Here is a 52,958-nt window from a genome sequence, read left to right as displayed (position 1 = left end):
GGGGGGAGGGGGGGGAGAGAGAGAGAGGAGAGAACATTAAATATTATTTTTGGTACTTAGTTATTCAGTCATTTTAGTCTCTGACTTCATGACCCCATTTGGGGTTTTCTTGGCAAAAATACTCTAGTGGTTTACCATTTTCTTCTCAAGTTTATTTTACAGACAAAGAAAGTGTGACTAAATGAGTGAAGAGGTGAAGTGACTTGCCTAGGACCACACAGTTAGTGTCTAAAATCAGATTTGAATTTGTGAAGATGTCTTCCTGATTCCAAGCCAAGAATGTGCTATACTCTGTGCAGCCTAGTGAAATGAAAAAAAGTACAAAGGAGGCTGGACCAGCCTTGGATAGAATAAAAGCTGGATAAGAAGGAATAAGCAGATTGAATGTAATTGAACTAGATAACACTCATGGAATGTCTCAGAAGGCTATTCCTGGGTAAGAAATGAGTGAACTCATAAAGACTTAGGGCTGAGTAAGTGGAAAGAGAACTAACAATCTAGGGGATGATCCCAGCTCTACTATTTGCTCACTTTATAACCTTGGGCAAGTTACCACCTCTGGTCTTGAGTTTGCTCACCTGTAAAATGAAGAGATCAGCTGGGTCAGAAGTTCTTAACCTGGAGTCCATGAACTTTTATTTTGATATAGTTGGTTTATTTTCTTATCCTGTGTGTTTTGTTTTATGCATTTAATAACATTGTCTTGGCACTAGGCTGGGATCTGAAAATGGGTCCATAGGCTTCCCCAGATTGCTACCAGAGGGGTTCAGGGCACAAAAACAAATGCCTAGGCTAGACGATTTCCAAGGCCTCTTCTATCTCTTCGTGCTAGTAGGAGTGTTCAATTAAATGGATGGACTTTGCAATACCTATCCTCCCTGGGTCATAAGGTTGTTTATTGTTGTTGAGTTGCATTCGACTCTTTGTGACCTCATTTGGAATTTTTTTTGGCAAAGATGTTGGGGTGGTTTGCCACTTTCTTCTCTATTTCATTTAACAGATGAAGAAACTAAGCAAATAGGGTGAAGTGACTTGCCCAGGGGCACACAGCCAGTATTTGAACTCAGGAAGATGAGTCTTCCTGATTCCAAGCCCAGTGCTCTATCTAGCTGCCCAAGAAAAAAGAGACCCTGGTAAAAAAGCATCTTAAAGCACCCCACAAATGTGAGGTAATCTTAAAATGTCTTCTTTACTCATTGAAAGAGGTCCCTGAACACTACAACCAATCCAGTTTGAGCTCTATCAGCTAACGAGCATTGGTAGTTCATAGTTAACCTGCCTTGCAGACTATAAAACAAATAAACATGGCCAGTTTCTCTGGAATACTTCAATAACGAAAACTTCCATGCACAATTTTAGTCACTGTCAGTATAGCTTCCCCTCCCAATAAAGTACAAAACATTTGTTTCTAAGAAACAAATGTCTTTCCACAAATGTCTCATGAATCCTCATGACAGGAGGAAGGTCTGGCTGCTGCCTAGCCAAACAGTGACTGGGAAACCTTCTACTCATGCTCCTCCTTCCTGCCTCCTCCTCCCCCATAGATCTGGGGCTGAGGTCCAGATCTAGCCCTATCCCCACTCCTGGCTTGGACCTCAGCCCCTGTGTTTGTGCCTGGGGCACTGCTCTGAATAAGGGTGATTGGGAACAGGGAGCTGCAACAGGCAGGACCATGTCCCTCTCTCTCTCCCTCCTCCCCACATCCTATTCACCCTCTCTGTCCCACCATCCACTTTGATGGATCTATTTGGAGCTGCCACATGACCCAAATCTTACAAACATTCCTAAGGCACCAGTTATATGAAAAGTCAGTGTGCTGGCATCTGGGAGAAGAAAAATAAAAAATGACAGTCCTGATTCTTAGGTATTCTTAGGGAAATCTTCAATTCTACTGGGAAACTTGCACCCAGAAGCATGTTGCTTAGGAGACTTACTACCCTGGATTTTTGTCACAAAAGGAAGGACCTATATGGATGCTGAGGGCATGGAGGGGAAAATGAGGCAATTTCTTTTTAATTACTTTTCTGCTACTTAACATCTTTATTAGTCATTCTGTCTAGCTGTAAATGCCCTAGTGAATGAATGTTCAAAGGACTGTGTTGGGATTTCACTCTGCCTTGTGGCTGATTTTTTCCCCCATTAGACTAGCCTGCTTCTCAATTCAATTTTTGCTCATTATATTAATTTCCAAAGTGTTCAGATGCTCCTCTTAGTTTAATTAGTTCCTGAGTAAGGAAAGATTGCACTTTTCCTCTGTGTGACTCTTAAAAGACTTTTCTCTCTGTTTTTTTTTCTTATTATTTCAGAGTATGTGGGAAGGACTGACAAAACTCTAGGTTAGTGACAAATTTCAAACTTCTTTAAAATGCCAGCCTTCCAGAGACATATCTCTATGGCTTCTTTGAAGGAAGGCTGTGGTCATGGCAGATGAGTTTAAATTGTCTCTGGTTCAATCACCTTTGGGCGCTGCCCTGCCATGGCTCCAGGAATCAAAAAGCAATCTAGAAGGGTTTTACAAAATTGAATTTTTAGTTTAGAATGAATAGTTTCGTTTTAGTTGAACTACTGTAATTGAATGATTTTTCATCTCTGTTATCTGCTCCAATATCAACACCAAGGGTATTTCTTATAAAAGAAAAAAAACCCTGCAGTTTTCCTTGTGGCTGCCACCCCCACCAAATGACTTTTGGGGAGTTCTGCAATGCTAGCTTTCTTTTTCATTTAGTATGAGAGATCTTAAAGAGTACCAAGGTAGAAGAGGAAAAGGAAACCCCTAAGAGATGGAGGGACCCCCAAGGAAAGACAAAGTTATCACAGCATTAGGACAATTCATTATTTTCCACCACCAGCCAGGCTCCTCAGGATTTTCAACTAAGTCCCTATATCCAAGTCCTAATCGTCTCACAACCAATGGTCTAATGCCCTGATGCTCAAAGCAGGATCCTACCACTCCATCCCGCTTACTCTTTGGAAAAAAAGTGTGAAGCTCCTCCCAGCAGGCCTCAGGTTTGAATTGTTCCTATTCATGCCATGACAATATAGTTTCAATCTAACGTGATTTCATCATTTACCTATAGAAGCCCTCATTAGTGTCCATTTAGATGCTTTAGAGCAGTCCCAATTTTTCCAAATATTCCAAAGTATGTGTTTATTCATATGTCTCTGTGTATGGGGTGGTTATTGTTATTTTTATTCTAATTACATAATTATGCTAATCAACAACATTCCTATATAAGATATGTCCTATTTTTATGGTTTATTTGATAGTTTTTTTTTTTAAGATTTTATATGAACTTAAACACTGATTTATATTAATGTACAGGCTGGGTAGATTCCAGTGCCCTCCAGTACCCTTTTTGTGCTCCCTTAATGACTAACACCTAGAATGTGTTTCTTTTCTAATCATCAGTTTCAAATAGGGAGAAAAAAAAATCTGGGATGATCTTTTCATGATAGAAGGTGGTTGGGATTTATAGAAGCCACCCCCATAGGTGGGTGTATGAATCTAGGATGCCCTCTAGTGGCAAAGCCATGACAATGGTAGGAATTGTATATTTCAACTGTGGTCTTAAGTGGTTGTTGGCCATTCGTTCCCTGCAGATTCCTGGACCAGAGCCAAGTTGAAGTTTTTACAGCTTAGAAGCTCTAAGTCAATGCCAAACAATGACCTCTGCCTTATTTTTCACCCTCTGCAGTCCTTTTTACCCAAAGTTATTTTGGTTAGTTTTTTATCCCCCCGTGATTTCAAACAAAACCCAAATATATGTAGATATTGAATGAATGAAAGAACCTTGGGTTCATAGTAAGGAAGGGACCTTAAAGATCACCGAGGCTAATTCTTTCTCATTTGATAGAAATGGAACTTGGCCGTCAGAAAGATTAAATAATTGATCCAAAGTCATAGTGATGGAATGGGAAATTGAACCAAAATTCTCTAAATCCAAATCTAGTGCTTCTTACTACCTAGAAATCATTTCACTCTGAAACTATAGTTAAACTTAAATGGAATTCAGTATTATAATCCATTCCCTTGTAGAGCCTATAACAAGCATGGCAGGGGATGGTAGTATTCCGAATTGTAAAACTGTGAAATTTTAGATCACATATCAGAAAGAGGACTGATTTTTATCACAGTTATGGATTACTGAATAACTTTCCCAGGTCACAATTATATATGGATCCTGTGTTTGGTGGCACTTTTGTGGTGATTCTAATACAGTTTGGAAGGCAACTAGGTAGATAAAGTGTTGTGCCTAGAGTCATTTATTCTATGTTTAAATACAGCCTCAGATACCTACTAGCTATGTGACCCTGGGCAAGTCACCTAATCTCTGTCTGCCTAAATCCACTGGAAAAGGAAATAGCAAACCATTCTGGTATTTTTGCCTTGAAAATCCCATGGACAGTATTAGTGTACCTGTGGTCTATGGCATGCCAAAGAGTCGGACATGACTAAATAACTGAACAACAACATAGCTTAATGAGCTGGGTTTGTAAAGTAAACCAATCCAAAATTGTTTTGTGGTTTGAAGGATAGTGCTCTGGTTGAATATGTCTGTAAACCATTCTAATGGCTGTTTAATACTGAGCATTTTTGTTTCATTATAGCCACTCAGAGAGAGAAAAGAATCCCAGAGAGCTATTTGTTCTTTCAGTGAAGCCTTCCTCCATAGCATCTTTCTAATCTGTCCTCTAATTTAGATCATTATCTCTCACGTAGATTATTGTAGTTGTCTCCCTACTGGTCTCTTTGTCTTATGGCTCTTACCATATTGTACCCATCCTCCACACAACTGCCAGAATTTTATTCCTACAGCACAGGAATGATGCTTTCACTCCCCTACTCATAGATCCTACTTCCTGGAGGCCAAAATACATTTAAAATAATAACAAACTGGATCCAGACCCATTACATGCCCTTATACACTCTATGTTCCAGCTAAACGAGCCTACTTGGTATTCTTATGATATAATAATAATACGATATTTCTGTCTCTTGTCTTTGTGTTTTTTCTTTGCATAGCTCATGCCTGAAATATACCTTCTTCTGACCCCTAATTCTTGGAGCAGAGATGATTTTGCTTTCTCTTAGTATCACCTGTATTTAGCATAGTGTCTGACACATAAGATTTAGTAAATGCTTTTTGATTAGTAAATTTGTCTATATTTCATATTTTGCTTTTATGTATACATGTTTTCTTCCCTGATAGAATATATATTCCCTGAAGGCAGGAACAGTCCTTATCCCTTGTATCCCTAGAACCAACACAATATCTAGCACATAATAGGCATTTAATAAATGCTTGTTCATTGAACAATGGGTAAAAAGAGAAGTGGGACCCTCCCTCTACTCAGGCAGAAGCAGTGCTGGACTTTATCTTAAAATATCTCTTATTTTTTATCATCTTAAAATATCTTCATCAGCCAGTGTAGTGACAGCACTTTGGGGATGCTGAGGAGATACCCATAACCTTTCAAAGACAGACTTGTAAAGAGCAACTATTTCATAACATCCCCTTAGCACTGCTGCCAGAGATTGCACATGAGGTCAGAAGAATCTTTGGTCAGACTCAGTAAGCACCCACCCACTCAAAACGAAGAATATAGGGTCTGGTACCCTACAGCATACTCCCTGTTCTTTGATGCTGGAAAGTCAGTTAAAGCAAGAACAGTTCCAATGTGAAATTGGGAAGATTTTGGTGGAAATTTTTTTGCCCATTTGGAACATAAAATTTAGGAAAAACTTGATCATGGTGTTCAATATCTGCCAGACCTCAACTTCTAGCTGATTATTGACTGACTATTAAAGATATGCAAGCTTAGCCTGGATTTCTCCAAGCTCAGTATGATACTGTTTTCTGTACTGTGGTCCATAATGTCTATTGCTCTAACACATAAATATTCCCTGGTAAGTCATTTGGGCATTGGGTGGTACAGTAGATAGAGGGCAGGACATGAAGACGGGAAGTCTGAAGTTCAAATCCAACCCCAGATGCTTACTATCTGTGCAATCACTTCATCTCTGTTTGTCTCCATTTCTTCATCAGTAAAGTGAGGATAACAACAGCATCTACTTCCCAGGCTATCTGAGGATAAAATGCAGTAATATTTGCATTTGACTTTGTATATCTTAAATCATTATAGAAATGCCAGCTATTTTTATCATTACCATATGACTTGCTATTGGTAGCTCAGGAAATGAACTGATGAGCTGAGAGAAGAGCCCAGGTGTTTGGAACTCTTGGCTTAGCTCATGAGCTTGGTACAGGTCAGGGCTCCATAACTGGTAGAGCAAGGATCTGATTGTGTTCCCTTGGAACTCAGCCCTTGACACTGAGGTACTTCTCCTTTTACAGGTATTGGCTTGGATTGTTCATTGTGCAGCCTATTTCTAAGTACAGACAAAGTGAGAGAAATGTAGAGATCAATTCTTTTTTCATCAAATATCCCCAGCTAGAAGTAATAATAATAACAACAATAACAGTTATATGGTGTTGAGGGCACTGTCCAAAGCACTTTACAACTAGTGGTGATAAAATGATTTTTTTATATGACTTTCTCATGAAGGTAGAGAAGGAGAACAGGGGTAAGTGATTACACAGACATAGACCAGAAGTTCTTGACCTTTTTTCATGTTCTAGACTTTTTTGGTGGTCTGGTGACAAGCCCATAAGTTCCTTCTTAGAACAGTGTTTTTAAATGCACAAAATAAAGGGAGTAGAATTATAAAGGAAACCAATAGCGCTTGGATACAGTTATTTGTAAAAGTATAGTATAGTGTATCTGTAAAAGCATAGTAAAAGGACAAATTCCTGGAGCCTAGGTTAAAAAACCCTGAGAAAGTTTGTTAGCAGTGGTACAGGCTAAATTAAATAATAATAATAAACTAAACTGAAGTTCAATCTCCTCATTCTATAGATGAGGAATTTGGGGTCCAGATGATCAAATGACTTGACCAAGAATACACCATTGCTGATAGCAGAGTGAGAACTAGAACCCAGGTCTCCTGACTCCCAGTCAAGTGCTCATCTCAATTGTACCACAAAACTTTAGTGCCTGCTCCCTCTTTCACTTTCTTCTTTTCCCTTTCCCTTAATTGACCCACTTTATTTGCTAGCATTCTGTCAGGATAAATACAACCCCTTCTTTTTTTTAATAAAAATCTTCTAGACTGTTGCAATTATTGCCCTCATATACTGGCCCAAAAGATGCTTCTGGGCTGGGAAAAAGGATTCTCCTATCAACAGAAATTATTGTTGTCTTTCAGTCATGTCAGATTCTGTAATCCCATTCGGGATTTTCTTGGCAAAGATATTGGAGTGATTTGCCATTCCCTTCTAGAGCTTATTTTATAGGTGAGGAAACGGAAGCAAGCAGAGTTAAGTGACTTGCTCAGATAGTAAATGTCTGAGGTCAAATTTGAACCTGAGTCCTCCTAACTCTAACCCTGGCACTCTCTCCACTGGTACTACATAACCCCATCATCATATCCTTGCCAGGAGTTTCTCCTTTAGGTGAGATTGCTTTATAAACAAGTCCTTTTGGATTCTCCCATAACTTGGAAGGGTGGATTTAGACAGTCCTGCTTTAGCTAAATCGTCCAAAGTTGTATCCTATCCCAAGAATCCACCATGTAGATGAAACATTTCTCCTCATCGCAATTATACATCCTTTGTTCTCCAGGAAGTGTTCATAGTAGCTATGAGGTCAAAAGACATGACATGATCTGAATCTTCCCATTTCTTTAGGTCCAGCTCTGGCAGTTTAGCATGCTGAAAGACGTCAGCAGTGAAAGACATGTGTAAAAACCCCTCCACACCCCACAGATTGTCTTTGGGTTAATTTATGGCTCTATTTTAAGTGTCATGAGGACATTCTGTCTTCCCTTTGCCCTTGCTCACGGAATTTGCTACACTCTTGGGACAGCAAGTAGCCTGGAGGGCATTTTCAAGCACATTATAAAGTATTTATCAAGCCACCTGATTCTCAGTTTCATTCTCAGGTTGCTTAGAAGCAGAAATTTGGGAGTATGATTACAGGGCTGGAATGGAAAAGTTCCCTTGTAAATGCTAACTCTGCAGCACATGATCTGGCCTTTGAGATTGCAAAGCACATGATACAGTAGGTGAGGATTGGTCTTTGGCCAAATGAATCCCCAGTCTGACTAATTTTATCTGGAGGCAGCACGATGTAGAAGGCAGCCTCCTTTCTAAACGTTTTCATGTCCCGACTTGGATCCTAATTGGTGAGAAGTCGGTTCCTAGCACCAATGGCATGGGATTCAACAAGCATGGGATCTCTAAAACACCTATGCATTTCATTAACTGAACTGAAGCATCCTAAAAGACTTCATACCTGCGAAAGTAAAGTCGATACTTTTTGGAGGCATCCCAGGCAAAGACTGGAAACCAGCCTTATCTTGACAAGTTCTGTTGATTTTTTTTTCTTTAGTGATGTTTGAACAAAGAAGATGGGGAATCAGAGAAAGGAGAATCTTATACTCTTTCATGTTGGATAGGAATATGATATTTTTAGTGAATTTAAGATTTTTTTGGATCATCCTTCAAGCACTGAAGAATAAATAGATGCTTACCAAGTGTTTATTAAATGACTACAAATTATGCCTTCATCCCAGGCTTTCTTCTTCTTTCCATAAAGATGCAGAAGTAAAGGGATTAGTAGAGTTTTAGATTTCTAGTCAAACTTGCATTTGAATCCTATTTCTTCAAGCAGGCATATCGCTTGACTTATAAACCTCAGTTTCCCACATCAATGAAATGGGGATAATAAAATTTGTTCTCTTACACACTTATTGAGTGGAAAGCACTTTGTATACCTTAAAAGTACTATATAAAATAAATCATAATTGCATTCAGTGGCCTGTGGACCTGAGTTCTTTATAGATAGAAATTATGTGACCATGTTCTGCAAAGGTTGTATAGCCCTAGAAAAATTACATGGGCACCATGAAAAGAAAAAGAACTTAATTTACTTAATTAAATCATTTCACCTCTGTGGACCTTACTTACCTTTTCTGTAAAATAAGGTGTTTTAGACTACATGAATTTCAAGATCTTTTCCATCTCTGATCCCCTAAGCACATGGTTCTCAACTAAATCTATGCCTTTTTTAAATTAATTATATTTGAATTCTGTACTGGTCCAGATGACCTAGGATCATAGTAAGAACCTGAAAAGTATTTGCTTAGATTTACAGAAATCTGCTGGAATTTAATTGTCCATATCTAGGTAGTTCAGTAGACTTCTTGGCATCAAAGACCTGAGTTCAAGTCTGATCTGGTAAAGTTGCTTAGCTTCTCTGCGATTGTTCCCTCTTCCATAAAATAGAGATAACAATACTAGGATTGTTGTGAGGATCAAATGAGAGACTATTCGTATTTTGCAAATTTAAAGCATCAAAGCATCAAATAAATGTTAGCAATGTATTATTATTATTATTGAAGTGTCTCATGCAATTTAAAATTCAACATTCATATTCCATACCTAATGGAAATGCATTAATTTATGTTGTCTCTATTAGTGATGGGAGGTTCATTTGTACTTTGACGTATCATTGTGCATTCTCAGTCAGTCAATCAATAGATATTTGTTAGGTATGCTAGATATCAAGACACTGATATAGAAAGCAGGCTATTTACTGAGTTGCAAAACTATTCTAGAGCCACATTTATAAGTTTGGCTTTAGTTTTTGGGTGTTGAATGATGCTATACAGATTTACTTTGAGGACTGTCTTACCTACATTAAGGTCTCTCCTTTCTAGGTCAGTATAAAGGAATAAGCTATCCCTTGGATCAGTAGAAAGAACTATCTGGAAAAGAAGAGAAAAAACATTATAGTTTTTCATACAGAAAGTCTGTTACAAAGTTATTGGCTGGACTCCTTGGGAAATTTCCCATGCAGATGTGTTACTTATTACTCTATTTTAGATGCTATTTACATCTGAGTTCTCAAATACGGGCATTGTTAGATTTTAGGACCTGGCTCTGTTTCCTTTGAAGGAAAAGAAATTGTACAATAGTCATGCACTTTGAAGATTCAAGTTTCAAGTTGGGCAAAAACTTTTGTGAACTATTCCAAACAAAAGGCATGGCAACATCACTGCTGACAAGGATTTAGTGTTAAAGGAAATGAGGCAATTCTTGCATTTATTCAGGGCCATTAGGTGAGTGTCTTACCATCCAGACTAGACCCGGGATTTAAGTTATGAAAGAAACTTCCTCTATTTCTGGAAATTCTTCTAATTCTTTTGTTCCATCCACATCATAGCTGTTCCTACTCCCTGGTGAATGCTGTCAACATTTTTCTGTTAAAAACAAAAACAAAAAACCTAAATAACTCAACAATCAAGTAAAGGCACATGTTGGCCTCTCTCCTTGGAGGCAAGGGATGTCTTACAGAATATGATTTGTTATTTTGTATTAATTAAGAATCAACGTAGCATAAAGACATTAAAGTTGGACACAACTACCCATCAGGTCAAGTTGGGAACCAGAGACAGAATGGCCCAAAGTCATATTCAGTGAGTAATCAACAAGCAAATCCACCCTAGATTTTTTTTGAGATACCTTCTTAGGTAGCCTAGGAAATTTTTTCTAGAAGTAGTGAGTCTTGGAAAATTTGAAGAGGTGGAACAAATCAAAATAAAATTAGTATAGCATTCTAGGAAAAAATGATGTGAAATACTAATGCAGGAAGGAATATCCAAATTCTTTTCACTGAATACTCAAAGAGATGAAATCTTAGAGGTTGTTGAAAATTTTCTCTTGGGCAGTGCCTAAGTAATGACTTGTTCATCAGAGCTACAGGAACTGAGTGGGCAAACTATAAACTCAAACAAGTGAGGCTGTGTAGATTTTGAGACTAAATAATGTATTACATGCAAAGGAAAGTTTGAAATATCAGAAATTCTAATATTACAAATGTGAAAAGACTAATGATTTAGGAACAAAGAATAATCACAGCACTGTGACATTTTTTTGTTCACTTAAGATGGGAGCTGAAATTTTCCAAACACAATATGGTCATTGTTTATAAAATAGTCATTGACATTGTTTTGAAAATATAACTATATTTATACAATTTCCTGGGCCACAGATAGCATAATAAATGATAGGCACACAGTGAATAAATCAAAGCCTTCTTCTAATTAACAATTAAGAGTAGCAGTTATTTCAAATAAGAAATATAGTCACTTTTTATTTAACCACTCTTCTAACCAATTCTTAGAGCTAGAGGGTAAAAGAAATGTAATGTGTTTTTATAGTGAGAAATGCACTGATTCACCAGAGCATCTGGTAAGAAAACTTCTTTTTTCAAATTAGAGTTCAGTTTGTTTTGGAGTTAGTCTCCCTAGGTCCACCCTAGTTAACAAGTCCATGTACCCAAGTTTGCCCTTGATCTGATGAAGTCTCTCTTAAGTTTTGGGGTTAGTTTTAAATTGTATTATGTTGTTGTTTTAAGCTCTCTTGTTGGCTTTGGTTTTTTAACTTGTCATTTCTCTTTAAATTCTTTCCACCACACCCACCACTGAACCTTCCCTTATAACAATAAAAAAAGTTAAACAAAATCAATTGACATAGTGATCATGTTTGACAGCGTATATCCCATTCCAAATCCACAGCCCCCACTTCCCTACTTATAAAAAGGTATGTTTTGCCATCATTTCTCCAGGTACAATTCATCAGATTTCAATTGCTTTTTAATGTTGTCTTTCTTTCCTTGACTATATTCACTGTCACTGCATAAATATCTATGTCTCTACACGTAGAGACATAGATATTTATTCGACTCCTAGGTAAGACTTCTGGGTCTTCATTCCACTGTATCAGTTCATATAAATCTTCTGTGCTATTCTAGATTCTTCATATTTCAGTTCTATTTTATATTGTAATAATATTCCATTATATTTCTATACTACAATTTGGTTATGCATTTCCCAGTCTATGGGAACTCACTTTGTTTCCAGTTTTTTGTTTAAGTCAGATTTCTACGGGGAAATTCAAAAGGAGATAAGACTTTTCAAATAAATTTACATGTGTATAAGCTTCTGGAATCATGGAGACCAGTTAACATTCATCTTGACTTAGGACTTTTAAGTGTCAATAAAGGTACTAATATAGTTTGTTGCTTCTTAGAGAAAGGTCTCTATCCAGTGTTCTCCAACTCTTCTGACCTCCTAGTTCTATTTGTCATAGCCGACTCCTAACTAGAATCCCTCATCCAACTTTCCCACTGTGCTGGCCTTTTCTGTGATAATCCATGAAAAAGGTCAATCCAGGGATAAGGAAGTTATGTCTATTTATAATCCCTTTTAAAACCAGCTGCTTTAACCAAACTCCCTAAATGAAAAGATGTTTCCGATTCCCAATAAACTTTTGAACTGATATTTGTAATTGACTGATGTGAGGTGAATTTATCTGACTTCCTTTTAGTGTCATCCTTGTGGAAGGATTTCTCTAGAGTATTATTTTTTTCCCTTCCTTCTCTTCTCTCTCTCCCTTTTCCTCGCCTGGTTCATTCTGAGAGGGTGAATGTGGGATTTTTAAAATGGAATTGGTTTGCAGGAAAAAATTAGTCAAGAATATAGATCAGATACCTGACCTTTAATTCCTATGACATGCCCAGCTAGAATATTCCAAAATACCAAATGTCTGGTCAGCCAGGAAGGTCTGAAATGAAGTAGTCCCTTTATTTCCCAGAAGTTTTCTGGTAAATGCCATTGTCCAGGCCCAAATTTCCATCAGGGGCCATTGGTAGCCCAGGCCAACCATGCCCTAGAATAGTCCTTCACCAGGATATTTTCACATATGTCTGTATTCCAGCACCAGATGACTGTAAGCATAAGTGACAAAATAAAATCTAAACCAATTGAAGTCATTGTTGTATAATCAGTAACTCTAATTTCAGTCCCCATCTTCTCTTGATCTTACTTTCTTGCTTTCTCACTCTCCTTTCTTTCTTCACTCCCTCCCTCTCACCTCTCCCTTCTCTCATATTGCTTTTCTTTTTCTCTCTCCTTCTTTCTGTTCTCTTTGTCTCCACCTCTGTCTCTCTGTTTCTCTCTCCTTGTCTTTTCTCTCCTCCTCTTTTCTTTCCCCCTCTCTCTTCTCTGTCTGTGTCTTTCCTTGTTTCTCTTTATCTATGTAAGTCTTTATTTCTGTATGTGTCTTTCTGGCCCTGGCTCTCTCTCTTTTTGGAATCCTGATCCTTTGAACAAAAATGTTCAGAAAAGGGCCACAGGATAATGGTTTGCATCCAGCTCCAGCTAAATGGGGAGAGAAAATAGGAGCAGGTATAGAAGGTGCATGGGTTACTCATTGGACTTCGCTGAAAACACTAAAATTCTAATGGACTAGAACTTGCTCTCAGCACCCTAAAAACAGAACCCAGTATAGGGTTCAAACTACAATGCCTATATATATTTAGGGAATTGAAAGTCATACTTCCAGATCACCATAGGCACTGTCTGCAGCAAACTGTAGAGTCTTTCAGTCCTGGAAGTGAAGTCAAAGATAAGCTTTGGAAGGGCAGATATTTCGTCCCCCTTGAAATGCTAGTTCAACTTTGCTATTAAGATCAGCTGTTGTTGATTTACCAGAGACATGTCTTCAGACATAAAAAGAATGGAGAAAATATGCCTTTTGTTTTTTTTAAATAAAGCTCAATAAAAGTTTCTCTATTTTGATGAGGAGACTCAAGGATAGGCTTATTTACTGAGTTTGAAAGGTTTAGTTTCATTCCAGCTCTGTATCTGGTTTCAGATGAGGGAAACCCCTCTTGTCCCTTCAATCTCAAGTCTGGGTGTGAGTCATGCTGGGAGCCTGCAAGGACCTGGTAGTGCCTGGCACTGTGAATGGGAGCCACTGTGAGCAGAAGGGATTTGTGTGCTCTGAACTGGTGGTGTGATGCTCTCTTAGTTTCCAGGCTTTGCCCTTCAACACATTAGCCAGGGAAGGGACGCGAATAGGGAAATAGGAGCTCTATTGAATATACTCCCATTACAGCTCCAGGATTAGACAATTAAAAAAAAATTCTTGGTGCTTTTGAAGTTTAGTGAATCACTTCAGAAAGGTGAAGAAAGCAGGCTTGGGGAAGGGACTATTATTATTTCGTTTTCTCCCAAGCACAGCTTAGATGCTAACTAGGCATTATAGAGCTTCCTACACACCATCTTCTCCCCTCCTACCTTTGCGACAGATGCCATATGTCTCCAGAGTCTTTTTACCAATGACAATCCAGTGCTGAACATAAGATGCTATTTTGGATTCAATCAGCAATCCAGCTCAGTATTCTGTCTCCAACAGTGGTAACACAAGACAAATTGTGGGAGAGATGATATTTGTCCCCATTGGCAACTACCTACAAAATTAAGTCTACATCCCAAACCTTTCTGATTTGCCTTACAACATCCCATAATTAACCTAATTCCTTGGATCCTATGTTTTTGGCATAAATATATCATAGACTTTTATATAGGTCAGTGTTTTTTCATGTCCTAAAGCCACTCCTTCCAAGATATAAGGAGAACCCCTCTCTAATTCTGGTTTTCTTTTATTTGGTAAATAAGTCCATGTTCACCTAATCCATACACTTCATAGATTTACAGCTTCCAAACTTTTAACCCACACAACTTTCTTATTTCTAATTTAGAAATTTACTGAAGTCTCAAAACACTGATTAATTTTAAGTGCATTCCCCTGAATTTTTCTCCAGTTCTACCATTTCTTGAAGTTGGATACTCAGAACTAAATAGTCACTAGGTTGCTGGGTTGGGGTTTTTTTCCCTTTTAAACCAGAATAGAATATCTTTATTTCATTTCCAATATTCTTCCTATTGACATATCAAACGAGGTCTGTGTCAATAGCTAACAGGTTATAATAACCCCAAATACCTTGCCTAGATCAAAGCTAATATCTTTGAGGGACAGTTTGAACTCCCCCCCAAATGCATTACTAGTCCACACTAAAATATCTTTGTTAATTCACACAACTTCATGAAATTTGCATTATTAATCTCCATTGGCCTATCTCACAAACCCAAATAGTTTAATTTTGCCTACCCACTTGGCAATTTACTGCATACTACCTTTTCCCATTTTTAAATCAAAGTGTTCTATAAAACTTATCCCAACTCATTCCTGAGGGATCCTGTGATTTCCCTAGCTAGAGAAAAATTAGAAATCCCTCTACATAGAGAAGTGGAAATAGCAAGATCCACTTATGCCTACTCTTTGTTTCTTCTATTTCAGCCAGATCCCTGCAAATGGCAAAGTATTCCTCCCCCACCTCCCACCCCCCACCGAGATCATAAGGACTGATTTCTTCAAAGAACCTTTGATATGAAAGTACATAGGTTCCCTCCATCAAGCTTGTAACTATAGAGAAGGAAAATCAGGAAGAAGAAAACCACCTTACTAAACCATAATTACAAAGGGTAATAGGCTCATTGAAAAAGCTTTATTTCCTTATATTTGGGTCATTATAACATAGGATGAAGAAGAATCTGGTTACTAATTAGGCAACTGAAAATAAACTAGATAGAGAAGATGAGGATGGCGTGCACCCAAGCAATCAGATTTCTTGCCTGATGAATTGAAAGTGACTTCTTCCAATTTCTTTATCTTTTTTATATATATATAGCTTATTGACATTCCATCACCACAGGCTTTCAACCAAATCCCTGATTTGTCTGTTCAAAAATGATTCCCTTCAGAATTTGATCATTCATTCAGAAAACACCATCACAAACCAATTGTGCCATGTCTGGAAAATCCCCTTCCTTTTATTCCATGTTTTGTTATGGCTTTTTTTATACAGCGCATTTCCTGAAAGTTGGTTTTTCTCCTCATTCTTAGATAACAACAAATAAAAGAGAAAACTTTGAATGAGTCAAATTTCGTGCTGGTACTACCTTTTCCCATTTGTAAATCAGTGTTCTATAAAATTTTCATTATTTCAATGAAAATGTTAAAGGCTTCTTCAACATGAAAGGGCAGTTAGAGATTTAGTGAAAGAGAACTTACCCACCGAGGATTTGGCTTGGCTTTTTTTTTATAGCTAATATGAGCTTGGAACTTAATTTATGTCTTAACTATTTTCAGCATTTTTAAAACAGATAACAGATGACTTCTTGCATAATTCTCATCTTGGCTTTTATTGAGAACCCCAATTTTATGGTTGCTCGTTAGCCAGATTTCTGAGTGTGCTTCTGTTTGTGATCGTGATATACAGTAATTAATCATCTCTTGTATTTCTAAGATTGTTATCTAGTGATTTGGGTTTTTTCCCTATAATAATATTAAAATGTGCTTATTATAAGTTTTTGCCACATTGAAAACTTATATTTTACTTATGAAAACAGTTCATTTTCAGTTTACTTTTTTTTCCTTCCTTTCTTTGATAGATTCATCATTTGAACTCTTAAGTATTTTCTTCATGGATATAGACTTTAACTTACTCATGCTTACATTCCATGTAATTCTTGGCTATGTTTTCTCATATAGCCTCCATAGACTGTCTACTTGTGGCAGGAAAGATCATTCTCTCATTCTCTTATCGTCTTCCAAACTACAAAAACAATGACTTAATTAAGACCTAATATATCTATTCTCTTTTGTTTCTTCATTTTCCTAGCTTCTTCAGAGATGTGTGTGTGTGTATTGTGTTGGTACTCATTCCTTCCTTGTTCTTTCTCAGTGATTCAACCTCACTTCCCCTACCTTTTATAAGAAAGAAGTAATACTGGGTCAAAGCCCCAGTCCCATGGTCTACACTCTCTATGACGAGAACAAGTTAGTAATTTTGACTCTAGAGTAAAAAACCAATCATTACACTAATAAGAGTTCTGATATCTTTCAGTGTTGTTTGCTTTGTATTATTGTGATCATTACGTACAATGTTCTCTTGCTTCTGTGTACTTCTTCCTGCATCAGTTCATTTATGTTTTCCCATATTTCTGAGTTCTCCATATTTGTTGTTTTTCATAGTCAATAATATGCCATTAATAAACCATAGTTTGTTCAACCATTCAGCTTATACCTTTTTTCTTTCTTTCTTTCTTTCTTTCTTTCTTTCTTTCTTTCTTTCTTTCTTCCTTCCTTCCTTCCTTCCTTCCTTCCTTCCTTCCTTCCTTCCTTCCTTCCTTTCTTTCAAAGAAAAACCCTTACCTTCCGTCTTAGAATCAATACTATGTACTGGTTCCAGGGCAGAAGACTGGTAAGGGTAGGCAATGGGGGTTAAGTGACTTGCTCAGATTCACACAGCTAGGACATGTCTGAGGCCAGATTTGAACCTAGGACCTCCTATCTCCTAGGCCTGGCTCTCAGTCCACTGAGCCACTCAGCTCCTCCCCACACACACACTTTATTTCAAATTCTTTGCTCCTGTAAAAAATATTGCTATAAATATTGTTGTACTTATAGAACCTTCTCTTCTATCTTCGACCTCCTTTGGATGTTTTTTACATTGGTTTCATTGAGTCAACGAGTATATACAATTTGATGACTTTCTTAATGTAATTCTATATTGTTTTCCAGGATATTGAACCAATTCACAGATCTAAAAACAATGTGTTAATCTTCCCATAATCCACCCCCAACATTTTGGTCATTTGTCATATTTGCCAACCTGACAAGTGTAAAAGGTGAAACCTCAGAGTTTTTATTTGCTTTTTTCTTACTAATGATTTGGAGCATAGTTTTATTTAGTTATTACTGATTTTCATTTTTATTCCTTTGAGACCTGCCTCCTCATATCCTTTGATCATCTACATATGTATTGATGAATAGAGCTGATTCTTATTTCTATATCAATACCTTATCTACCTTGTGTATTCATCAGACTATTACAGAGGTGGTTGCTGTGAAGATTTTGCCCATTTGATAACTGTTCTTACTCTAGCTACACTAATTTCATGCCAAAGCCTTTTAATTTTATATATTTGAAATTGTCTGTGTTATTGTTAGTAATCAACCCTAACCCTTATTTCATTAATTATCCTTAATTGTGCTTGCACAATTCCACAATTGTGCTGCCTTCTATTTGTCTTTAATTTTTCTGTGGTGCTATCTATATATTTAGGTCAAATATCTATTGGGAATTTATTGTGACATAAATTTAACTTTTGCTCAACTGCTTTTCAATTGTCCTGGCAGTTCTGGTCAAATAGTGAAGCTTTAACTCAATAAGTTATATTCTTGAGTTTATCTAACATTAGGCTACTATATTCAATTGAATAAATGAATGGATAAAAAAGCATTTATTAAGTCAATATTATGTGACAGGCATTATGCTAAACACTGAGGATACAAATATGAGCCAACAAGATTTTCCTGCCTTCCAGAATCTTATCTCTTAATAAAGTCAACAAATATTAGAGGAGTGGTGATCGATTGACTGAACAAAATAAGAGAAAAGCTCATCAACCAGAGTCCAGGACCCTAGGATCAGAGTCAGAGTCCTAAAAAAAAACATAATGCAGGTGATAAGGTATAGAGATGAACAAGAAGTGCATAGTAAGGGAATAAATGAATAAAAGGAAGGTAAATTGCCTAGGAGTACCAGATCTCAAGCTGTATTTATTACAAAGCAGTAATCATCAAAACAATCTGGTACTGGATAAGAAATAGTGATGGATCAGTGAAATAGATTAGGTACATAAAACCTAGTAATCAATGACCATAGTAATTTAGTGTTTCTTAAATTAAAAGACCCAAGTTTTAGGGACATGACTTCATTGTTTGACAAAAGCTGTTGGAAAAACTGGAAAATGTGTATCAGAGACTGGGATTAGACAAAAACATCTCACATCGTATACCAAAATAAGGTCAACATGAATATATGATCTGAAAATAAAGGGTGATACTGTAAGTAAACTAGAGGAGCATGGAATAGTTGGCTTGTCAGATCTATGGATAAGGGAAGAATTTAGGATCAAACAAGAGATAGAGAGCTTTATAAAATGTGAATTGGACCATACAACTAAATAAATTCAACCAAGAGTTGAAAGAAAGCAGAAATCTGGAAAAAATTTTGCTCTAAGTATATCTGATAAAAGATTCATTTCTCAAATATATAGAAAACTTAGTCAAATATGTAAGATAAAAATCATTCTCCAATTGATAAATGGTCAAAGAATATGAACAGGCAGTTTTCAGAAGAAGAAATCAAAGCCATCTATAATCATATGAAAAAAGTACTCTAAATCACCCTTGATTAGAGAAATGAGACTTAAAACCAATTCTTACCTAACAGGTAGGCTAATTTGACAGAAAAGGAAAATGACAAATGTTGGAAGGGATGCAGGAAAATCGGGACACAAATACACTGTTGGTGGAGCTGCAATCCGATCCAGCTATTCTAGAGAGCCATTTGGAACTATGCTCAAAGTACTCTACAACTATGCATACCCTTTGATCCATCGATACAATTACTAGGTCTGTATCCCAAAGAGATCAAAAAGGGGGAAAGGACCTATTTGTACAAAAATATTTATTTCAGCTTTTTTTGTAGTAGCAAAAAATCAGAAATTTAGGGGTTGTCTATCAGTTGGTAAGTGATGAACAAGTTGTGCTATATGATAGTTATGGAATACTATTGTGTTACAAGAAATGATAAGCTGGATGATTTTAGAAAGATCTGCAAAGACATGAATTGATACAAAGTAAAATAAGTAGAACCAGAAGAGCATTGTACACAGTGACAGCAATATTTATTGATGAACAACTGTGAATGACCTAGTTATTCTCAGCAATACAGAGATCCAAGACAATCCCAGGGACTCATGGTGAAATATATCATCTGCACTCTGAGAAAAAACTGGAGTTTGAAGACTGAAACATACTAAATTTCATTTTTTAATTATTCTTTTTCCATTTGAGCATTCTTCCATGAAATGACTAATATGGAAAAATGCTTTATGTGACTACACATGTAAAATCTATATCAGATTGCTTACCCTCTCAGGAAGGTGGGGAGGGGAGGGAGGGAGGGTCAGAAGAAGGGAGAGAATTTGGGACTCAAAACTTTTTTAAAAGAATGTTAAAAATTGTTTTACACATAATAGGGGAAAATAAAATATTATTTTATAAAAGAAGTTGGCCTAGTAGACCTTGGGTACAGGAGTTTACCTAGTCTAGTTATTTACTTTTTTGTATTTTTCATTTAAGTTTATATGTTTGTTTATTACATTAAAATTCCTCTCTCCCTTCCCTACCCCCATTAGAGAAGGCATCATTTGACAAAGAATATATGTGTATATAAAACTATTCCTTACTTATTTCTGTTTATCTGATCTTTCTCTGGAGGTGGACATACACAAGTCTTCCTTCAATCAATATTTCTGTTGCTACATATAATGTTTTCCTGGTTCTGCTCATTTCACTCTATGTAATTTCATGTGGGTCTTTCCATGATTTTTTCAAAACTAACCTACTTATCAGTTTCTTAAAATGCAGTCATATTCCCTCACAATCTTATGCCACGACTTGTTTAGCCATTTCCCAATTGACAGGCATCCTTTCAATTTCCATTTCTTTGCCACCACAAAGAGAGCTGTTATAAATATTTAGAACATATAGGTTCTCTTGTATTTTCCTTGATCCCTTTAGGAAATAAACCTACTAGTGATATTACTGGGTCAAAAGGCTTACACAGTTTGATCATTCTTTGGGCATAATTTCAGATTACATTTCAATGATTACTGCTTTGTAACATAATTTGAAATCTGGAAGTCATAAGCACCTTTCATTTCTACCCTTTCCCCCATTGTTTTTCTTGTGAATCTTTATCTTTTGTCCCTTCAGATAATTTTTCTATTATTTTATCAATTTCTATAGCATAACCTATTCATTATGGGTTCTTTGCTCTTCTTTGGTTATGATGTTTCCTCTGGCCCTGTTCTGCTCATTTGTGATTTAGATCAAGGGTTGGAAAACTACAACTTTGGGGTCAAATCCAACCCATAGCCTGTTTTTGTACAGCCACCATTACATTACTATAAACCATTCTCCGGCTATACAAGAAAGAGGTAGCTGGCAGAATTTGGTACTCAGATCATAGTTTCCCAACCTCTGATTTAATGGAAGATAGAAAAGACAATGGAATTCAAAAAAAGTCACAATAGGTTGAATATTCTATCTAAAAAGAGGAGATTTAATGGGGATAAATATAAATTTCTGCAATTGGGCTAAGAAAAAGGCCCTAAACAGATTCCAGGTGAGACAAATGTAACTAGGCAATTCCTATGAGAAAAGAGTTTGCCAGTTTTAATAGATTCCAAGGTTGAATATATCAATAATATGATGTGGTTGATAAAGCACTAATGTTATTTTAGATGTCATTCATAGAAGCCTAATGACAAGAACTAGGTGTGTTAGTGTCCTACCCTATCCTTTGTTGGTTAGGCAACATCTGAAGTATAGTATTGTTTTCAGTTCTGGCCACCATACTTTGAGGGGTCATTGACAAACTTGAGTGTTATCCAGGGAAGAATCAGCAACATTGCAAGGGGACTCAAAACTGTCATATGAGGAACAGCTGAAGGAACTGAGAATTTTAGCGTGGAAAAAAGACGACTTAGGGGAACCTGATAGGCATCTATAAATATTTGTCACATGAGAACAAGATAAGACTATTCTGCATAGTTCCAAAGAGCAGAAATAAGAGTAAGTTAAAGTTATGGAGAAATGGATTTTGTTTCAGTGTAAAAAAGAAAAATTTAACAAGCTGCGGTGTTCAAAAATGGGCAGACTTGGAAGGTAATGACATTACTGTTACTATACCATTTTAAGTAGAGTTTAGATTTTTCAGTTAAGGATGCTATAAAGAGTATTCCTGAATGAGATGAAAGGTCAGTGAGATGACCTCTAAAGTTTCTTTCACCTCTAAGATTCTGTGATTCATCTTATAATCAGGAAGTCAGTCCTTTAATATGAGGTCAGAGCTTGAAATGAATTCCTATTAGAGTTTATCTTGTAAGTTTAAACCCATTATTCCAATCTATTGAAACTGTTCATTACAGTGCTATCCTTTATCATCAAAAAAAAAATGTGAGTTCAACAACGAAAAACTTTTTGGAAACATAGTGCCATCTTTGTGAAAAAAAATACATATACATATACACATATACATATACACATATATTTTCAGCTCAGGCTTCCAGTCTTGGTTCCTTATGATAATTTCTACAATCCCAGTAACCCAACATTCATAGAAGACACCTTGCTTTTCAACATACTTGGTGTTGTAGGAAGAATGGTGGATTTGGAATCAGTAGACTAGAGGTAAATTCCTGTTTATACCACTTACTTTGGGATTATGGACAAATCATAGGACCTTGCTGGATCTGTTCCTCCTCTGTGAAATGAGAGTTAGACTAGGTGATCTTTAATGTCCCTTCCTACTTTCCACCTCTGTTCCTTAATACCAATGAAAAAGAATAGTTTTCCTGAGTTTACACAAGAAAATATGTCTGCCTAGCTGGGATAAGGGGAGCACTGCTGGGAAGACTATAGGGAACTCATTAACTAAAATGAGAGAAAACATTATTCCTTCTTTTTGGTCAATTACTTTCAATCACATTCTACATATATGTATATACTCAGTTCATTGCAGTGAATATGGATTATTATGTACCCATGGTTCATCACTGTCTATGCGTGAAACCATTGTTCCTACTATTCTCCCCTGCAATAGACAGCAGTAACTATAGGTAAAAAGCAGAGTCTAACATAAGGGTCATTAACAAGGTTTTTAATATTGTGTTAAATATATTTCAAAATAATTTATTTCCTTACTAGTCTGTGTATTTTATGTTATGTATTTAAAAATGTTATTCTGAGAAGGGGTCCATAGGCTTCATCATAATGCCAAAGGAGTCTCTGACACAATAAAGAGTGAAAACCCCTGGTCTAAATGGAGACCTAAGTATGAGAGAGAGAGAGAGAGAGAGAGAGAGAGAGAGAGAGAGAGAGAGAGAGAGAGAGAGACCCTATATATACATATTTATATATTATACATAAAATGTATATAATGATGTCATCTAATTATATATTTATATGTTTATATATTATATTATATATATATAATTTTACAAATATTTTATATATAAATAACATTTATATTTTAATATCAGCAAGTGTTGATTATAAAAACAACAGAGAACAGATGACTTACTGTATAGGAAAATTCTTCGGAAAGATTACACAGATGTAAATCAAGGGTGGATTATTCATTTTATGAAAAGATTCATCATGGAAATACAAAATTCCTTTGCCTTTTCTTTTCCTCCTCTCCTCTCTCTAGTAGGTTGAAAGTGAGATACTATTTACAAATATTTGGCTTGTATAGTGTCTTTTCAATAAAAACAATTACAGTATAAAAGAGCATTTGATAGAAAAAAAGGACTCATAACATCCCTTGTGATTACCATGGGCTCATTCATGCTAAAGGTCAGGACACTGGGAAGGATCATGTCTGAATCAAGTAATACAGGTTTTATCCTTACTCAAACACTCCCATACTATAACTGGCATACACCACATGCACTCTATCTAAACTTTGTTCTTTCAAAGTGCTTTGAAGGTGTTCTTCATAACATCCCTAGGAGGAAGAACATAGGAGCATGCCCTTTTCAAAGGTGAGAAAACTCAGATGCAGAGGAGGTTTGTGACTTGCCAAGGGTCATATATACATTAAAGAAGATAGGAAGTCAGGAACTGAGCTTTGGTCCTTTAGAAATAACATGGCTCCTTTTTGAAAAGTGAGGTCACTCATAGAAATCACTGTAGATACTTCAGAAGTTTCTGATTTATCCAGGGTGAGCACACTCTACTTATATCACATGTGACCTCTCTTTGCCTTAGCAGGCTGAAGTCAAGAGTTGCTGGGATCAAAAAATAATTCATTTGGTGCTCAGATTTCTAATGATGAGAAGTAAAGAGGGATTGGGATTTGGACTGAGTTAAGGCATTATGGAAATGGTACTGGTTTGGGAGTCAAAGGGCAGGAGTTTGAATTAAGGTTTTCTTTATTACCCTGGTGACCTGAGGCAAGTTACTAAGCCTCTCAATGATCTCATCTGTAAAATGAAGAAGTTGGTTGAAATGACCTCTGAGGGTTCTTCCAGCACTAAATCTGTAATTTTAAGATCTAGAACAGTGGTGTCCAAAATAGGGGCAGTGAACTGTCATTAAACAATCAAAGAGTAGGAAGATAGGTTGTCTCCAAAACTTCCCTGATAGCAAATCTTGGATCATTTCTGCAACACACTAAAAAAAAAGAAGAATCTACATAGGGGGAGAGACCCTCAGATGTTTATAGTGGTAGATCTACTCAGGGATGCCCCTGAATACTCAACCAGATATTCTAACCTAAGGTTAATGAGAGTGAAACTGAATCACTTTCTCTCACTGGGCCAGTTAAGCAAACGCCTTGGAGACAATAGTTATAAAACAGTATCTCTTTTTATTTTATTTTTTTTAACATTTAATAATATTTATTTTTTAGAAAAGTTAATATGGTTACATGATTCATTCTCTTACTGTCCCCTTCACCTCCCGACCTCCCTCCCCTCCCCCCGCATAGCCAATGCACATTTCCACTCATTTTAACATGTGTCATTGATCAAGACCTATTTCCATATTATTGATAGTTGCATTGGTTTGGTAGTTTTGAGTCTACATCCCCAATCATATCCGCCTCAACCCATGTGTTCAAGCAGTTGTTTTTCTTCTGTTTCCTCTCCTGCAGTTCTTCCTCTGAATGTGGGTAGCGTTCTTTTCCATAAATCCCTCAGAATTGTCCTGGGTCATTGCATTGCTGCTAGTACAGACGTCCATTACATTCTATTTTACCACAGTGTATTGGTCTCTGTGTACAATGTTCTTCTGGCTCTGCTCCTTTCGTTCTGCATCAGTTCCTGGAGGTCTCTCCAGTTCACATGGAATTCCTCCATTTTATTATTCCTTTGAGCGCAATAGTATTCCATCACCAGCATATACTACAATTTGTTCAGCCATTCCCCAATTGAAGGACATACCCTCCTTTTCCAGTTTTTTGCCACCACAAAAAGCGCGGCTATAAATATTTTCGTACAGTTCTGTTTATCTATGATCTCTTTGGAGTACAAACCCAAGAATAGTATGGCTGGATCAAAGGGCAATCTCTTTTTATTTTAAGAAGGAATACAAACTGAGGATCAGAACAAGGAGTCCCTAACTATAAGGGATCTAGCTAATTACCCACAATCCTCTATGTCCCTTGCAAGAGGGAGCCTTCCATTTCTTCTAGCTAACTTAACTCCCTGTTTCTATCTAGGTATCCCCAAAACTGACTAAGCTATCTATGACCCTCAGTAGTTGATTTGATTTATTCCCCAAAAGCTGTCTCCAAAAAGACTGTTATGAATGAATTCCAAAGGCTAAGTTCACTCCAAAGGGGTCTGACCCCTGAGGTAAAACCTCAAAGCTGATCTGACAGGAATTTTTAAGATAAAACCTTCTGAAAAGCATAGCAGGTATGGTCAGATCCTTTTCTAGATCTTTCCCAATTAAATAGAGTACCTCCAAAGATGAATTAGGGATATACTCCTTTTCCACAGTCAGGTGAGGTACATGAGCTGCGATAAGCCTGCTTTTCCTCCACCATTCCTGGACAGGAAGTCCTTACCCTCCCACAGTTGAGTCACTCTAGCTGTTGTCACTTCCAAACCATTCCTCCTCTGCCTTCTGCCTGCTAAAATCCTTTCCCTCGAGTTCCTAGTATGGGCCTTAAAGACAGCCTTCCACTTCTCTTAAATTGTATCCTATCTCTATCCTTTTCCCATGACAACAGTCATTCCTGTATTACAACATTCCACAGTCTATCCACATTTTCCTCCTTCACCCTGTGATATGCAAATTTCCAGCTTCCCCCATTTTTACAGTTGGCATCAACTCTTTAGGGCAGTTAAGCCCATCCCATGGGTACTCATAGCAGCATCTGCATAGATGCCACTGGGAAACTTCCTTCCCTCATTTTGCCCAATTAGTCACTTTGCAACTGTAGCAGGTCCCCCCTAGACCCACCTTGAAGGCTAGCTTTTACGCTTGAGGAAATGGTAGGTAAGAAATATCCCTGTTTTCTTCCTTTTTATTTTGGGTAGAGTATAAGTCACACAATATGAGCAGGCCTGGATACATCATGTTCTGCATCTTAGGTCTCATGACATTGTTTCTCCCAAACCTATCTGTGCAGACATCCCTAATACCGTGGAGAACAATACCATCCTTTCGGTCATTCAGGTTCATAACCTTGGTACTATCCACTCTTCTCTTTACTCATTCCACAGATCCAATCAGTTGTCAAATCTTGTAATTTCTACTTCCACAGAAGTTGCATCTGTCCCCTTCTTTCCACTTACAAATCTTAGTTCAATCCATCATCATTCTTACTTGAACAACGATAATAGCCATCTATTTGGTTTCCCAGACTCACAATTCACTCTCCACTCAGCTACTAAAAGCACTTTACTCAAGTCTGATCAGGTCCCTCCCATGCTCAGTAAATGCCAGTGACTCCTTATTGTCTCTGATATCATTTAAATTCTCATCCTTTAAAATTTCTATTCTTGTGTGTTTTTTACAGTGTAAATGATTAGTACATGTTTATAATTGATAAATCAGGAAATAGATAGGCATTGGAGGCTTTTGCTCAATTATAAACACCTATATTTAATTTATTTCAATTTGATATATTCACAACCCATATACATATGTAATATACATACATGTATATATGTGTATATATATATATATATATATATATATATATATGTGTGTGTGTGTGTAGACACAGGCAGTGAACTTCACTGAAGTAAGTCTTCAGTCCTAGGATCGTCCAAGAATGCATTCTGACTGCAGAGAGAATATGTCCGTGTCTTCACAGCCTAGTCCCAGGGCATGAATTTAGAGGCACTTAAATCCCAAACTATTGAGGGGAAAGAAGTAGAAAAATTTAAATTAAATTTAGATTTAGAAATCTAAAAAAAATTTTTAAAAAGGGGAAATGGAGAGACATAGTCCTTATAGAATCATGGAAGTAGAGAACTGGAAGGGACCTTAGCAGTCATCCATTCCAATACAAGTTGAATATATATCTTGTGTGTGTATGTGTGCATGTGTGTAGTGTGTTATGTATTGTTTGTTGTTGTTCAGTTACTTCAAGACTCCGTGGACAAATCTTGCCAATACTATTGATGGACTTTTCTTGGCAAAGATACTGATGTGGTTTGCCATTTCCTTTTCCAGTGAGTTATGGCAAATGTAAATGAAGGGACTTGCCCAGGATCACACAGTTAGAAATGTCTGAGACCAGATTTGAACTCACAATGAGTCTTCCTGACTCCAGGCTCAGAATTCTCTTCATTGAACCACCTAGCTGTCATACATACACATGTGTATATATTATACATGCCTGTATATATGTACATACATGTGCATGTGTGCATATTTAAAAATACACACATATTAGATACATCCAAAGAATACTGCAAAGGAATTCCCACTGTTATATGCCAAATGAGCATTCAACTTCTGCTTAAAGACCTCCAAGGAAAAGGCGCTCACTACCTCATGAGGCAGTCAATTCCACTTTTTGACAGTAGGTAGTAAATGTCTAGATGATATAGTAGATAGAACTGGTCTTGACATCAGCAAGACCTGAGTTTAAATCTTACTTCAAATATTAGCCTTGTTATTTAGAATGTCAGCTTTACTTTGCCAGCCTTAATTTCCATCTGTAAAATGAGGATAATAATACCTCCTACCTCACAGTTATTGTGAGGATCAAATGAGAATATATGTAAAGAGCTTTGCAAACTTAAAGCACTGTATAAATGGCTAACTAGCTAGTTTAATCGGCTTCTTTGCACCTTATACCTATTGCTATTGCTCCTGCTCCTGTCCTATGGAGCCAAATAGAACAAATGTTATGCCTCCACCAAGCCCTTCAAATACCCGAAGACACTAAGGAGAAGACTTTCTTCCATGAGTCTTCTCTTTTTCAGACAACGCTGGAGTTCCTCCCACCCATTCACAAATGGGACTGGTTTTGTTTTAATTGCTTTAAAATTCTTTTCAGTGACTCTATTAAATGTTTATTATTTCACTATTGTTCCCTTCTTGAATTTGTTGGCTTGTTGGTAAGCAAAGGAATATTTAGACCTCAGTTTAGCTTCCTATATTCTCAGGATTTCTCAAGTGAGTGGATGAATGAGTCAGGATAAGAGTCTTGGAGTGGTTTGCCACATCATTTGAACCCAAATCCATGTGGATCCAAGGAAAAAGTACCTATGGCTATATTGATTTTTTCCCTTATGCCTAATTCATCATCATTATTAGGTTAAAATACCCAAAGCTTAAAACCTAACACAACTACTTTAGATGTTCTAATAGCCTAGAATGGACTAAAAGTACTTGGGGGGGGGCTGATTATATTTTTGTTTAAATATCAAGTAAAGGGAAACCTTGTTCATTTGGATTGTCTGGTGATAAGGTCATCTGAATGACCAAAAAGTCCAAACCATGAAAATTTTAAAAAATAAAAGCAATTTTTACTTCTAGGTACAAATATGCAATTCAAATTAACTGAAGGTAGAATTGCCAAGCAAAAGAATTTCCTGGACTTGCTTTAATGGGCAAAAGCAGAGAGATTATAATTAGTATCTTGAAAGTGGTTGAAATCTGTTGTTCTCTTAAGTCTATTGTTTTTGCAATGAATGTATTTTACAAATCATTTTTTCCAAAGCTAAACATAAACTCCAGACCAGACTCTAACACAATTATCACTGGTTCTGGATTAGGGTATCCAAAGGAATGAAATTGCATTATATTTAAGAAAGACTGATGAAATGATCAGTTTCTCTGCTTCTAGAATAGCATGGCACTAATCTCTATGAAGTTCTTTTTTCCAAATTGTTTTTGATTTTTAATTGCTGACCTGATTATGACTGCTGATCTCATTCTTAAATTATCGGTTGAATATAAAACAGCTGTAGCTTTTATGACCTGAACAAGATTAGGTTTGCAACAAAATAAGTTGAGCCCAACACTTGCAACTAACTTGTACAGAAAAGTCCTGGGAGGAAGGGAGGTCATGGAGGGAGAGTGGAAAATCCATTAAAAGCAACCTTTCTGTGGGAACAGGGGACCTTCTTGAAATAAGTCTTTTTTCACTTTTAGCTAGTAAGAAACTTATTTCTTGCTGCCTCACATAGTTAATGCTGAAATGATGGAAACACCCTAAAATGTTATGTCTCATTGGTTCTCAAAGGTCAAGCCACCATCATCACATTTTATCCCTCTAATTCAGGGCTAGAAGCAACATAGCACACTGGGCAAAGAGCTGATACTGGAGAAAAAAAAAATCTAGGTTCATGGCTCCCTGGTAGCAGTGTGATCCTATGAAGTGCCTCAGGAAACTCTCTGGAGACAATAAATTGAAAGAACTAGTTTTAAAAGAGGAAGTTTGCAGAGAGGAAAATCACAGAACAAGACCACCCTCATGCTGCCTCCCATCCCCCACAAATACAGGGCTATGTTGAAGAGAGAATGAGAAGAGTTCTTGGATTTGGAAGGTCTTAAATGTCATAATTCAGAATTCCCTCATCCAAGCGCTTAGGATGGACAGGACCCATCTATGTTACCTGTGGGCATGAAGGGGCAACTACATGGCTCACAGATCATTATGAGACTGAGGTTTCACTGCAAAAACCCAGATGGAATGGGGAAAACCACTATTGAACTTCAGTGAGTATTCCCAAGTGTCCATACCAACAGGAGACCTCAGGAGCTCATCCTCAAGACTTTATAAAACCAACACTCTCCAAGATTCAAAAGCAGCCAAGATAGCTTTGCGTAGTCTATATGATTCAGATAACTGAGGTTGGTACTCTATCTATTGCACCACCTTGCTGCTCCTGCATGTCAGTAATCTATAGTAAGACTGAATGCCCAGGTTGCTGCCTCAGTTTCCTCACCTGTAAAATGACAATAAGAGTATCTATCTCACTCAAAGTTCTTGTAAAGTCAAATGAGGTAATACATGGTTTTGTTTTGTTTTTTACTTTACAAACTTTCAAATGCTACAGAAATGTTGGTAGCAATAATAACTAATCTTGTTCTTATCTTTTTTTTGATACGGATCAGGAAGAAATAGTCCTGGAACAAGTAACAATCCAGCTCTCATTCTTTTATACTTAATGTTCTATAAACTACAGAGATGATTAAAATAACTGATTTTTGAATTTGGATAAAAATATTGGGCTGTAAGTTTATCTTCTGTAGACTGACTCATCCTTGTGGCCATGAGTACAGGGATCACATGTACCACCTCCTGTCTTGTTTGCTACATTTCTATGTTTTAAAATTTTAATTATCTGTGGCTTGGAGGCTGAGTATTTAGTATGTTAAACTCTATTAACAATATTGATCTTGAGTTTTTATGGGTAAATGTTATGTCCAGGCGATTGCCTATGACAGTTCATTCTGTGATAATGGCCTAATTACACTATAAATTTCTCATTGGACAACTAGGTGGTGCAGTGGATTGAGTGCCAGGCCTGGAATTAGGAAGATTTATCTTCCTGAGTTCAAATCCGGCCTCAGATACTTACTAGTTGTGTGACTCCAAGTAAGTCACTTAACCCTGTTTGCCTCAGTTTCCTCATTGTAAAATGAACTGGAGAAGGAAATGGCAAACCACTCCAAGATCTTTGCCAAGAAAACCCCAAATGTGGTCACAAAGAGTCAGACACAACTGAACAACAACAAAATTGCTCTCTAAGTTCTCCAGGATATTTTGACGTGGGCATTTGCACCAGGAGGATTTGTCATCTGTCAGTCCATCAGAGAGAATGACTTTTTGATATCCAATTCTAGTGACCAGGTCGTGTCTTGCTAGATTTTTACAATCCACAGTGATGTGTTGCTCAGTTTCTACTATTTTCTTGCATAATTTACATAAATAATTGAGATTGGGTTATTTTCTGGAGGCAATAATTTGATCCTCAATTGCAATCATAAGTAACTTCCTTTTCCACAAACAAATCCTCATGATTCCTCTACCATTTTTAATGCTTCTTTTTCAAGATACCATTGACTAAGTTTGCATGGATTTTGCCTGTTGTAGACCTTTTGACTATTCTTGGATCTCAGCCATTTCACAGGTTCCTTTTTGTCACATTCATCAAATACAGCGATCACAGGTACCTTTCTTCCAACTTGACTATTCAGTGATGTAACACCTGCCTGTTTCAAAAGTGTCTCGGTAGATTTTTCACCTATTCATCATGTGTTCTAAGAATTTCTATTAATCTCCTTTTTTGTCAAAGAAGTATCCGTCTTTCTTTAATGACCTTAGGGTAATGGGCTTTGTGTATTGTTAATAATGAAAAATAATTAATAACAATAATTTCATTAGGTCATTTCCCAAATCTCTTACTATTTATTATACAATTCTAAAAGTATACAGACTGTTATTACAAAAGCGTTCATTACCTTATTAATTGGGTAATTGCATAAAAATCATTGGGATAAAAAAAGTTAAATACCTTATAGTATTCTTCCTCTTCAATTTTGATTTAAGGATGACAGTAAATCTTTAGTATTATCATCATAATTATTATTATCCACTGTTCTTTCAACTTTCCTAAAGCAATTGTAAAAACTGCATGCTTATAGTGCAGGACCCAATCATACAATCTTGATTACTGCTAAGCCTCTCTTGACAACTCATAAAGTAACTTGGAGCAAAGGAAATTTTCATGGTTTCAGTCAGCTGATAATGTTATTGAATAGCAAATAGGCTTCCTCCCTCTTTACAGATGAGCACATGTGTGTTTTTAGGTGTTCCATTATTACTTAGATGGCCCAATCATTACAAAATTCCTATGGTTTTTCTGTGGTCTCTTATCCTGTATAACTAGCCAAATCCTGTTATAATCCCTGTTTTCTCTCCCTTTTGCTATTTTACCATAAAGCCTTGACTATACTTCCCTTGATCCTTTAGTTCTCACTCCCCATGTATACACTTCCTCCAGAATCATTGTTCATGGTTCTCAAGAATAGACATAAATGCCTCTCCCCATCCCTCACAAGGAACACAGAAGACAGCTAGAATATGGCCAACAAAGATAAGAAGAACAAATGATGTTTTGTTGATTTGTGGCAGTTTTGACAAATCCATCCCTGAGACTCTGTATTACCCAGTTCAATTTTGTTTACTTCTCAGCCCTCAAATGTATTTAAGTTTTTATCCAAAATTGCTATTCAGTTAAAATGGCCTTGACGAGTAGAAGTAGAAGGGGTCTGAGGGAAAATAAAAGGGCTAAATGGGGCTTGTATTGGATCTTTGTTTAGACCCATGCAGCACTGGGTGAGACAGAAATTTGATGGAATCAAAGACTGAGTTGATCTTTTGTGAGGCATTCCTTCAATCATTCATTTATTTACTCAGTCAGTTATCAAAGATTTGAGAACTCATTCTGCTAGAGGACTGAAGCAAATAGAAAGTAGAGACTAGACAAACCAAGCCCTTTCACTTAAGGAGGTCCTGGCCATTGTTCTTCAAATAGTTATCATCCTCATTCCATTAAAGCACATTTTGACAAATGCCATGATAACATTTCAATCCATAAAACTTAGCCATATCCACACCCTGGCCCAAAGCCCATAACCACTGGTTCTATGGACACAAAGAACTCCACTAGACAGAATTTCCACTGCATAAAAGATGCATCCATTAAAGCCTCTTTCCTTTTCTTCTTTGTTATTGTATTTTTATAATACTTCATGGTTTCTAAAGCATTTTCACATATAATAATAGTAACAATAACAGTGTATATTGATATCAGACTTAAAAACTTATTTATAAACACTTTTCTCACAATAGTCCTATTAGGTAGATAGTGTAAATATGATGGTCTCCATTTTGCCAGTTGAGGAAACAAAGGATTAGAGATGAAATGGGCCAACACATGGTCCAGAACTAGGAAAGGACTTTTAATTAGAGCCCATGTCTTCTAATTCCTGGGCTCACGTTCTTCCCACCATAAGATGCTGATTGTCCTCTTAGAATAGTAAAAGTATTTGAAGATGGTGATCAATCAATCAGCATCTATTAAGCACCTATTATATGCCAGTTACTGTGATAAGCACTGGGTTTTCAAAGATAAAAAATGAAACCATCACTAACCTCATGGAATTATATGGAATCATTATATTTTTCAAATGGTCTTTTTGGCATTTAGGCGATGTACAGTACTTTTAATTTTTTTCTTTCTGTAGAGTTTCCAGCTATATGATAATTGACTTTTTATATCTATGATAAAGTCTTTCTACTTGAGAATAGACCAACCTGGACCTGTCTCAGTACGGGGACTTCATGCTAACAATCATCTTGAAATCTCTTCTCAGCACCTAGCACAGTGCCTGACACAAAGTGGGTGCTTAATAAATGGATTTTAAATTCTTTCCTTCTAAAGTTTCTTTCCTTCTTTCCTACATCATTATTCCTATCTGTAAGTCAGGGTTTCATTCTTGCTAAATCCACCAAGATCCAGAACTTAATTCTTTCCTCCCCACAATTATCAAGCTTCTTTAATTGACAATTTACTCTTTTCCCTATATCCACTATACTAGTCCTGTGGTCTCAGCAGCATTTCCAGCCACTTACTACCACATCATTCATGCCATTGGCGTTTTGGCCTCACCTAGTTCCCTGCTGAGTCTGAATCTCCTTGGTGTGGCCATCTCTATGCTACTATCAATATCCTATACTGATTTCTCCCCCTTCTCTTAACCTTTACATATGCCCTCTGTATTCACCTGGGATCACCCATGCTTTTCTTCTCCTCTTGCATGCTGGAGAATACCCAATAATGTCACAAGACAGAACAAATCTGGCCTTCTACAAATCTACGGGTATCACTTCACAGTGAAGTGCTCTTATCTTTAAAAGAAATAAACAAAAGCTTGACCATGGTGTCCCCATTTTTAGCCACGCTTTCATTACCAGATACTTCAATAATTAATAATCTGTATCCTTCCTCCAAACCCTACTACTTTTTTAAAAGCCCTTTTCTTCCATCTTAGAACAAATACTGTGTATTAATTCCAAGATAGAAGAGTGGTTAGTGCTAGGCAATGGAGTTAAGTGGATGGGGGCCAAAGTGTCCTCCAAATGCTGCCAAGTTGGTGTAAGCAATCAAAAGAACATAGAAACAATAACTAGTTGATTAGCATGGGGTCACCTTTCAGATAAGATACATGAGTTGCTTAGATTCACAATTATGAGAAAACTCTTTATATCAGTCTTTAGATATAACCTAGGACCTTGTCTTGGGAGTCTCTGGACCACAAGTACAGATAGTTCAGTTCCCCAGTCACACAGGACTAGGTTCAAACAATGCTCCATTTCCACACTCACTGCCTTCCTTAGAGTCTGTGCAAAAAGGAGAAGAATTTGACCAAAAGTTGCCCCAGGGTATTTAATATATCATTAGCATCCCACCTCCCTCCAACAGTGGACAAAAGAAGTGAATCATGGGCAAAGCTACACAGACCAAAGTGGACCTTGGGAGCAGTGACATCAGTTCCCTAGAAATGGCAGGTTAACAACTGCCCAAATAAATAACCCCTCCCTTAGTAACTAATCAAACTAGAAAGCATTCTTGAATCCCCCCCTATCCTCCTACACACTCTTACTCTTACTTTTACTTACTTCCTATAGTAGCTAGCTAACTGTCTATAGCCACTCTGTTACTATAATCTCTTATAATATATATTACTATATTCTCTTTTAACATATATCATGAAGTTTATAAGTAAGCTTTGTAATGATAATTTTTATTTTATTATATATTATTTTATTATAAGTGTGCTTTATTATGAGCTTAATTCCTCTCAATATAGCCAGTTTGAGCTGTCAATCAATTCTTTGGATAAGACCCCAATCAGCTTTGCCCACATCAAAGTGACTTACCCGAAGTCATAGGACTAGGAAGTATCTGAGGCTGGGTTTGAACTCAGGACCTCTAGTCTCTAGGCCTGACTCTCAATCCACTGAACCACTTAATATTTCTTAACCTCATGTAAATTGACTTGCCCTCACTGATCTACTGAAACTATTTTCTCTGAGATGATCATTGATCTCCAAATTGTTCTGATCAGTGGCCTTTTCTTATTCCTCATTCCCTTTGATTTTTAAGAATCAATTGACCCTACTCCTTCACTTTTGAATCCTTCTTCTCCTGGGCTGTTCATGGTACCACATATTCCTTCTGAACCTTAAAGTCTGCTTCTCCCTTTTCCCTTCATTTTGTCCTCTGTCTCTCCATGCCTCATTTTGGATGTTCAACAAGGTTCAGTCCTTGGTCTTTATGTTTTTCTCTTTCAACACGTTCTCCCTCAGAGAACTACCTACACTTTAGCTGTGTAATAATAATGATGAGAAATATGATAAGAAGGAGGATACTGTTGTATATACTTTGCTAGATATTCACAAAGCATCCACAGTTTCCCTCCTTAGGGCTCAGTGTACAAACTGATCTGGAGATCCTTCTTACAAAATTATAACTTTTATTTATATAATAAAGGTTTGAGGATAATAAAGATATATAAAAGGTTCCTTAACAATAAAGAAAGCTAAATAAATCCAACCCACCAACATATATTCCTAATTTCATCACTATAGTTGTTACCTCTATAAAGAGGATTCCCAAATGTGACTGACAACCAACCACATCCAATTAGTTACTAAATCTTGTCGGCTTTTCCTTCTTATGTTCTCTCACATCTATCTCTTCCTTCCTAATCTTTTGGGCACTACCTTCCATCATGTGTTCCATCAAGCCTGATTTACTGCAAAACCTCCCAAATGGTTGGTGTGTCTGGTTCTGTTTCTTTCATCTCCATCTCTACTATCATCCTTCACTTCAGAATTATCTGCCTAAACTTGCATAGTTCATTTAGGGGCTAAGTTGGCCAGGGATGGTTTTCCTTCATCAATTTTGGTATTATGAACATATTCAACATTGATTCCTTCTGTGGTTTCCTATTACCTTCAAGATAAAGATCCTATACTTGGCATTAAAGACCCTTCGCAATCTGATCCCCAATATATCTTTTTCCTACTTCATCTCCTTCCGATCCTTTATAAGAATCATACACTTACTGGGCCACTTGCCTAAACATAGCTTGCACATATCTAATTCCTGCCCAAAATAGGCTCAGAAATAATGAAAGGGAACTCTATAGATCCCTTCTAGAATAGAAAACAATGGCCTTTCCCAAAAGAAAATTAATTTTCAGAAACTCACCAGTTAGTACAAAAATCTTCATTTTTGTACTTTGTTTTATTTATTATTTGAATTTAAATGCAGATTTGTTAATTATCAAAATTCTTTCTCTGATGACTCATTAAGCCTATTAATTTATAGGTTCAAGTAAAGTGTTGTTCAGACCTGTCCAGCTCTTTGTGACCTCACTGGGGGATTTTCTTGGGAAAGATACTGATGTGGTTTACCATTTTCTTTTCCAACTCATTTTAAAGATGAGGAAACTGAAGCCATCTGGGTTAAATGACTTGCCCAGGGTCATGCAACTGGTAGATGTCTGAAGCCATATTTATATTCAGGTCTTTGTGACTCCAGGCCTAGTGTTCTATCCATTGTGCCACCTGGCTACCCTAGGTAAAGTAATAGAAAAAACCTTTTATAAATGTCGTTTCAAGCAGGATTCAAATCTAGACTTTTTGCCCATTTGGCAGGCCTGTCTAAAAATGTCTTGACCCTGAACTGCGATGAGGTTAGCAAGTACCTTTTGGCAGCCATTCACTGACAAACAGCTGCAGGGTTTTTATAGGACAGCAAATAGGTTAAATAAATAAAAATTCAAATGAACTCTTTCCATTTTCTCCTAACCAGTGTCTCCCAACTGGCTTTTAACTGAGAGTCTAATTATGCCATGTTTGTTTTCCCTCTATGTACCAAATGATGTGGCATCTAAAAAAAATAAGATGTTGTAACTTTATGTGACTAAGCCAGTCAAGGTTTTTCTTCTAGAAACTTTATTTTTGACCACTTTTCCTTAAAATGATAGAATATTTAACCTGGCCTATACACAGTCCAGTTTGATTCTATTGAAGTCAAAGTCCTATTCCTGCTTTTCTGTGTTGTGAACACTGAATATGGGGTCATAGGACCTGAGTTTGACTCCTGCCTCTACTATTGTGTTTATTCATGTGTCCTTGGACAAATCACAGCCTCGGCTTCCTCATCTTCATAATGAGGGAGCCAGACTAAATTATCTCCAGGGTCTCTTCCAACACTTCATTCTGTGTTAAAGTTACCTTTCAGATGAAGAATGGAAACCTTTGCTGACATGAGGAAAAGAAATTTGTAAAACTGTGACTTCAGGAGAAAAAAAAACACAAATTATTTATTAGAATTCTTTTATTCATTCAACAGTTTGTTGAGTGCTTTCTAAATGCAAGGAAGACCCTTTGATAGAGGTTGGGGGAAGAGAAACAAATGTAATATAAGCAAAAAAAAAAAAAAAGAGCTACTCCTACCATGGTTTCTAAAGTAATTTGCTTTTCCTTTACATGTGCAAAGAGGACACTTGATAGCCCCAATGCATAGGAGCTCTTCATTGTTTTTTTCTGGTAAAGAGAATGGTCTTGGCCTATTTTATTTACTCCCCCTATTGATCAAACTCACTCATATATAAGGTGTCAGGCCAGGGAATTGGCAGGAACCAATTCTTTTGACACCATCATTATAATAAACTCAGCAGACTGGCATAGTAGATAGAAGTCCAGCCTTTGGGTCAATAAGACTTGGGTTCCTCTCCCATTCCTGACAACCAGCTATGTGACTTCTTAGCACCAAGGCAAGTTCCTGAGGCTATCAGCTACAGATTAGTTGCTGACCTGCACTGGCAAAGAGATTTTCCTCATTGGGAAATCAGAAAAATGGACAAAGACAAGTATATAGATAACAATTCACATTTAGATAGTATGTTCTGCTTTATCAAGTTCTTTCCTCAGAACATTTCTGATGCAAGTGTTCTGTTCCATCTTACAAATGAGGAACCAAGGCTTAAGATAATGACCTTGCCTAAGGTCACATTGCTATTAAATGTCAATGGTGGGAATAGAACTCAGGCCTCTGACTCCAAGATAAATCCTTTTTTCTACTATATTACTCTTCCTTATTGCATTTATTTGCTACACAAGAATTTTACTTTTGCTATGTAGTGAGCTACTTATTCCCACTTCCTTAGTTTATACTCTGACTAACAGACACTTGAGAAGATAGGAGGTCAGGGTTTCAGACTTTTAAAAAAAATCTTGAGATTAAAATGATTTTACTGTTCTATTTCCATGTGAAACAGTTCTCAGGAGAAAATGAGAAGGCTATTTGAATGGAAAGTCAGAAAAAAATCTGACCTTTTTGCTGTCTTTGCATTACAGAATCTGGATCTCTGAGTGATCATTGATATTTAAGTAGCACTCTAAAGGTTGTAAAATGTTTTATACAAGTTATCTCTTGTGGACTCTCACAGTAACAACCCTCTGGGTTAGATATACATCAGACGTTATTATCTCTATTCTACATATGATGAAATAGTCAAAGTGATTTACCCAGGATGCACAGCTATTAGGTACAAGAGGTGGGATTTGAATCTGGACCTTTTTTTATTGACTCCAAACCATTCTCCTGTCCCTTCTGGACCAGAACAGTAGTGGGTCAAGCAGTAGTTGGGAGGAAAAATGTGAGGGGAAAAGCATTTATTAAGCACCTACTATATGAGAGGTACTATGCAAAGGACTTTACAAATAGATCTTGTTTGGTCCTCACAACAACCCTGTGAGTTAGTTAACCCCATTTAAAGTTGAGGAAACTGAGGCAGACAAAATTAAGTGTCTTACCCAGGGTCACACATCTAGAAAGTGTCTGACTCAGATGTTCCTAACAGCCCCAATTTCCATTTGCTTATTTGAGTACAAGCTATTCTAGCACTGTCTCACTGCAGTAGCTATTTTCTTATTTCTATTTGGTCTGGGACAGGCTCCTTACATAGTCCATTAGGGTACCACATTGAACAATGATGATTTCTCTTCCTCATTGTTTGTGTTGATCATATTTCCAGCAGTGTGTCAACAAGAGTCCATGAAACAAATGTTTTTACACTCTAGAAAATGAGAAAAAATGCTTTTTAAAGTAATTCTTTGGGTGCCCCCTGGGAAGAGAATTTTAGCCTGCCCCAGACCCTGCCAGCTCCATTCCTCCATTTTTCCCACAGCACTCTCTGATCAGCAGGTACTGTCACTACCACATGTTCCCCTCGCCAAGGCCTAGAATTCTTTAACCTGAACAATAATAGCAACAGCAGTGAGGGCAACTTCTATTCTCTACATATGATGCTCTATTGTCATGAGAAAATTGGCTAAACCCTTGGTTCAGCTACTCATTGGTTTCCTATAAATGCAATTTCTTATCAGTGAATGAGAAGGAGCAAGTATCAGAGACTGGTTGTGGATGAAGTATTCAAGACTGGGAGACAATAAGCATGTACAAATTTGTAGAAGTCTCCATTACTTCCGTTTATCCATAGAACATTATTAGAAAGGGAGTCATGAGCTCATCCTATAGGATTTTCATATAAAATTATGTGTATACAGATATCTCTGGCCATTTTTTTAATTTTAGGACTATTTAGTAGATCAAGAATTTGGTATTATAGTTGCCTTTTGGCTTAAAAAAAAACCTATTATGTGGGGTCAGCCATTAACTGACAGAATTTATAAATGGATTTTTGTGATATATATATATGTAATTTATATTTGTATATGTGCATATTCATAATCCTCTATATATAGAGATCTATATATAATTAGATTTATTAACATATAGAGGGAGAGAAAGAGAAAGAATGAGAATGTGTGTGTTCCAAAATGGAATTAAGTCAATGAGATCCTAGGTATTTTGCACATGTAACATTCACTGAATCAACAAATACAGGTATTTACAAGTTCCTATACTTGATCAGCTTGGATACTTTGACCAAAAAGGTGGCGAATATTCTTGTTTCTGAAGTCCAATGAGTTGTCCATGTGACACTATTCCTTTCCACCATGTGAGGCGTCATTCAGTAATATTGCATAGAATTGAAGAGCAGTCCTTTCTTTTTAGGGGAGTAACAGAGGGTTCTAGAAGATGTAAATTTTAATTGAAGGGAAGGAGCCTCAAATATAGTTTTACTGTATGACACAACTGAGAATTTACCATACTCAAAAGTACTAGAAATACTTGGACTCTATTCTGGATTGCTTCTACAACCACTTCTCACGGTGTTGTTAGGCCAATACCTTCCTCCTCAGTATATGATATTGTTTGATAAGTTCATTAGAGTGGTATAAAATAAACTTCTGTGAGGTCCAAAAGAAGGATGAGAGAAGGATTTTGGGGAGGAGTTGGCATTCGAGTTAGGTTTTAAAGGATGAATAGGAATTCATCACACAAAGAAAGGGATGCTGGGCATTGTAGGCACAGGAAATGTAATCAAAGGTATAAAGGCAGGAAAATTCAGGGCACATTTGCAAAACTCTTTTTATAAGTTGTCTTATTTAACAAGAGCATAGACTTTGTGGAGGGAAGAAATAATATGCTATAAGAATGGAGAGATAGGGTGTTGCCAGTCTGGAGAAGACCTGGAATACCAGTTTAAGGTGTTTTAACTTTGCTCAGGAGGCTATAGGGAACTTCTAAAGATTTATGAATAATGCACTTGGTATGTAGGCTTTTCTTTTGGGTAACAGACCAGTACCATATCATTGCTGGCCATGTGCTAAGAAAAGTCCTCAAAGTGAGCAGACTCTTGAGTGTGTGGAGGGGGTGGAGAGGGGAAACTGGAGATTGTGTTTGTTTTATGAGCAATGGCATTCTGATATGTATTTCCAACATCTGATGTTATCGTTGTGTTTATGATGAAGTCATTTGTTTGGATTTTCTCCTCTAATACATTCCTTTTTGTCCTTTCCATAAAGTATTTCTGGACTGCTGGGCTTCTAATAACCCTTTCTAGGAAGGGAATTTGGATCTCTTATGTTGGATAATTGATGGGGTAGGGGAAGTCCTTGAAAGTGGGTTAAGTTAAGAAGGAGATGATATTTGTATCACAACCAAAATTGGTTCTGAAGTAATGGGACATTTGGGTCATTTACCCCAAAGTCACAGGAGTAAATGGATTCTTGCTGGTCTGAACTTCCAGAGTTGGGGCCACTGAATTATCTGCATTTATGGATACTCCTCAGCCAATCTGCCAGTTGCGTGTTGGTAAGAGAGGAGAAAGACTTCCTCTCTGGTTAGAGATTTGTTTATTTTAATACTAATAAAGGGCAAAGGACTCCTTTCCAAAATTTTGGCTCAAGGTCTAGAATTAAACCAAACCAGCCATTTTAGATTGTAAGGTTGTAGAAGACAATGACTGTCCATGTCTTTTGTTGTACAACAAAGCCAGTGTATGTGAATTGTTGGTTGGTTTTTTTATACATAAGAAGCTTCAGGGTTAGGTAGGAAACCAAGGTAAATATGGAGACCCAAACCCTTAGCACCACATTTTATCCAAGTTAAATCTGCCACGTGGCTTAATGACCAATAATAATAACTCGCAATCACTTTTAAGTTTACAAACTACCACTTTAAGAAATGATGAACAGGATAATTTTAGAAAAAAATGAAAGACCCTTCTGATGCAGAGTGAAATAAGCAGAACCAAGAGACTATTGTACATAGTAACAGCTCTAAAGTGGAATGATCAACTGTGATAAACTTAGTTACTCTCAGCAATACAATGATCCAGGACAATTCTGAAGGATTTAAAACAAAAAATGCTATCCACCTCAAGAGAAAGAGCTGCTGGAGTTGGAATGCAGCTCAAAGAATACAATTTTTCATTTTAGTTTATTTAGGTTTTAATTTTAGGGTTTTGATTTTACATGAGTATTTTCTTGCAACAATGAACAATGGGGCAGTACATTTTGCGTGATAATACATGTGTAACCCAGATCAACTTGCATGCCATTTCCAGATAGTGGGGAGGGAAGGGATGAAGGGAGGGAGACAATTTGGATCTTATAACTTTGGAAAACTTAAGTGAAAGATCATTATTACATGTAACTGGTAAAATAAAATGTCTTTACAATTTTTTTTTTACAAACTACTTTCCTCATAGCAAATTTATAAAATACAATGATACAATAGAGAGTCAGATTTTGGCACCATGGGATTTTGGTTCAAATCTGCCACTTACTACTTGTGTGAGCTTAAGCAAATAATTTAATTTCTTTTTACCTCAGCTTCTTCATCTTTAAAATGGAGGGGGGGAGATAGGAATAGATAACCCCTAAGACCGTTTGCAACTCTAGATCTTAGGTGAGGTCGATAATGAGAGTGTTAGTATTGTTATTCCCATTTTACTGATGAAAACATACTATGCAAAGGTGATGAGGATGAATGAAAATGATGGCTGTTTAGAGGCAAAGCCAATTGATAGTTTTTCAAAGGCATCAGCTGACATCATTATCATCAGAATGGATTTTCAGTGATTTGTGGTAGGAATTTCTAGCTTTAAGCTGGTCTTTTTTAAACTTTAAATAATTTTATTATTCAAATACCATTACATAATTGGATATTTCTCTGCTTCATACACATTTTTAAGAAGTCTTCATCTTCACAGAAAGGCTATTACTGAATTTTCCTTCTAATGATGGCAAATACTAAAATTCTGATTTAACAGAATGATAGTAAAAATGCCTCAACTCATTTAAGTTGAAAGGGGAACATTGATACCTGGATCTTACACCCAGTAAAAGGAATGTACAAATGTCTTTGCTAAAAAACAAATAAACAAATAAATAAAATTATCTATAGGCATGGATAGTGACAACAGTAAAACTTTTACGTATCTTGATAACCAAAACCAGTAACTAAGGGAGAAATTTTCTTAAACATCAGCCTTTACTTTGGTCCTTTTTCCAACTAAATTCTCTAAAGTTAGCAAAGAACCCTGCTTTAAGTCTTGCTTCCATAACAGTTTATAATAATAGTGAATTTTTCTAGGAAATTAGAACCTGACTCCTCCCATGCCTCCACTCATGCCACCCATCCCTCCTATGCTAGCTTCTTTCTCTACTTTAAGAATTTTAGGGGGCAGTTGGGTAGATTAGTGGATTGAGAGCCAGGCCTAAAGACAGGAGGTCTTAGGTTCAAATCTGACCTTAGACGGGCAAGTCACTTAATCCCCATTGCCTATCCCTTACTGCTCTTCTGCCTTGGAATCAATATATAGTCTTGATTCTAAGATAGAAGATGAGGGCTTTTAAAAAAATATTTTAAAAAGAATTTCAGTAATAACTTCTGTTATAGTAAACTGAGAGGCTATACCAGCAGCATCCAAAAAAGTATTTCTTGCAACTTTAGTTTTAGGTCAGTTTTTCCTTTTCCCATCATATTCATGAAATTTTCAAATATGGCATCACAACTGATTTTGAAGAGTTTTGTAAAATTTTCTTAACTCTCAGTGAGACTTCAGCACCTACATACTTAGCTCTGGTCTTTGCAGGGATTTTCAGGGTATCCTTAATTATTTCTATCGCAATTTTTTACTATATTCCTTAATTGGAGGTAATGATTCTGAGGCTGGAATGTGACTAAGCAATGCATAGTCACCTTCCAGAACTATGCCTTCTTCAGTGGCAGTACATGTAACATTTAGTGCATTGAAAATGTTGTCTTCCTCTTCATTCACTTCTATACATTTATTCCATCAAACTTTATTTCAGCCACTCCATCAGAAAGTTTGGCCAAAAATTCATTTAACTTTTCTTTTTCATAGTCACTAGCGGTAATCTTTAACTTTTTAATGATTTCTTAAATACACTTTTCGGTTTGGGATTTTTCACTCTTTCCTTTCAAAAGCATCATCTTTGGTCACAGTAACCTCCTCAGCTTTTCCAAAATCATGAGCTTAACTGTCTTCAAGATCCAGAGTTAGTCCCTCTTCTCTAAACATTGTACCACCAGTAGATATAGTGATATCCTTCAGCTGGTTCTTCCTGTTGTCATCAAAGCCTGGAGCTTTTTACTGTAACAACCTCCATCCCAATTTTTAGGCTGTTCAAAAGCATACTTGATGGTCACCCATCAACATCTTCAGCAATTATGACTTATGGCTCATGGTGGGCATTTGTAATCTCAAGTGTGGGTACAATAGACTAGGTACTAGACATCTTTTTACTTAAGAGAACATAGTACCCTGGAATTAACACTTCCAACCTTGAATAAAATCCAGAATAAAATCCTCTGTCAAATTTAATGCTTTCAATAATTTGATTCATAATTCAATATTTTTCCATCCTTAACTGTGATGACATTGTTTCCTCTAACCTTTTTCATTGGATCATATATTATGTTACCAATTTCTTGGTCTCCATTTGCAGAAATTATAGCTTCTTCAAGGGTTGTAAATGATTTAGATTTCTACCTCTTATTTTTTTTTTAAATTCTTACCTTCTATTTTAGAAGTCAATACTAATTATTGGTTCCAAGGCAGAAGAGGGATAAGGGCTAGGAAATTAGAATTAAGTGACTTGCCCAAGGTCACATAGGTGGGAAGTATCTGAGACTAGATTTGAACCCAGGACCCCGTCTCCAAGGTTTGCTCTCAATCCACTGAAGCACCTTAAAGCCCCTGGATTGCTTCTTAAGCTCAATAATGACAGCATCAACAGCCAATATCACTTTCTCCTGATCTCCACTGAATTTGCTATTTTGCTAATCTTCTCAAAATCTTCCTTAGCAATGGACAATAAAAGGACCACGGCAGTGGTAGTGTCATCTGCAGTCTCTTCATTTGTATTATTGGCAACATCTGGAATTAGTGTGGCACCAATGTTTTTATATTTATTCTTCAAGTCATTTGCTTTTGCAATAGTCAAACCATCTTTTGTTATGTTGGGATTTTCCCAATTCTGTTCAATGACCACAGTTTACCTCTTTGTCCTTTTTTTAACAGCAATAGCATCAATGGAAAGATCTACACCTTAAAGCATTAAGGCTTGGGCTTCTGCTCCAAATTTGACATTGTTAATATAAGCATAAATCAAGTGGGGGGCCAGTGCCCTAGAATCTGCCCTTATGAAAGACTAGACAACCAGAGTATTTTTGTTCCCACCTGGCCCCACTTCTCCCTGGCCAGTGTCATGCCTTCAGAGTAGCAGCTTCCTTTTCTCTGCAACCAGGTACAGGACCTCCAGAAGGCTGAGTGCTAAGCTGGTCTTTTTGATCTCACATTTGGCAATGGGCATGGGAAGGATATTTGCCCTGACGGTTAGTAAGTTCACATCCTCTTGAATAAAAAGAGGAAAGAACCTCCAAGGGTGGAGACTGCTTAGAAATATACCAGTGAATCTAGATCAAAGGAGAATAAATTTCAAATTGAAATGGACCTTAAAGCTTAATAATTTGTCCAATACCTAACACCACCCATTTTACAAATACAGAAATCAAGACTGAGAAGGGAAAAGATTTTTCCCAAGGCCACAAAGGTAGTAAGAGGCAGAGCCAGACCATGAGAGAATCTTCCTCTCTCAGTGCATTTAAATCTAGTTCTTTGCATTTTCTTTAATATAGATGATTGTATATCTTTTCCCAGGACATCTGAAGGAGAGACTGGATTATATATGCCATATCTACAATACAACTATACTGAATGCAAAATTATTAAGATTTCCTAACTTGCTATTAATAAAAGTGGAAATGACTGTAAAAATGGCATATTACATGTCTATTTAAGTAAAGAAGTCTATTATAATGTGGTCATTCAATTATGTTTGACTTATGATTCTGTGGACCATAAAATCCATGGGGTTTTTCTTAGCAAAGATACTGGAGTGGTTTGCCATTTCCTTCTCCAGTAGATTAAGGCAGACAGAAGCAAGTGTTGGAGGCCAAATTTGAACTCTGCTTTTCTTGACCCTGGGTCTAGTGCTCTATGCACTGAGCCATCTAGCTGCCTCATACTGCTGATTAAATTATTCCAGAGTCAGAGCTTAATGAGTACATACAACAAAATCTTGATAAAGTAAATGTTAGTTCTATTCTCAACCCTAGCATTAAAAAAAGAATGTGTTCTATAATTTACAAGAATTAGAAGTTAAATCAGTTCAACATTCTAATTATATAGAGCAAGAAATACTAATCAGGCAGAGTACCACAAAATCTTAGAGCTCTAAGAGGCCAGCTTAACCTGAAAAAAGAGTTCCTTCAGACCACATCCTATCAGTGATCATCTAATCTTGTTTGAAAACCTCCAGTAAGGGAGAATATCATAATCATTACAGAAATTTTTAAAGTGGAATTTCTGTAATGATTATGATATTTTCTTTTACAGTAGGCCTAAATTTGCATTTTCAAAGCTTCTGCCCTCTGGAGCTAAAATCTTTCTTCCACACATCGCCCACTTAATATATGAAAACTATTACATCCTCTTTTACACTTCTCTAGCCTAAATACCTTAGTTGTCTGCAATGATTCTTTTTTTTTTAACTTTTAACTTCTGTCTTAGAATCGATATTGTATATTGGTTCCAAGGCAGAAGAGTGGCAATGGGGGTTAAGTAACTTGCCCAGGGTCACATAGCCATGAAGTGTCTGAGGCCATATTTGAACCCAAGACCTCCCATCTCTGTGTCTGACTCTCAATCCACTGAGCCATCTAGCTGTCCCCAAATCCAGTGATTCCACTGTAGCATAACCTGGACATCTTTGTCACTCTGACTGCCTTCCTCTGGGCACTGTCCAGCTTACCAACATCCTTCTAAAATTAAGGTCCCAGAACTGAACAGCTACATATTGTCTTCTATGTTATATTTCTCTCAGTATAACAAAGGAGTTCATTAGGCTTCTTGGCATCACACTGTTGACTCATATTAAGGTTGTGACCCACTAAAACCTTGAGATCTTTTTTAGATGATCTACTATCTAGGCATACCTTTCCTATATTGTACTTATGAAGTTGACTTTTGAAACCAAGAAGACTTTAAATGTATCCCTACTCAATACCGTTTTATTGTTTGACTTAATGGTCAAGTCTATCAAGATCTTTTTATAATAGACTTTTTGCTTTTACATTATTTTTATTCCAAAAAGCCTTCTTTCTTCTCCCAGCTATCCATTGTTAACTGTTAGTAATTGTTTGATTGAACTGGAAAGTTAAGAGAGTTTTAAAAAGTTACTCATGACCTTTTCTTTTTTAACTTTGAATAAAAGATTTTTTTCATCTTTATCCCAAATTTACCACTTGAAATTCACTTTGACTATTCCCTCTCTAACATTACACCTCTCCCCTAGAAAAAAGAAAAGAAAAAGAAATTTTATTATTCAAATTTGGTGAGTTCCAAGTGATTCTAGTTTTTCATTGGCTATAATGAATGTATTCATACGTTCCCACACAGACAGGGAACATGCACCCATAATTATATTATTATTATGCATGTGTACACATCTACAATAAACAAGGGCATATATCTCTCCAAGTAAAATCCATGTTTCATTTCCCAGCCCCTGTCTATGCCTGGTAGCTCCAGGAGGGAGGATACTAGTGCATTGGAGTATTGATAATAATTGCCTTATTGTTTTATAATGGTTAAGTGTCTTTCTTTGTCTTATGTTTTCTATTATAAAACCAATGCCAGCTGCAAAAAAAATACCTTGGAATAATATGTCCTTAGTACATCATAATGAATAGTTCCAACTCTGTGAATTTGTTTTGTTTTTTATTCAGTAATCTGGTGGTGGTTCTTTTAATATACCTCCCTTGCTCCATATCCCCAGAAGTTTTATCACGATATAGAATCACAAAATGACCTCCATTTTTGCCCCAAATAATTCCAATAATTGATTCCTGATCACATATCCTGGTTAACTATCAAATATTTTGAAATCATCTGTCTTCATTTACTAAGGAACAATTACTTATTATATAGGAACCTGTGTCAAAATTGATAGAAACTAAATTTAATATTCTTGCTAAGATAGTATCACTCACATCAAAATCCTGCTTTTTTTTGAGGCTGCAGGATAGGTATAATTATGAGAACTAAAGGGAACAGATGTATTTGCAAAGCATTTGGAAGATATCACTTAATGTTTCCTTTCCTTTCAAGTTTCAAGAGTTGAAGTTTTCAAGTTTCAGAATCTTTGGTACAGAGGAAGGAAGGAAGGACCCTAGGCAAGTGCTACAGTCCCAACTTACTACCTTCTTATAGCCTCACAGTGAAGAACAGAGGTTTCAAACACAGGGGCCAGCAGGTACTAGCAGTATGGCCAGAATCAACACTTGGTAAGTTGATATGCAGCTGCAGGGATCTGTTACTATTTGAGTTTGACACTGCTGGTGTAGGACATGCACCAGAAGCTAACGACTCTGCATTCTGCAGTCCAAAAAAGGCAAAAGAGTCAAGAGATAAAGAAGGGAGGTAGTTAAGAGGCAACTGATGGGAACTGAAAAGTAGCTACTGACTAATTTTTATCAGTTTCCCTACCCCAACTCTTCCTCGGTAAGCTGTAGCTGACTCTTCCTTTAAAATTAACTGAATTCTGGTGAAAATATAGTACAAATATAGCTATGGAAGACATATTTTCATCAATATTGATAACATTTCAGAAAAGAAAAAAAGAAGGTAAATCATGTTATAAAAACATTTTTCTTAGTTATGCTCTCTAAAAATACAAAAGTAAGGGGGCAGCTGGGTGGCTCAATGGATTGAGAGCCAGGCCTAGAGACAGGAGGTCCTATATTCAAAGCTGGCCTCAGACACTTCTTCCTTACTATATGGTCCCAGGCAAGTCACTTAAACCCCATTGCCTTGCCCTTAACCACTCTTCTGCCTTGGAATCAATATAGGTAAGGGTTTAAAAATATACAAAAGTAAAATGAAGCTAAAACAAAGTAAAACATTTTTTATTAATTTGTAAGATAAAAATGATATTAGAAATTATCTTGTTTTTATAAATGTAGTTATAGGAGAACATGGAATTCTCATTTCACAGATATCAGTGCATATAAAGATGATTCATTGCAAGTACGATATTTTATGACATACAGTTACCTTCTAAAGTATTCAGTGTGTGGTAGTAAATATGAATCACAAGGAAATTTCATATTTTTACCAATAGTGCCTCAAATTAAATAATAAGGCACTAAGAGTTTTCAAGCCTTCCCTAATCATAGAGTTGGAGAAGACAACAAGGTTATTCAGTGACTACAGCACTGGGCTTGGAATCAGGAAGACTCATCTTTATGGGTTCAAATCCAAACTCAGACACTAGCTGTGTGCCCCTGGACAAGTTACTTAACCTTGTCTGCCTCAGTTTCCTCTTCCATAAATGGGGATAAATACAGGCTTCAGCTCCCAGGATTGTTGTGAAGATTTAATGCATTGATATATATATATATATATATATATATATATATATATACCTTTATCTATCTCTTTATCTATCCATTTATTTACCCATCCATTCATCCATCTAATCTATTTATCTTTATCATCTCTCTTTCTCCCTCCCTCTCTCTCTGTATATATATGTATATATATACATATATATATACATATAAAGTGCTTTGCACTTTAGTGCTACCTATTATATTTGCTCTGTGCCAGGCACGGAGCACATTTTATGTGCTAGGTAAACTGAAACAAAAGTAAAAATAGTCCCTGAACTTGAGGATATCCTAGTCTATCTACTGGAGAGAAATTTTGTATAGATAAATACCTATTATATATATGCAAATATGTGCATATCTATCTATCTATATATATATAGATAAACACATATATTGTATATACGCATATATGCCAGTAAGTAAACATAAAATGCATCCATCAAAAACACAACTTAATTTTGGGATAACAGTAAGTGTTCACAACTAGAAGGAGTCAGGAAAGGCTGCCCTTGTATAAAGGCTCGATGGCACTTGAGCTGATAAAGGAGGGAGCTAAGAGACTAAGAGCAGAGGAAATGAGAAAGGAAAGCATTCCAGGAATGGTTAACAGCCAGCCTGTTATAAGGCCCAAGGAAAGATTGAATGTTGTAGGGGGCTGGCAAAAATGTTGACTGAGTAAGAACAGGGTATTCCAAAAGTCAGCATAGTTTTAAGCTGTTTGCTTAAGAGGTAAGGAGAGTCTGAACTAGTCTGGTGACTGCATGAGTAGAGAAAAGGGGCCAGATGTGAGATGTATCGTGAAGGTAGAACTCAAAAATCCTTGGCAATTGATTGAGTAATGTGATAAGGGAAAGGGAAGAGTCAAGATTAATTACAAAGTCATGAATCTAGGCAGAAGTTTGCTGATAAATGTTTAAGAACTGGAGTGCATATGACACAATTTTAAGTTTAATCTTAATGGTTTCTCCATCACTCTCTTGAATCTAGATGATTGACAAAACAATTACCTAAGCCCTGATTTGTTTCTAATTTCTGAGGCTCATACTAAAAATTTAAGAATCAGCTCCTGAGATCTGAATGGATTCCAGGATGATGGCATCCTCAACAGAAATAGGGAAATTAGAAGGAGAAATTAGAAGGCTTATCGGGAAGGGGATAAAGGTGAGGAATAATGAGTTCTCTTTGGACAAAAGAAAGTGTCTGTAAGCAACTTATGATAACAAGACTAAAATTCAGGTAGATTTATACATCTGAAAGTCATGGGAGTAAAGATGATCATTGATTCTTTGGGGCTAATAAGGGCACTGAGAAAGAAGACTCAGGACAAAGCAATGGGTTACACCTGTGCCAAGAGAGCAGAACATGGATAATAATGCATCATATTAAGGAATGGTCAGTTGGGCAGGAGAAGAACCAAGAGAGAGAAGTCTCAGGAAAACCAGGGGTATAGAGAGTATCCTAAAGGAAAGGGGTAATCAAAAGAGACAGTACAGAGTACTTGCATTCTCAGAAATTTCCTATTTATGGCATCAGGAGCAACATGGAGCCTAGGGCAAGTATCCTATGTGACTGCTACACCAAGCCTAATTCCTGAGGTCAGATGTGGCAGGTGGTTCTCGCAGAGAGGAACTACTTCCAAGTTCAGCACATTGCTGGTGATAGAAGAAGCCTCCTGGGAAATGTGGCTTTTTAGCTGGGTTCCTTTGTATAGATTCTGGTTTCAAAAGTACCAGAGCTTGAGAGATGCCAACAACCAAGAACAATCAATTATTGTAGTGGAATTTGTGGCGGGGCTGTGGGAAGAAACACATAAGTTAAATAAGGCTTGCTCCTTTTGAGGCAGCTGAAGTTTATTTCATGTGGGGGTATCCAAAACAGCAGGGGTGTCTAGGGTGGATGGGTATGTACACATGGGTGTTTGACAAAGCTTTGGCATGGCTTTATGGTCTTTGGTGTTGTTGGTGTTTAAATTTGGCAGTCATTTACTCATTCAACAAAAATATCTATTAAGCACCTCCAAAGAGTGAATTCCCTGCACCAGGACCTAAAAGATACAAAATCAGAGAAGACAAAATCTCGTTCTCACCATCTGCTCTTCAGTGCTCCAGGCTCTTTACTACTCAATGTTTGAGTCCAAAGACATTTAGCACCCCAACGAGCCATCTCTGGTTGAGGAGGTCAATGGGTTGAACCTAGATGATCTTAGAAATCTGATGATACTCTAAGTTTGTCAATTATGAAAAATGGTTTCTTGTAATCCTGAAAGACTTATGACAGGGAGTGCTTGCTCTCCACCTCCAGAGAAAGAGCTGTTGGAGTCATCTTTCACATTGTGTATTTATGATTTTATTTTGGGATTTTCATTATGTATGACTTTGCTCTTACAACAATGACCAATATGGAAGTGTGTTTTGCATGACAATTAAAAAAAGGGAAAAAAGGGTTCCTTAAGGGGCTGCCATTCCTTAGACCTTCCCTGTTGCCTAAGCTAGTGGCAGCTAGGAGAAAGACCTGGGGGATCTGGGAGGAAGAGTCATTCAGTACCTGCTTTTGCATCTGGATGTCCCAAGTCTATGTTGGCATGATCACCAGAGATTTATAATGGGTAGTTAGGGTCAGCAGTCCCCTTCCCTGCCCAGCTGTGAGATATTGGGTGCAAAGGGTGGGCATAGAGCAAGCTACAATGAACCAGGGAGTGCTTCAATTAATTCTTTTGAGATAACTTAGTGGTCACTTCTGTATCAACCCTAGAGTCTCACAACCAAGCTTTAAAAATAATGATGATTATAATAGCTAGCCTTTATGCAGCACTTTGAGGTTTGTACATAGATAGAATATACTCTCAACAACCCTGGGAGGAGGTTATTTACTATTTGACAGGTGAGAAAACTGGCAGGGATCAAGTGACTTACTCAGGACCACCTAGGTGGCAAGTGTGTGAGGCAAGATCTGAGCTCTGATCTGACTCCAGGACCAGCACTTTCTCCCAGCCTATACCATAACTGCTACCTGAATTTTGTTAAATGTCCATGGGGTGCCCATGAAGTGACATGGGAAAAGGAGAGTTGAGGTCAGTGTCCATATTGTAGAATTCTGCCCTGGTGACAAGCAAAGGCTCAGAGGTGGATAACATTCATTGCATGTCTGCTGGCTACACCCAAGTGGCCACACAATGATATTAGGTTGGGGGCAGCTGGGTAGCTCATTTGATTGACAAGTCACTTAACCCCTATTGCCTAGTCCTTCCTACTCTTCTGCCTTAGAACCAAAGACAGAAGTTCAGGGAAAGAAAGAAAATAAGGGAGGAAGGAAGGAAGGAAGGAAGGAAGGAAGGAAGGAAGGAAGGAAGGAAGGAAGGAAGGAAGGAAGGAAGGAAGGAAGGAAGGAAAAA

General features: G+C 36.9%; 1 pseudogene; it reads right to left on the bottom strand.

The window, feature by feature from the left end:
- Positions 1 to 31,106: 31,106 nt before the first annotated feature.
- On the bottom strand, positions 31,107 to 51,730 carry LOC123252452 (annotated as a pseudogene).
- Positions 51,731 to 52,958: the final 1,228 nt, after the last annotated feature.

This window comes from Gracilinanus agilis, chromosome 1 (genome assembly GCF_016433145.1).
Source record: "Gracilinanus agilis isolate LMUSP501 chromosome 1, AgileGrace, whole genome shotgun sequence".
NCBI lineage: Eukaryota > Metazoa > Chordata > Mammalia > Didelphimorphia > Didelphidae > Gracilinanus > Gracilinanus agilis.
The sequence above is the reverse complement of the archived record's forward strand: the minus strand, read 5'-3'. Positions and strand labels throughout refer to the sequence as shown.